At 40.2% G+C, this 72089-nt stretch overlaps 1 protein-coding gene and 1 long non-coding RNA gene across 2 annotated transcripts; both read left to right on the forward strand.

Moving 5' to 3' along the window:
- Positions 1-7732: 7732 nt before the first annotated feature.
- Positions 7733-20608, forward strand: LOC129251330 (uncharacterized). Its single transcript, XR_008582949.1, has 3 exons — positions 7733-7903; positions 7984-8042; positions 20101-20608. It is a non-coding gene; the product is annotated as an uncharacterized LOC129251330 (long non-coding RNA).
- Positions 20609-31211: 10603 nt separating this feature from the next.
- On the forward strand, positions 31212-35290 carry LOC129251343 (uncharacterized). Its single transcript, XM_054890740.1, has 2 exons — positions 31212-33586; positions 34723-35290. The coding sequence occupies exons 1-2, from the start codon at positions 31212-31214 to the stop codon at positions 35288-35290; spliced, it is 2943 nt and encodes a 980-aa protein (XP_054746715.1).
- The last annotated feature ends 36799 nt before the right edge of the window (positions 35291-72089 follow it).

The raw sequence follows: 72089 nt of genomic DNA on the forward strand, positions 1-72089 counted from the left end.
CGAATTACAATCAAACTTTACGAAACCATTTTCAATACTTACTTAACCTTCATGTGCCCGGGATATAAAACTTACGTACCCGGTCGGCTTACTACATTTGTAGTAACTACGTAATTGCATGAAAAACCAATGTAATGTTAAGAAAAAAAGACTTATATGGTATTTTTTTTTACTTGTACGTGTGTAATAACCTTTTTATTTAAAAATATTGAATTCAGGTGATAATTTTAATACAAAAAATGTTTTAATTTTCAGGAGTTGAACAGCATTTTCCCAAAATATATGTTTCGGCATGTGCATTACACACTGCTTTTTTGAACCAACTACAGATTTTTCGTGTGTTGTTACGACTTCCTATTTCACAGTATTCACAAGGTACAGGATATTTTGGTTGTTTATCGTTGGAAATATCAGGTAAAATAGATGAATCAACATTAGATGTAGCAGAAAGGGATCGATCCAGTGCCATTTCGATAGCTTTACGTGTTTGATGGAATCCCAGCACCCGGGGAACTTGAAAGCGCTGTTCAATTGCTGGCATAAAGAGCTGATTAGACAAACTCCGCAAGAACTTTCGTCGCGCGTTTGTGTGACGGTTATATGGATTGTTTTCCGAGTAAATGATGAATGATGCAAGTGCACTTATGTCCAGCATGTTATAAAACATGGCCAAGGGCCAACGCAATGTTTTGCGTTTCGTTGAATATGCAGAAAGCATTTTATCCATTGCGTCGACGCCTCCTTTGTTTGCATTGTAATCAAGGATGTATTGAATATTTTTCAAAGGTGTCCTGGCAAGTATTATAACTGATCTGCCTCTTTTTGGAACATAAGATACCAAAGAAAACTTTCCATCGAAAATGGAAGATTCTTCAGCACGATTGCGGTCAGCCTCCATTTCATATGGTACAAACGTTTTATTTTGACGAACAGTACCAAGAATAGCAAGACCTTTGGACATTAAATACTTGCCTAAGTTTAGCGATGTAAAAAAATTGTCACAAATAATAGTCCTTCCGGTGTTCTCCCAATGGCATACTAACCTTTACACAACACCTTCACCTACGTTATTTGCTCGACCAGCATTTGAGTTTTTTCCAGTATATATTTCACTTTTGAGTGGATAGAACGACTTAGCATCGCATGCAAACCAAACCTTTATAGCATACTTGGCAGGCTTAGAGGGTATGTACTGAGTAAACCTAGTTCGACCGCGATAAGCAAATAATTGTTCATCCACAGTAATTTCTCCAGATGGTTGGTAATATTTGTGCAGATTTGCGTTCATTTGTGTCCACAATTCAGATATTGGAGCAACCTTATCGGCTTCTAGCCTAACTGCTCGCTGTCAAATCTAATGAATCGAACAATTTCTTTTAAGCGTGACTTAGGCATTACTGCTCGATAGAAGCAAATGTATTATTGGCTCCATATCACATCCACATCCTCGTCATTTGATTTATTTACACCTGCTAGTAACACAAGACCTATAAATGCTCTTAGTTCAATTAAGGTTAATTTCTCCCAGATTCTTTTATCTCCAGTGCAGTTTTTCTCGTTCCAAGTCTCATAGGCTCTTCGTGCTTTTTTAGTCGTATCTACTAGAATTTGTTGAAGCATTGATGAAGTGAATATCAACTCAAAGACGTCAGACTCAATTAGACCCTGGGTAGCCCGAGTTGGACCCACAACAGTGCTCCGAAATACATTATGGTTACTTACGCGAACAGCTTGGCTAGGAAAGTTCTTAAGCCATGCAGTTTGATCTTTAGCGATCAACGCATCATGTCGTTGGGTAATGGGCGGTTCGCCTGAATCAAAATCATCCTCGAAATCTGCTTCGAATATTGCACCCTCTTCTTGCTCATCATTGCGAATGTCGTCCTCTTCAATAATTAATTCACTTTCAGCGTCGGATTCTTCTGTATTGATACCAATCAAACCACCAGCGCCAATATCGTTCGGGTTGGAAAACTCATCATTGCCGGCATTGCTATCATCCTCCAAGTCGAAATGCTCTTCCTCCCCATCAAGCTTTGCACATGATCCTGAAGTTCTTCGTACCTTAGACTGATAGTTAACTGTTCCTTTTAGCATTTTTGGCAAAGGAAATATATATGTATCTAAACTTACCGCTTAACAACTCGTCGATCCTGAATTTGAACACGCTTTGACATGTCTATACTTGTGTTTGCACAACTGATGTATGGCTGTTTGTAAATGTATTGCTTCCTTGCACTTGTTGCATCCAGCACAATGAATACACCACTGATTTTCTTGAATGCTAAAACACACCTAAGCAAACATGCCAAATATACTACGATTGTTCTAATTTATTGCGAAATTTAGTTCAAATTTTCCATGCGTGTACACATACACATACACACGCACAAACGTACTTCGGTAACTAAGCGAAGCGACAGTTATAAAAAATCGTGTTGCGACAAGCTGAAGTCAACTATAAAATACTATTTTGCATACATTTTATATATGTAGTTACTACAAATGTAGTAAGCCGGCCGCAAGATGATGTTTTTTTCAAGTAGGGTCTAGAGGTCAGGCAAATAATAGTTCGAGTGTTATTATACTCTTAATTGACTTTGATTTGATAATCAGGAAGCTACTAAAAAATTCGGGCATTGTTGTTTCGGACATTTTTTTTTTATCTCACTTTTTTTCACAATTTACTACAAATGTAGTAAGCCGGGCACATGAAGGTTAACAATGTGTATAAGTTTTGTTTAATTCGTTGCAAAGACACGGCTGGTCCACGTTTTGGCATATATTTCGAGACCCGAGTCATCAATAGGTACGAAAATTACCCCGTATTAAAACATTTATCAAAAGCTTTCATTTGATACCCATATTGTACAAAAGGTTACCCGGGTCCACGTTTTGACCTATATCTCGAGACCCCAGTCACGGAGCGGCATGAAAAATACTCTGTACTAAAGCATTCACCAACAGCTTCCATTTGATATCCATATTGTACAAACACATTCTAGGGTCCACGTTTTGGTCTCTATCTCGAGACCCTAGTCACGGAGCGGCATGAAAAATACTCTGAACTAAAGCATTCACCAACAGCTTCCATTTGATATCCATATTGTACATACACATCCGAAGGTTAAACGGGTCCACGTTGTGACCTTTATCTCGAACCCTATCCAACAATAGGTATCCAAACTATACGGAAACCATCTTCAATACCTTCTTAAAAATGTGTGTAAGGTTGGTTCAGTTCGGTGCAAAGACACGGCCGGTTAGCGAACACACACAAAAAGTTGACTTTATTTTATATATAAGATTAGTATACAACATATCTTATGAGGTATGTGGTAAATATTACTATAAATATTTTCCTTCATGTATAATAAAAAAATTAATAATAATTACATTAAAACAACAGGTATTATTAACAAACTTGGTTTTATTTGAAATTCTTCAAGTAAATCAAATTAATAATAATCAATAAGAAGGCATACGCAAATACAAATACGTGAATTTATATATGTACATATGCGCATACACATACATATATACGCTCACTTAAGTAGGAGAGAGCAAGATGTCGAACGTTGCCTTTCGTTTGCTTTGTTTGCTTTGTCGTAACGGCAATGAGCAAGGTGACGACAAATGAGCAAGGTAACGACAAATGAGCAAGGTAACACTAATGAGCAAGGTAACGACACATTTTTTCGTGCGTGCAGCCTGTTAAATCGAATTATAAGACGTTATCACGTCAAAAATTAATAATAATAACATTAAAACAACAGGTATTATTAACAAACTTAGTTTTATTTTAAATTATTCAAGTGAATCAAATTAATAATAATCAATAAGAAGGCATATGCAAATACAAATACGTGAATTTATATATGTACATATGCGCATATACATACACATATACGCTCACTTAAGTAGGAGAGAGCAAGATGTTGAACGTTGCCGTTCATTTGCTTTGTTTGCTTTGTCGTTCGTTCCGCGCTTTCGCTTGCAGTTCATTCAAGGTAACGACAATGAGCAAGGTAACGACAAATGAGCAAGGTAACGATGAATGAGCAAGGTAACGACACATTTTTTCGTGCGTGCAGCCGGCTAAATCGAATTATAAGACGTAATCACGTCAAAATTATTGTTTCAACAAATACACAGTCTTTGAGCGTTAATTCGGTAGAGTAAACATTTTTCGGTAACCGAAATAAATTTCATCAAATTATGAATTGTAGTTTTTGAGATATTGATTTTACAAGAATGTCATGCAAAAAAATTCAATTGTTAATAACATAAACAAAAAGCGAAATAAAAAAAAACTATTCGCAGCAATTATTATGTGACAAATTCTCTATCCAAAAATGTATTTGATTTTAAAATCGGGAATTTGATGGAAAATTCGGGGCCCACTTGACGTGGTTTGACTCAGATGGTACTATTAGTGGTGAAACGATTGTGTATATTGGAGTCCCTCAGGGGGCAGTATAAGGACCTTTATTATTTTTGATATACATAAATGAAATACATATATAGTGCTGTACCATTTAGCCAAAAAAACCCTCACAATATAATATCGTATGCTGACGATACAACTTTTCTTATAACTGGCGATACTTGGGAGGATGCTGAATTAAATGCAAATTTAATTGCAAATAAAATATTCACATGGATGTGTCAAAACAAGTTATCTGTGAATATTAATAAAACGGTATTTCTAACTTTTGGAGCTTATAAAGATTCTGTACTTCGAAATATTAATATATTTATGCATAATCATGATTCTAACAGTAAATGTATTGTAACTGTATTCCAATAACACGGGTTGAAAGCACTAAATATCTTGGCATTTTAATTGATTATAAGTTAAAATGGGATTTTCAAATTAATTATTTAATAAAGCGAAATAGATATTTAATCTATGTTTTTGCCAAATTAAAATATATATTAAACAAAGAACAATTATTAACTATTTATTATGCCTTATTTGAGTCAGTCACCTCTTATGGTATCGTAGCTTGGGGAGGTGCGTACAAATCTGAACTAAATAGGATTGAATTAGTACTAAATAATATATTAAAAATAATATTTAAGAGTAAACAAAATTCAATAACAGATAATTCCTTAAAGATTAACAACATTCTTTCGACAAAAAAGTTATTCTACTTTACAGCTTTAATACAAAATTACAATAACTTAAAGAATTCTTTTCTATCAAGGATAATAAATACTAGAAATAGACAAATTGAGCACATAAAATGTAAATTAAGTATTGGTTCAAAATGTTAATAGGACTATGAATAAGTTCGTGCGGTTTTACAACAGATGGCGTAACTTGATTATTATTCCATCGATCCACATTTCCAAACATTCATTGGAGAGCTACTGTCGTAAGGCACAAACGTCAGTATAAGTTTTTTATTTGAAGCGTAAACAACAATATTTTTACCACACTTGAAAATGTCGAATTTCGTGCCAAATAATGTGTTTTTGCGGGGAATTCTTCTTCATTATTTTAATATGAAGAAAAAAGCAGCCGAAAGTCATCGTATCTTGGTGGAAGTTTATCGTGAGCATGCTCTAGCTGAGCGAACGTGCCAGAAGTGGTTTGCACGCTTTAAAAGTGGTGATTTTGGCTTGGAAGACGAAGAACGCGAGGGTGCGCCGCCAAAGTTCATGGATACCGAATTGGAGGAATTGCTCGATCAAGATCCCGCTCAAACGCAAGAAGAGGTTGCAAAAACTTTGGGAGTTGATCAATCAACCATTTCCAAACGTTTAAAAGCCATGGAAATGATCCGAAAGGTAGGCCATTGGGTGCCGTATGAATTGAAGCCAAGAGACATTGAACGCCGTTTTATGGCATGCGAACAACTGCTTCAACGGCACAAAAGAAAGGGTTTTTTGCATCGAATTGTGACTGGCGATGAAAAGTGGGTCCATTACGACAATCCAAAACGTCGGGCAACGTATGGATACCCTGGCCATGCTTCAACATCGACGTCGGCGCAGAATATTCATGGCCTGAAGGTTATGCTGTGTATCTGGTGGGACCAGCTGGGTGTTGTGTATTATGAGCTACTGAAACCGAATGAAACGATTACGGGGGATGTCTACCGACGACAATTGATGCGTTTGAGCCGAGCACTGCGAGAAAAACGGCCGCAATACGCCGGTAGACACGACAAAGTTATTTTGCAACATGACAATGCTCGGCCACATGTTGCACAAGTGGTCAAAACATACTTAGAAACGCTCAAATGGGATGTCCTACCCCACCCGCCGTATAGTCCAGACCTTGCGCCATCCGATTACTATCTCTTCCGATCGATGCAACATGGCCTGGCTGACCAGCACTTCCGTAATTACGATGAAGTCAAAAAATGGATCGATTCGTGGATTGCGGCAAAACCGACCGAATTTTTCACAAAGGGAATCCGTGAATTGCCAGAAAGATGGGAAAAAGTAGTAGTAAGCGATGGACAATACTTTGAATATTAAATTTGTAACCATTTTACGTCAATAAAGTTTCAAATTTCGAAAAAAACGCACGAACTTATTCATAGTCCTATTACATAAACCATAGCATTAAAATATTTAATCAGCTTCCAAAAAGGTTAAAAGCCTATGATGTAATTAACGACAAAAATAAAAAGATATAAAAATCTGGTTAACAGAAACTAATTTAAACCTATGATAATTGTTAATATCGCGCTATTTCATCGTAAAATAAAAAACAAATTATTTTATGTTCTTCATAGAACCGCTAGATATAAGTAAGCTTGTTGTTAGTTAGTTAGTAAGTTAAATGTATGTTACATAAAAAACTTATTTTGTTAAATGTCATATTTAGTTTGTAAGATTGTCATTATAAATGCTACAAGCCTACGAACAGACTTTTAATAGTCTCTGTAGGACTTACAGTTTATTGTAAATTATAATGTATTATTATACTAGTATAAAATAAATTCAAATTCAAAGAAATGTAAGAAGATAAATAAAGTTAGTTTTAATTTGAAAATGGAAAAGTTAAAGTTTTTTTTTTAAAGAATACATTTTAAGATTCAAAAGTATTGTATTATACTAACTACATACATAACTCACATAGTTCAATAATTCCCTGCTGAAGTAATTCCCTGTTAAGTATTGGGTACGGAATGTTATCTATTCCGGGGGTATTTCCGTTTAGTGTTGATAGGCAAGAGATACGTTTAAGGGCAGTGGAAGTGATTTCGGATCAGTAAAGATGGATTTATTGTTTACGAATTCGTAAGTTAAATTACTGTCATTAGAATATTCTGCCGACGACTTGGCAAGAATATTAGCAATATCTTATGAAGATGAAATAGGAAAACCATCGGGGCTTTAGATAACGTAAATGATATTAGATTGTCGTCGGCGATAAAGATTATTTACTGTGTCCCACATAATTTTTACGGGGATTTTGTAGTTAATATCTTTAGTGAATTCAATGAATGAATTTCTTTTGGAAAGTTTAACTTCCCTTTAAAAAAGGCATTTGAACACTAGTATACCATTATGTATTCCTCTGTAGGCTTACGTGAAATATTTTTCCACATTTGGAATTTTTCACGCCTAAGGGAGATGATTTATCGTTCCACCAATAAGATTTACGGTAACGAAAGGTTGAATGTGATGTTGAAATGTATGAGTTTGCGCTTTAACGAAATTTCCTTTGTAAGATTGCTGCAGATTTGTTAACATTGCAGTTAAGGGTAAGGCTAGCGAAATGTTCAATTGCTTTCTGATAGGCATACCAGTTTGCCGAGTCTAATTTGGATATTACAACTGTTACCACGCTCGAAATATGGTCACTGTCAATCGGCTCGTCGGATGTCATCCATTAGGAGATATTAAGATTTATGTGGGTTAGGGTATGTCGGGTTGAGAGGTGAGTAGGGTATTTGTCATTTAAAAGCATTTGCGTTTTGAATAAATTTTGTTATAACTCTTCCTTGTCTTTTAAAACAGGTAGGCACCATGCGTTAAAGTCACCTTGAAGTAATAAAATCTGTTAAGTGAAGTTACTGGTGAGTTGGTGAAGATCATACTCCGATAAAATACTTGCAGAAGAGACATAAGTGTTAATTACAGTGAAAGTTGTATGGGATTTGATTTTAACACCTATGGCTAGTATACTACTATTAATTGTAGCCAGATTGTGTTCGAGTGAGCTATGTACTAATAACGCAACTCCCCTTTTGACGATTGAACTGGAATCGTATGTCGTTTTTAATATATGTAACCTTAAGTACAATATGTATATGAGAATGAGAGTAAGTGAAGGGAATTCTCAACTATTGAAAGATGAGTCTTTCAAAAGTAAAAAATTCTTAGGTTGAGTTAGAGTTTTTGGAGCTTATGTTTGGCATGTTGTGCAATCGAGTGAAGTTAGTTGAGAGGTTGCAGATATATTGTGAGATTGATTAATGGGAGATTGAATTATTTAGTATTTGTCTTAGTAAATTTTTTGTTAAATTTGAGACAGATAGAATATTGTCAGTTTTGTATAGTATAGTCAATAGTACGATGGAGAGAATAGTGAGATGGCGCCTATCGTGGTCCCGTTACTTTGCTCTCAGCGAATTTGAAAATATCAGTGACGTCACCCCCACTAATTTGTGATCGGTGTGAACCGATTATCATTTTCGTAACTAGATTTAGCATTTTTTTGTTCTCTAGCCTCGGAGTTTTTATTTATTTTATTTAGTCAAAAAACATAAAGGTTCTTACTGACTATTGACCTAGTGGTAATATAAAATATATATTTATAGAGTAACAACTAAAACGAGCTAAAACTAAAATACAAGTTGACAAAAAAGAATACAATTATATAATCGAATTAAATGATGAAAGAAGAAAACTGGTTAGGTTAGGTTAGCCTGGTTGGCAATAAGCCACGCATAGACCTTTTGGTTCCTAGCGATACCAGATGGAGACCGACCTCTATGAATAATGAAAGCAGACATCATGTAGGATGTCAGGGCTTTTGGCGAATCTAAGCAGAGCTGGGAGATCCGCTTTTGAGACGTCCTCCAGACCCTCAAACAATGGGGCTCCCAGGCGTTTCAAATGCGTTTTTAATAATGCCGGACAGAGGCACAGAAGGTACTCTAAAGTTTCCTCAACATTCTCTCTGCATTTCCTGCATTCCGTGTTATCAATCCCTATCTATTACGCATGTACAGCCAATAGATTATGACCTATAATAGTTCTGCAGTCCTTTCGCGAGAGCGTAATTACGAATTGAGTCAGTTTTTTGTCGTTAGTTCTACACATAACTTTTGGCATTTTCCATTCCACTAGTTTTTTCACGTAGTCAGCAATTTCGTTGTATATTGTATTTATCGGTTTTGGTATGTCGTTCTCTTGTTCAAATGGTAGTCTAATAGCACTTTTTGCTATCTCATCTACTATTTCGTTCCCCATAATGCCTTTGTGACCAGGCACCCAATAGATATGCAGCCTACTGTTTGCGGCTAGCCTTTCTATTTCCTCCCTGCTCCGTTGAACATTTTTGGACTTAATACAATATGAGCTTATGGCTTTTGTTGAGTTTTTCCTTGTTCTAGTGTGGGCTTGCTCCGCGGCTTTCCCCACAGCGAACACTTCCGCTTGGAAAATACTGCTGTTGTCTGGCAGCTTGATAGGCTGCCTAATCACTAGCTTTGAGCAGTAAATACCCGCTACCATTGATCTGAAGTTTTAGAGCCGTCTGTATAGATGTGAAAAGTTCTGTGGCCAGGCTTCATGCCTTTGTACCATCCCTCCTCTTCAACTGTAGTACCTTCTCTTCCAATTAAAGTACGGAGTCATGTAGTCTATCCGAAGGTTCTACAGGTGTATACTCCAGCAGCCACTAACCTTCTCGCGTGTTTCGCTGCTAGGTTCTCCACCATAAGGTCAATAGGTGGCATGCTGAGTATCATTTTTAGCGCCGCCGTTGGAGTGGTTTTCATCGCTCCTGTTATGTACAGAGCAGCGAGTCGCTGAATCCTTCCCAGTAGCATTAAGTATGTTAGTTTTCTTGTCGCTGCCCTCCATATGCTGTATGGGGCAGCAATATCGGTCAGACTACTGCCTTGTAGCACCAATGCATCAGAGAGGGTGATAGACCCCAAGTAACGCCAAGCATTATTTTACTTGCGTACAGCGCATTACTGGCCTTTTTCACCCTTTCCTCAACATTGCGCCTCCGCAGCAATTTACTGCCCAGTATTACTCTAAGGTACCCCGCATGATCTTTGAGAAGTAGTTCGTTGCTGCCAAGCTTCGGAAGGTTTCACGCCGGGAGCTTGTACTTCCTGGTGAAAAGTACCATGTCCGTTTTTTAGGCGTTTATCCCTAGCCCTGCGCGAGATGTCCATTGGTGTACCGTTTTAAGAGTATTATTCATCACATAACTGATGGTGTCCAGGTATTTTCCCGTAAATACTATAGCTATGTCATCTGCCATTAGCCTTGGTGCCCCTCTGTCAAATTTCTTGAGCAGTTCATTTGCTACAAATAACCATAATAGCGGCGATGGTACCCCACCTTGCGGAGTGCCTCTGCATGCATATTTGGTGACGCTCCTGTCGTTCCATTCCGCTCTTATCTTCTTGCTAGCTAGTAGCCTTATCCAAAAATAAACTGCTGGTTGCACATTAAGTGACTCTATGCTATTTAAAATCGCATTTTTCGTCACGTTGTTAAAATACCCTGATATATCTAGAAATACTCCTAGAGCATACTCATTTTTTTCTAACGCCTTTTCTATGTTTAGTACAAGTGAGTGAAGTGCAGTTTCAGTAGATCTGCCTTTAGTGTAAGCGTGCTGCGCTTTGGATAATAAGTCCGGCGCAATTGTGTCTCTAATATACATATATGTCTAGAGTCTTCTCTAACGTTTTCAGGGGAAATGAGGTCAGACTAATGGGTCTGTATTCCTTCGAGTAGAGAGGGTTGCTTTTTCCAGCTTTTGGAAAAAACACAGCTCTCGCTTCTCTCTACAATACAGGAACATAGCTGAACCTCAAGCATGCCTTGAATATCATTTTTAACCAATGGTACTACAAGATGGCTCACCTTTTGGAAAATGTCTGGGAAGATTCCATCCAATCCTGATGACTTATATGAGTAGAAACTTTGCATAGCCCATTTTATCGTGTTGGTCGTAATTACGTTCGTCGGGATGTCGTGCACAATATCTCTTCTCGGTTCGAGATCTGTAGTGTCCGCACAACCTGGAAAATTTGTGCTCACTAGGTCTCCTAGAGAGTCCTCACAGTTGTCAGCCCACTTCCCGTTAATATTTCGTGTTATTCTTGGTATAGCCGGATTTTTGGATAACAGTTTCCTAAGTCTAGCCACTTCATTAGTGTCCTCCATACTGCTACAGAAGTCTATCTAAGATTCTCTCTTGGCTTTACGTATCTCTTTCTTGTATACTTTTAGTAGATCCTTAAACACCTGCAACAGAACTCATTATCAGCAACTTTGGCTAACCTATAGAGTTCATGTGCCCTACGTTTTTGTGCTCCTAATTCCTTGTTCCACCAAGGAGGCTTCACCTTGCGTCTATTACGTGTTGGGGGCCAGGATCTTTTGAAGACACAACAATTCAAACCCCTTCTCAAGTGCGACGTGTGACCTGTATTTCCGGGGTATCATTGGTGTGTTTGATAGTATATCCCTATACAAGTCCCAGTCCGTATTCTTAGTATTTTTAAAGGATATAAGTTTGCTTTTCGAGCAGAATATAAGCTGAAAGCTTATGTATCTCTGATCAGAGAATGAGTGCCTACTCAACACTTGCCATTCCTGCACCATAAGATGCTTGCTTGTTTAGAGTGTTAAATCAAGTACATTCTTCGAGGCTGGTCCAACATATGTTGGTTCTTCCCCTCTATTAGCTATTTCTAGACTACTATGAAGAATAGAGTTATCTAGTGACTCACCTCGGTCATTTATATCCGAACTACTCCAGACCGTGTGACCGAAGTTCTCTCTGTGGTGCTTCTTCATCATGTGGCATATAGCAAGACCCAAAGAGTAACGTCTCATCTTTGCAGCCATCCAGTGTCTCCACTGTCAGATCGTCTGAGAGAATATGATCAATATAAGAACATATACATTTTTACCATTATTGCTGTGCTTACCTTATTTTTCGCAATCGGGATGTAGGTGTTGTAGTTATGTGACTTTAGACCGATGCTATCCATGGTTTCTGGACTAGAGCCAGATCGTAGCCGACTCCCTCCATGTTGAGCAGGAGCTCGGCTGAGGCGTTCTTCCTCTTGTGGAGTGATTTGCCTTTGTAGTATTCGCAGTGCATTTTCCGGTTTTACCACTCGTGGAATGAAAACCTTTGCCTTCGGTTTTGAGGAAATGCAGGTGCGATCAACAATTTCAAGTGATGCCCCCTCCCACAGGACTTGAAGCATTTTTACTGCTCCCTTTAGCCATGTTAGCGTGGGGTCATCCCTACATTTTATAATTTTGACGCCGCTAAACCACCCTGCTCCATCGAAAGCAGGCACGGGTGCATTCGGCTCTGCGTCCATTTTCGCAAACTGGGTTTCCAGTAGCTTCATTTATCCTACCTTCCACCGTTCCTGCGTCATTCGCCCAAGCTGGTCACTACGGTCAGTAAGTGCCACTATAAGATGCTTCTTGGCAATTTCACTGGCTGCTGCCGCTGCTTTCGAGGTCGTAGGTCTTTCGTCTCCGTTTTTCGGTTTAGCCATCAACTGCCTGTGCTTCTGCTTTTTCGAAGCTATCCGCAGAACGCAGCCTTTTGATGGCTATTGCCTTTTCTATTTTGTTCGCATACTTCGAACATTTTTAATTTCCTCTCTGGCGCAAGCCCTCCGTTCTTCTTTCTTCGTTAGGTTGGACTTGCTGCACAAAGTTTGACCGCGGCCTTTTACCGAGCTTTAGGCTTCAGCTTCTCCTTAGCGAGTGTGATCCTTGGCCTGTTCTTGCTATCTGAAGCAGCACCATTGGACCCAGCCGGAGAACGCAAAAGACCCTCTTCCTCAGCTGTGTTTGTGCTCCCGACGCTTTCGTGGTCTGATTCTTCGTGGACAACGGTACCTCCGCGATGAAGAGCGTTATGCGTGTGTTTGACAGTAGCATTGCGACCACTGTAACCTGCTACCGCTACAATGAAAGTTTTGTCGTTAAAGTCATTTTTTCTATTCATCTTTTTCGTAGGACCACCTGCTCGACGAGGCGAACGCGGTGGTCTATTTAAATAATGGGGAATTGAAACGGTCCACCACGGCAGCGCCCCATGCCGTGGCAAGACCACAGTTACTTCCTAAGGCGGCGCGGTGTTAGGAAGGCGCCATTGTAATACAGCCGGTCTGGTAAACCCCCTGGCTGCAAACCATCCAATGGGCACGATGTCGCATAACACCCTGGATTAGGGGGTGGGAAAGGAGAGGAAATAATGGGGTGACAGGGGTTTGGGAATAACAAAGGGATCTTCGTCGGTACGGTGATCTTCGCATGGTGATTGGATGGCCACCAAATACGCCGTGGAGCAGATGGATGACTAGCCAATCCCCATATAGGGCTTCCTTCTTAGTTCGCGTTGGGTTGGTCCCCATGATATAAGGGTCAGACCATCACTTAAGCCCCATCCCCGTGGCAAGGAGACCAACATGATGAGGAAAGAAAACTGATACGATTAACTCGCGTAGAGTCCGAACAATAAGTGCATTGGACTCGAAATTCGATTTGAATATCTTGAGATAAATAGGAAAGAGCTTCTTAAAGCTCTCGTCGGAATAATAAAGTTCTTGTCGGATAGCAAATTGGTGATAAAATCTCAAAATAAATACAGGATATTTTAGTTCTTTCTTCCTGACATTTTTCTACAATCTTCTAATGCCTCTTTCTAAAGCCTCTTCTAACCTCTTCTGTGATGTTTATAGTTATGTAAAATATTAGTTTTTTTAAACTTAGTTCAATACTTTTCACCAAAAGTTAGCAGAAATATACTCAACTGGTCAAATTAAGCAGCAGTTGAATAAAATTCTTTTGCAAGCAGGAAGAAAGAATGTGGAAGTTGTAGGCTAGCTAGCTACAGGCCCTTTATCATAAAAAACAAATATGCTAAGTTCAATAGTGGCTTAGAAAGAGCGTTGTATCTATCATAAGCATCTGTTAAACTTTGTTGAATTTCCTTCTACCAAACAAATCCTTCAAAGAGAATTGCTTCATTACCAGGCGGGAGATGGCATATGCAAATTCGAATATGTGACTTTATATATGTACATATCCGGCTGTGCGCACATTCATAGGCACAGCATTGTGCAAAAATTATAAATTGCTTTATAATTTACCCTAACATCTGTTTAGGTCTTTACTATGAAATAGAACATTATTATTCGATACGTGAATTTTAATGTTCAAGAGGAAAAGTATGTAATAAATTTAGAAATAAAAAATGCACATTTGCCAAAAAATATTAGTTAAAAAATTTGCGGCTTAATCCTTGTTGTTATGAACAATGCTGCACTCACAGAAGCTTCAATATTAAATATTTGGCACTTTCGGCTTCATCCAAAGGCTGAATGTATGCACAGTAACCTCCAAATAAGCCGCACTCTGGTTTCAGAGTACGTTTCTAACTTTGCAGTTATATACAATCCATAAGTTCTTGTGCACTTTTTATCAATCGGAGAAATACATACGTAAATTAACATACTAACTAATTAATTACCTACTATCAGAGAAGAGAAAATAGTATGGAAATGTCCGGAACTGAACTTTTTTGTAACCTCCTCGTCGCTGTCTTCTGCATTTTACTGTACGCTCATGAGCGCACTTGACGCACAACAGCTGCTGCTGTCGAGCATTTAGACGACATATTTACATATACCTATATATATGTGTGTAAATATATACACCATTCGACATCACAAAAATTCACGATTCAACAAATGTTGGCAAATATTTCTGTGCGAAATATTCCAGTATTGACTATTTTGATTTGATTTCTTCAATCTTAGATGTAAATTTTGGTCATCGCTGAGAATGAAATTTTCGTTTTATAAATGCAATATGAGCTCAGATTTATCAATGAATTTGTTTTTTTGGGCTATACAATATTTGAAACTGTTCAGCACCATGGCAACTAGAATCATGGCCGCTACGGCTGCGCTAATAAATGTGTTTTGTTCAAGGCGTATCTATAGAAGGTGGTACCATTAGAACTGATTCATTCGCCTTGGGCGAATTGGCACTTCTGTCAAAAACTTCTGCCAAGGCGTACTCGCTTTGTTTACATATTTCTTTGTTTTTAATGGGTTTTTCAGTAAGAGCGCTTCAACTTTTGAACTTTTTTGAATAAAACACAAACGGTTTGACTTTTTTAACTAAGTTTTTTTTTATTATCGAGTTTGAACATATACATTTAAGTATGAAATTCGATTTCTTTTGCATGACCACCGCGTGCACGTTTTACGAAGTCCAATCGTTCAACCCAATTTTCGACCACTCTTTTGCATAAATCGGCCGAAATTCCAGCAATTTCGCGTTCAATATTGGCTCTGAGCTCACAAATCGTCGCCGGCTTGTTACTGTAGACCAGTGGTCGCCAACCCGTCGATCGCGAGCTACCGGTAGCTCGCAAAGGCAATTCTGGTAGCTCGCGCTGCTCACGTTGCAAAAAATCCAAAAGTCTGAAAATCATACCAGTATTAGCAAATTTCAGAAATTTTCATAATAAATAGATAAACAGCAGCAACACTGCGGTAAGCGATTTCGCGCCAACAAATACGACGCGAAGTCGCGTCTCCGTTCTAGGATCGGCTGGAACCGATTAGCGTGTTCGAGAATTTTTTGGCTATATATATACGCAATGCACGTCGACATTGCGCTCAGTTTAATACTGAACGGCATTATCAACGTTCTGCGTGCAGCGGTTGGGTTAGAGTTCGAAACATCATGGCAAGCAGTAGTAAGAAGGCGAAGGCATACCATTTCCATTCGGAATGGGAAGAACAATACTTCTTCACAGAAGTTAAAGGCAAAAGTGTTTGTTTGTTATGTAATACATCTGTGTCAGTTCCTAAAAAAGGAAATATTGAGAGGCATCATAAAACTGTACATTCGAATTTTGAGAAGGCATTCCCGTTAAATTCTGCCACCAGAAAAGAAAAACTGAAACATTTAAAAATCCATTTAATTGGACAACAGTCAATATTTTTGAAAACAATCGACAAAAATAAGGCTGCAACTGAAGCATCTTATCGTGTTTCCCAGATAATTGCACAAAAGAAAAAACCTTATGAAGACGGGGAAATCATAAAACAAGCATTTTTGGAAGCTGCAGATTCTTTATTCGTAAACTTTAGAAATAAAGACGAAATAGTGTCTGGTCTATGCAACTTTCTGCTAATACAGTGATGAGGCGAGTAGAAGTAATGAGCAATGATATTTTTTTACAGTTAAGAAGTGACTTAGATAACTGATGCTTTCCATTTCAATTCAACCGGGCTATTCGGGCGATGTTCTTCGATTTCGATGTAACTCAAATATGTTGCTCTCTGGTCAAAATAATGAGACACGTATTTTTTTGTTCGTCCGAAAAAATTTTTTTTCAAGAGTTATCGGCAATTTTGTTTTTCGGCTCAAACTTGATTTTTTTTTAATTATATAAGAAAACATTTTTGTTAAATGCCCATAACTTAGTCAAAAATGAACCGATTTTAATAGTTCTGGGTTCAAAATGATCGTAATTACCTATACGAGCGACTTCATGTAGAAACAATTGCAAAAAAGTAGTTAAAAATTTTTTATTTAGCAAAGAAGAAAAAAAATTTAAATTTTTTCGAAATTCAATATTTCAAAAAGTATATTTTTTTTTTGTTTATAACTTTTTCCAAATCAAAAGGACATCTCAAACTTTAATTGAGCTGAATGCCTAGTAGCTAAAATGCGTTGTTTTTGAGTAATGAATTTTTGAGTAAAAACCCTGTTTCGCACTTTTTGTTTTTTGCAAAATAAAACATTTTCAACTTCTTTTTTGCAATTGTTTCTGCATGAAGTCGCTTGTGTAAGTAATTACGATTATTTTGAACCCAGAATCATTCAAATGGGCTTACTTTTTGACTAAGTTATGAGTAATTAAAAAAAAATTTCTTATATAGATTCTTTGCATTTCAATTCAAAAGGGCTATTCGGGACAGTTCTTCGATTTCGATGTAACTCAAATGTGTTGCTCTCTGGTCAAAATAATGAGACACGTATTTTTTTGTTCGCCCGAAAAAATTTTTTTTCAAGCTTTATCGGCAGTTTTGTTTTTCGGCTTAAAATCGATTTTTTTTAATAATATAAGAAAATTTCTTTTTAAATGCTCATAACTTAGTCAAAACTGAACCGATTTTAAGAATTTTGGGTTCAAAATGATCGTCATTACTTACACAAGCGATTTCATGTAGAAACAGTTGCAAAAAAGTAGTTGAAAATTTTTTATTTTGCAAAAAACAAAAAGTGCGAAACAGGTTTTTTACTCAAAAATTCATTACTCAAAAACAACGCATTTTAGCTACTAGGCATTCAGCTCAATTATAGCTTGAGATGTCCTTTTGATTTGGAAAAAGTTATAAACAAAAAAAAATACACTTTTTGAAATATTGAATTTCGAAAAAATTTAAATTTTTTTTCTTCTTTGCTAAATAAAAAATTTTTAACTACTTTTTTGCAATTGTTTCTACATGAGGTCGCTCGTGTAAGTAATTACGATCATTTTGAACCCAGAATTATTAAAATCGGTTCATTTTTGACTAAGTTATGGGCATTTAAAAAAAAATTTTCTTATATAATTAAAAAAAATCGATTTTGAGCCGAAAAACAAAATTGCCGAAAACTCTTGAAAAAAATTTTTTTCGGGCGAACAAAAAAATACGTGTCTCAATATTTTGACCAGAGAGCAACATATTTGAGTTACATCGAAATCGAAGAACATGACCCGAATAGCCCGGTTGAATTGAAATGGAAAGCATCAACTGTATTTATTTTTCACTGCAACTGGATGAATCAACAGATGTAGTTGACACCTCACAGATGGCCATATTTGTCAGGATGGCTTTTAGTGACTTTACTATTAAAGAAGATCTTTTGAAGTTTATTCCTCTCAAAGGACATACTACTGGGCTAGAGCTGTTTTCTCATTTAAAAAATCTCATCTCTTCTGAAAAAATTCCAATATCAAAAATGGTAGGCCTGACTATGGTGGGTTGTGATAAGGGGCTCGTGGCGCTATGTCATAAGGATGAACGTTTTCCACAATTTCTTAGTTAACACTGTATTATACATCAGCAAGCATTATGTGGAAATTTTCTAAACTTGAACAACGTTATGAAACTGGTGGTGAAAATTGTGAACAAGATTAGAGCTCAAGCGTTACAAAGAAGATTATTTAAAACCTTGGCTGATGAAATTGACTGTCAATACGGAGAGCTACTTCTTCACTCTGAAGTGCGATGGTTAAGCAGGGGACGAGTGCTCAAACGTTTCAATGATGTCCTGCCTGCTATACTCCAATTTTTCAAAGAACGCGATGAACCGATTCCTGAACTGGAAAATTCGACTTGGCTCAGAGATTTTGGTTTTCTTGTGGACATTACAGAGAAACTAAATGAGCTTAACTTGCAGCTTCAAGGCAGGGATAAAGAATTAGCGGAAATGATCTCTGATATAAATGCATTTTTTACAAAACTTGAATTTTGGGAACAAAACCTAAAAAACCGCGATACTAAGCATTTTCCTATTCTTTACGAAAAGATATCCAAAAATCTATTGTATTAGAGCCCTATGACAGTAAATATCATATGGAAATAGTTTTTAACTTGAAGGAAAACTTCAAAAATCGTTTCAAGGATTTCAGCAAAATTGCTTTAGTGACGCAATTTGTTGTTTCACCCCTCATGGACATTGATATACAACAGTTTGCAATTTGTGTTATGAACAACTTTGGCGAAGACATTGCTGTGACAGAAATGGAACTGATTGCTTTTCAAAGTGACTTGACTTTAAAATCTTTAGGTTCAAATACAAAATGTATATGGACTTTAGTAAGTAAAGATAAGTATTCAGTTTTATGTCGTGTTGCGTTGAAAGTGAAAGCGTTATTCAGTTCAACTTATTTGTGTGAAACTTCTTTTTCCAATATGAAATTTATTAAAAATAAATACCGCAATCGGCTTACAGATATACATTTGGATAACTGTATTCGAATGACTGTATCAAATTATACTGCAAATATTAAAAAAATTATCGATGAGTCAGAATGTCAACCTTCTCATTAAATATGCTCTTTTTATCTGCCCATATTTTATTTATATAATAATGTACTATTACTGTTTTGTTGTTTTTTTAAGTCGCTTGTGATTTGCCATTATGACTGCAAAAAATTTATTCACGATTGATAGGTGTGAACATGGATGTAGTTATGCATAAGTATAAGCACTATAAGTAAAAGTTTATTATTTATAGAACGTATATTAGTAAAATAAATACATGTATTGTATGTCGAATATAACTGAGTATTATTTAATTTATGTTGGCTTGTGCAAGTAGCTCGCTGTTTATTTAAAAATCTTGAAAGTAGCTCAACACATTGAAAAGGCTGGCGACCACTGCTGTAGACCAATGACTTCACATAACCCCCAAACGGGACGGCTTGTTAAATGAACCGTAAAATGGCCGTAATGCTCTTAAAGTAGCAGCAACAGAACGATTATTCTTATAAAAAATTTGCATGATTTGCAATCGTTGCTCAAGTGTGTAGCATTCTATGATGAAATGTATACTAATGAAGTTTACAAATGACAAGCGAAAAATAAAAAATATTGCGTCGTTCGCCCTCCCTATCGGAAAAAAGTTGAAGCGGACCTATTGAACAAGCCTGTATATTGTTATTCAAAATATTTGTAACAGTTATATTGAAACGCAAAAAATAAAGATTATCCATAATAATATCGTATTATTGCATTGTTATTTTGAATGAAAATATTATGAAACGTGTATTGTGCGCAAAAGCGATGGTAAGCAAAATGGGTTCTTTTTTCAATGTGTCAATTTATGTTTCAGGTTTTGGTATGGAAGTTGCATATGCTGCGGAAGGTGATATGCTTGTTTTCCTATACTGATATATTGAAGTCAACCAGTAGTGGGCTGAACTTCTTGTCCATGCCGTGAAGCCAGAAAACTCCTACATTACAAATGGATCACTTCGCCAAGAGGCACTTTGAAGGAAGAGGAACATTTTAAATGTCAATTTCAAACACCTACAATGGCTGGTGGCTTATTTGCTGTAAATCGACAGTGTTTCAAATATATTGGTGCTAACGATGACGGAATCGATATTTGCAGTGGTAAAAATATTGAAATATCCTTTCGTGTGTGCCAATGTTATGGCACTATTCGTGTTTGCGTGTAGGACACATTTTCTGCAAAAGGTGACCCCATTCAGCGCCCGATGGTAAGGATACCACGAAGCGCAAATCATTACATCCAATACCCAAATAGGTAAGAGTTTGAAATAAACTAATTTAAATTTAAACAAATCCACTTTTAATTTGTAAATAAGCAAACAATTTTCTCCTCATAGCCACGTATCTACTTGGTACATACAGGGTGGCTGATGAAAGCCGCTACCAAAAAAAAATTGAATAACTTTTTTTCTTTTTAAGTTATCTGTTCCATTTTTGTTTTAATTTGCAGATTGATCTTTAAAATTTATTAAAATGGATAACTGGGACACGCAAACAAGAATTTGGATAGTCCGCCGCTATCACGCACTGGAGTCCGTAGTTTTGGTACAGAGAGAGTACAGGCGGATGTTTGGCGGCGATCTCCCGAGCAGATGGACCATAATGAGACTGGTGAATAATTTTGCTGAGAAAGGAACAGTCGCAAGAAGGCCTTATCATCGAAACCCACCAGTTCGGACGGAGGAAACGATCGCTGCTGTAGCTGCAGCTATACAAAGCAATCCAAGGGTTTCAACAAGAAGCTTATCTGCTCAACTTGGTGTCAACCGACAGTCTTTGCAAACAATAATGCACAAAGATTTAGACTTATTTCCCTACAAAATTCAAATGGTTAACAAACTGAATGCAGCAGACTTGCCGATTCGATTGGAATTTTGCCAGAAGATCCTGCAAATGGTGGAAGAAGACCAAAACATGTTAAACTGCCTTTTCATGTCTGATGAGGCCCATTTCGATTTAAACGGCAATGTGAACAAACAAAATTGTCGAATATGGAGTACTTCTAACCCACAGATACTCCACGAGACGGAATTGCATCCTCTTCGCGTGACAGTGTGGTGTGCGGTTTCTTCACGCTGTATTGTCGGGCCTTATATTTTTGAAGAAAATGGTCACACCGTTATGGTTACTGGAGACCGTTATTTGAAAATGCTGAAAGAATTTTTCTATCCAGAACTACGCCGAAAGAGAATTCCTTTCAACTCTGTGTGGTTTCAACAAGATGGGGCAACGTCTCACATAGCCCAGACTGTTATGACAGAGTTACGACGAAAATTTCCCAATAAACTGATTTCAAGAAACTCCGAATTTCGTTGGCCCCCCAGGTCGCCTGACCTTACTGCACCTGACTTTTTCTTGTGGTGTTTATGTCAACAAGAAGTTTATAAAACAAAGCCAACAAATTTGGATGAACTAAAACAATCCATTCGGGCAACAATTGCGGCTATTCCTGTCGCAACTCTCAAAGCAGCAATGAACAACTTTTTACTAAGATGCCGCACTAGTGTCAACGAGCATGGGGGGCATTTAAATTCAATTATTTTTAAAACTAGTTAAGCTACATTTAATAAAATTTAATGACCTTCAACTTGAAAAAAAAATAAATGAATTCCATACACTAAAAAAAAAGTTATTTGAGTTTCTTAATGTAGCAAAATTCATCAGCCACCCTGTATATGTATCTATAAGTACTTTATCATTATAACGCGAGCTTTGTACAGTACAGAACCAATGTAATTCATATATGTTATCCGACAACTTATTGGTCATAAAGTATGCTCACATATGCATTAATTATCAATAAGTCCACAAAATTAATCTACCCGTTCACATATGGCAGATTACCTGCATAATTGACAACCAGCTTTCAATACTGTTGTTTTTTCTTCATAGAAATTATTTGGCGGATGTTTCGGTGTTTTTGGTTTGTTTAATTATTATTAACGACATGAAGAAACGACAAAGAGAAGAAATAGCTTATTTAATTGCGTAATTGACTGCTAATAATAAACAGTTGGAGGAAATCCGTAAACGACGTTTACTGAATTTTCAAAAACTTATGGCAGCAATACGCCTGCGAAAGTCGATATGACATTTTATAATAAGTAATAAGAGGACAAAACGTTTATGGGCAAACTTTTTTTTGTAATATGAATGCATAATTTATAACATCTAACAAACATTTTATTAGAATTATGTCTACAAACCTGTTTCCTTTGCCGACATCCATTTTATTTATTTTTTACTTTAACACGCGTAAAAATAATGATCTATTTCATAGAAAACGCAGGATTGTATGCCAAGGATTATTTTGAAATCTCAGATTTTGGAAGAGGAATTTTGTATGTAAAATCTCCTTTTTTAATTATGGATTGGGAGTTAAGCCCGAAATATCATCTGCATATATGTGAACGTATTAATAATAGTCTACATCAAGTCTACAAGCTAAGTAAAATGTGAAATTGAAATAAAAAAGACAAAAGTAGTTTGTAAACCTTTAAGCTTGTTGTTGTTGAAGTGGTTGAGTATTTCCACTAAAATAATACTAATTAGTGACCAGCACCGTTTTACTACCACTTGATGAAGTTTTTTTTTTCTTGCTCTAAGTCAGATGCATTTAGTGAGGTCCATGTATAGCAACAAATTCTTTATCTAAGAAAGGCTTACCGAAGGAGCGAATTCGTGCCAGGGCTGGCTACTGGACATTCACAAAAGTAGTGTAAAAACTTTCCTTCACTCCTTCCGCTTGACAGCTTCTGCAGATGGAATTGATGGGGAGGTTGAGTCTATCTGCATGATCCCCTACTTTCTAATGACATGTAAGGATTGCAGTGATGCGTGAAATGTTTGGTCAAGAACATCCTTAATAGGTGATTCGTCCTTTGGATTTTGTACGACGGCTATGTATTTTTTGTTGTAGTACATGTATGTAGTTGGTTGCATCCATCTTCTTTCGGCTAAGGCATGATAGTGTGAAGCAATGGATGCTTTAATTCCCTTTCGGTTGAATTTGGTAAGGATATTGTTGACAACTAATAACCACATCAGAGGGGTTTCCCTGTTGACAGAGTGTTTACCGTGCTGCTGCCTCTCTCACCGATGATAACTATAGTTTTAAGCATGTTTTCCCTTCATCATGTTGGTCTCCTTGCCACGGGGATGAGCCTTAAGTAGTGGTCTGACCCCTATATCATGGGGACCAACCCAACGCGAACTAAGAGGGGAGATCCATATGGGGATTGGCTAGTCTTCCATCTGCTTTACGGCACATTTGGTGGCCATCCAATCACCATGCGAAGGCCACCGTACCGACGAAGATCCCTTTGTTATTCCCAAACCCCTTTCAGACTATTATTTCCTCTCCTTTCCCACCCCCTAATCCAGGAGGTTATGCGATACCGTGTCCATTGGATGGTTTGCAGCCAGGGGGTTTACCAGACCGGCTGTATTTCAATGGCGCCTTCCTAACACCGGGCCGCCTTAGGAAGTAGTTGTGGCCTTGCCACGGCATGGGGCGCTGCCGTGGTGGACCGTTTGAATTCCCCGTTATTTAAATAGACCACTGCGCACGCCTCGTCGAGCAGGTGGTCGTACGAAAAAGATGAATGAAAGAAAATGACTTTAACGACAAAACTTCCATTGTAGCGGTAGCAGGTTACAGTGGTCGCAATGCTACTGTCAAACACACGCATAACGCTCTTCATCGTGGAGGTACCGTTGTCCACGAAGACTCGGACTACGAAAGCATCGGGAGCACAAATACAGCTGAGGAAGAGGCTCTTCTGAGTACTCCGGCTGGGTCCAATGGTGCTGCTTCGGACAGGAAGAACAGGCCAAGGATCACACCCGATAAGGTGAGGCTGAAGGCCAAAGCACGGTAGAAGGCCGCGGTCAACCTTTGTGAATGATTTGGCAGCAAATCCAACCTGACGAGGCAAGAGGAGGAAAGGTTGGCTTGGGCCAGAGAAGAGATAAAAAACGACCGAGCCTTCTACGCAGCAAGACCAAAGCTCACAGCCTCTAATCCGAAATATGCGAACAAAATCCAGAAGAACTAGCCATCAAGAGGCAGCGTTCTGCGGATAGCATTGAAAAAGCAGAAGCACAGACACGAGATGACTAAACCGAAAAACGGAGACAAAAAAATACCTACGACCTCGAAAGCAGCGGCAGCAGCCAGTGAAATTGCCAGAAACATCTTATAGTGGCACTCACTGACCGTAGTGACCAGCTTGGGCGAATGACGCAGGAACGGTGGAAGGTAGAAGAAATGAAGCTACTGGAAATCCTGTTTACGAAAATGGACGCAGATCCGAACGCACCCACGCCAGCATTCGGTGGAGCAGGGTAGTTCAATGGCGTTAAAATTATAAAATGTAAGTATGACCACACGCTCACATGGCTAAAGATAGCAGTAAAAACGCTTCAAGGGTTGCGGGCGGGGGCATTTCTTGAAACTGTTGATTGCGGATGCATTCCCTCAATACCAAAGGCGAAGGTTTTCATTCCGCGAGTGGTAAAACCGGAAAATGCACTGCGACTACTGCAGAGGCAAAACACGGACGTGCCGACAGACGACTGGAAGGTGTTGAGCGTGGCAAAACCAAAAACTGCTAATGGAGGTAGGACTACATTATCCAGATCAACAAGCCGGCAGAGAACCTGCTTTATGCGCGGTTCGGGTGGATGGCTTGGGGAGTTGGTAGTGTGCACCTTCGGCTCAAAAAGCGCAGCCCGGCAGATGACAACCACAACACGTTCACTGCGGGGAAATTGGAAAAAAATCTCGGTGTAGAAGAGATCCTGGAAGCCTCCCTCAATATAAGGAAGTGGAGAAGGGTGAGGTGGAGGAAGTATATAACCCCGAGAAAGTACTGAGGCCAGATGCTGAAGGTCCTTCAGATAAACCTCCACAAGAGGAAGAACGCCTCAACCGAGCTCCGGCTCAACATAGGGGACTCGGCTACGATCTGGCTCTAGTCCAGGAACCATGGATAGCATCGGGCAACGTAGTCTCCGGTCTAAAGTCACATAACTACAACACGTACATCCCGATTGCAAAAAATAAGGTAAGAACAGGGATAATGGTTAAAAAATGTATATGTTCTTATATTGATCACAATCTCTCTTCAGCCGATCTGACAGTGGTGGAGCTGAAGGGCTGCAAAGATGAGACGTTACTCTTTGGGTCTTGCTATATGCCACATGATGAAGAAGCACCACAGATAGAACTTCGGAAGCTGGTAGAAACAGCTGCCAGAAAGAAGCACGCTCTGGTGGTAGGAACTGACGCAAACCCACATCACATGGTCTGGGGTAGTGCGGATATAATCGACCGAGGTGAGTCACTAGATAACTCTATTCTTCATAGTAGCCTAGAAATAGCTAAGAGAGGTGAAGAACCAACATATATTGGACCAGCCTTGAAGAATGTACTTGATTTAACATTCTACACGAGCATTCATATTATGGTGCAGGAATGGCAAGTGTTGAGTAGGCCCTCATTCTCTGATCAGAGATACATAAGCTTTCAGCTTATATTCTGCTCAAAAACCAAATTTATATCCTTTAAAAACCCTAAGAATACGAACTGGGACCTGTATAGGGATATACTATCGAAAACACTAATGATACCCCGTAAATACAGGTCACTCGTTGCACTTGAAAAAGGGGCTGAATTGTTTGCAACTACTCTCGTTAAAGCCTACAAAAAATGCTGCTTTCGAGCACGTAGTAAACGCAAGGTGAAGCCTCCTTGGTGGAACAAGGAATTAGGACCACAAAGGCTAAGGGTACGTGAATTCTATAGGTTAGCCAAAGTTGCTGACAATGAGTTCTGTTGGAAGGAGTATAAGGATCTACTAAAAGTATAGAAGTAAGAAATATGTAGATCCGAGAGAGAATCTTGGATAGACTTCTGTAGAAGTATGGAGGACACTAATGAAGTGGCTAGACTTAGGAAACTGCTATCCAAGAATCCGTCTATGCTAAGAACAATACGAAAAATGAACCGGGAGTGGGCTGCAAGTTGTGAGGACTCTCTAGAAGACCTAGTCAACATACATTTTCGAGGTTTACAGGCACACTGTCCTTTCCAACCAGGGGGCATAGCTGAACTCCAAGCTGCCGAGCGGATCGGCAGGTTGAGGGTAGCCGAAAGGCTTGTAGTAGCAGGTTAGTTGGGAATAAGTCTTGACAAATAAGCAACCCCGACAAGGAGCGACAGAGGAGGAGGAAGCGGTATCTCCGGTGATACCGCTGCGACAAGGCGACTTAACCCCGTCTTTAAATAGATGCCCTTCGCAAGGGTGCTTTGATCAAAAAAATCCGGAAGCGTGGAACTCAAGTTGAGGGGTTATCCAGGTCAGCGTTTGTTCTCCATAGTAGGAGCGGCTGATTACAACATGTTAGCGTGGTATACGGGTCATCAGGATCGATACTAGTAAGATCCTGATTATGGTATACTGGTTTGGAAGCAGAAAGCGATCGGGTTGGAGCAGTGAATCTCTGTAATCTGAGTGAGCGGATGGAGATCTAATTGAAATGAATTGCAGAAGGGTTTGCTGCTCCTCCCCCCTATTAAAACTCGGCAGGTCTCACAGAGCTCTCCAACTGCGTAGTCTTCGGCGACTATGTTGGTTGGGTTGAGATGACTCCCCATTAGTTCCGGCTTGAAGTCTGGCTCAGAATACTGGTGCCCATAAGGACCAGTGTCAACCCTAGTATAGCCTCCCGGTTTCATAGATAGCCATAGGACTTACGGAAACTATACACACGCGTGGAGATAGCGATTGTGAGTTTGGGCCCATATAGAATGGACAACAATGAACAAATTAAACAAAAACACGAAATAAAAAACAACGGAAACGTGAATTCCGAAGCTGAGGAAGCTTTTAAGCGGAGCACCGTTATAAGAAAGTCCCCTCCACAGGCAACAGGAACAACCGAACAAAAAACGGAGGACAACGCGTCGAGCCAACGCCGTACAAGCAGATTGACAGCGCAAGCAAGCAATGTGCCAAGCGGAATTATCGGAACGCCAACATCCCACCTGGACAGCGCTGTGGGCCGACAGTTACAGCAGAAGGCAACACCAAAAGGCACTCCTGCACCGACTCCGACGACCGGTGCATTATGTGAACTGGTAGAGCGTCTAGGAAAGGAAATCGGCGGATTACTGTCATATGTCGAACCGCAGAAAAATGTCCACGATGACATCAAAAAATGTGTAGCATAAGAAAACGCACACAGGCTGACGTAATCACACAGCTCGAAGCCGAAGAGCGAAGAGCGAAGGGCCAGGCTAATATCGACACCGTTGCGGAAGTAACAAGCGGCACTATAAAAAAGTTTGAAACTATCCGCTAAAAGAGCCAGAGACAGAGGTAGCCCTAAAACAGTCGCAGTGCAGACAGCAGCAAAACCTCATCTGCTAAAAAAAGAAAAGATGACAGCTACCCGCATGCATTGATGCCTCCCGGGACCAAGAAAAAATGGACGAAAGTCTAAAGAAAAAAGAAACCTAGGAGAAATAAAAGAAGTGGCAGATATATTAGAATCAAGCCTGATGCTATCATCATCGAAAAAAAGGCTGACAGTATGACATACGCGGACATGCTGCGATTGGTGAAAAATAGCGTAGAGCTCAAAGACCTCAGCGAAAAGGTAAAAACCATGCGGCCCCTACAAAAAGGTGGATTTGCGATCGAATTAAAGAGGAGCAAGTATTTAGAAGCACCAAGCTGTCGTGTGGCCATAGAGAAAGCGCCAGAAAATGTGGCAACGGTAAACCTCAAGACGCACAATATAACAATTCATGCAGAGGACTTATTCCGGATCTGAGCACAGATGATGAAATTCTCAGCGCAATAGTAGAGCAAGCGAAAGTGATAAGCGTTGATTAAAGCTCAATAAAAAGCAGGCGTAACACATACGGAGGCACAGAATCAGTGTACATTTTGCTCCCCGCGGATGACGCCAAAAAGGGCCTGGAGCTTGGACACATTAAGGTTGGATGGATTCGATGTCGGAAGTAATCTCCCCTTAAAGGCGCTACAAATGCTGGGCGTTCGACCACGTTTCGAATGCGTTCAAAGGTACCGTACGAAGCTTTGCAGACGGTGTGAAATGGAAGGACACCTTGCAGGAAAGTGTAAACGGAGCCCACCCAGCTGGAAGCGGCAAATGCCCCCGATATCAAGAGGCGGTGCAACATGAATATATTGCAGCTCAACGCCAACCACTGTCGAGAAGCCCAAGACCTACTATGGCAAACGCTCGCTGAAAATAATCTGGATGTTGCTCTTCTTTCCGAGCCCTACGAAAACATCAAGTCCCATAGTTGGATGTCGGACTCTGAAAGGCTAGCTGCTATAAGGCTATGCGACTGACAATGCAGGAAGCCGGTCGGACGCAAGTAAAATGTATAGATGGTGTTAAGCCAGATTCTGGCAAACTAATAATATAATGTAAATTAGAATAAAATAAATTAAATAATATTGAATTTAAAAAAATGGAAATTGTATTAACGCTTAATATTAAGTTATTTTATATTGTTTAAAAATTGCTTAAAAATTGAAATTGTATTAAAGCTTAATATTAAGTTATTTTATATTGTTTATTTATAAGTAGGTATGTAGTATACTTTACTGTTTCTCGCTGTCGCTATTTCTATTTACTTCCGAACATTGACTTTATTCTACAACTATACCTACTTTCCGTTCTTCCTATTTCTATTTACTTAACTGCAAACTCTCTCTAACTCTCCACTTACTGTTCTTCCATTTCCGCTATTTCTCGTATCTTAGTTTTAGGCTTAATATAAGGACAGTACATGTGTAATAAACTCCACTTTGAAATTGTAATCGGACGTGCACGGTGTTTAATTTTTTAATTACGCGGCGTTACAGGCATTCTTCATTTTAGTTCGCGCTTCTACCCTTATAAAGTTTTTCTTAAACAAGTTAAATATCTTCACAAAATAGTGAAGATTTTTCATGGCGCCCGAGCAGGGACAGTAGTGCGAAAGTGGTAAAAAAGAAAAAAAAAAAAAACAGAGTGATAGTGACAAAAGACCACAAGTTGGCAATTTGTGCGCGCAAAATATTTAATAACTAAGAATTAAATTAAATAACCAACTAAATTAGTAAAAGAATATTGCCTGCGCGTTCCGTTGCAAAACAAAAGTCGTCTCGCAAACAAAAAACCAAAGAAAAATAACAAAACAGACAAACAGACAGCTAAACTAATATATGTACATACATATGTATATGCATATACAAAAACAAGTGCAGTGACGTGGAAAAAGTGCACAGTGACAGTGAGGCCCCAAAAAACAAAACAAAAAAAAAAAAGAGAAAAATTAATATTTGATAGATAAGATAAAAGGCTAAAATTATTTAAAAAAAAAAAAAAAAAATTGTTTAACATATAAACAAAATAAAATATTTATAGCCAAAAAAGTTAAAAAAAAAAAACATATACAACATATAGAACATCGCCAACGAAGGGGAGTGAAACTACAGCTGTAATATTCATCAGCCACCAACTGTTCACCACCAATACCAACCGTTACACCGTTACATAGGACATCGAGGGAGGAATGACCTGCAACTGCGTGGCCTGCCAAAGGGAAGTTCAAGCTGGAAACAAACCAGTCCACGATAAACAGGTATTGAGTGCGAAGAATTGAAGCTAGAAATTGGCTTTGTGATTGACCGAAATTATTACAGTTGCTAATAATCGTCTCACAGTATAAGAGCTTCAATTGTTGGCATCTCTTGTGTCCACTTTTTATATGCAAATAAACTTATATACTTATATATATACATATCTATATACATATCTATATACATATACATATACTGCCTATGAAGTGAAGGATACAGTGGGACCCGAGGTAGAGGAACTTGTTTGTCGCCAAATAATTTGCGAGTACTATTTTTCGGGATTTTTTCAAAAAACCAAACGAAATTGCGGTTTGTTAATCAACCACAATATTTTCAAAAAAAAAAAAAAAATTTTTTTTTTTTCTCGACAATACAAATCTTGTTTGAGCAAAGACTCAATTGTTCGCTGCTTATTTTCGTCTCGTTTTCGTTGGTTCTGGTCAAGTTTGAGCTATTATATAATATATTTCAGTATTATCGCTTTCGTTTTCGTTTTCGTGCTGACAAACTTCCAGAACCGTTTTCATTTTACAAAAGCCACAGGCTAAAGCAGCGAACTTTAATCTCAAAACATGAGTAAACCAAAGACTGCTATTTCAAGTCTCTCTCCAAGTAAGGAGATGATTGACTTAAAGTCTTTAAAGCGCCAGAGAACTGTTGCAAAAACCAGCATAGTGCGCATAAAAACGGGTCTCCTTGAAAAGACCATGTCGCTAGATCCAATCGAATTGGAGTGCCGACTCGACATATTGAACTCCCACAGTGAAAAGCTCATGAAATGTCAGTCGAAAATTGAGGAAATCGACGAAGAAGACATTGCCCGTGGAGAGTTAGAGGACTTAATTGTAGAAACAAAGTCCATTACAAAGTCCATTCTGGCGAGAAATAAATCGTCAATTACCGAAACATCTTTTACTGCACCTCACAGCTCGCGACTACCAAAAATGTCGTTACCTACGTTCAAAGGAGAATATTCCGAATTTAAAAACTTTATGAGTCTGTTTGAGAGTTTCGTGCACAATGATCCCACAATCCCGGATATTGAAAAATTTAATCATTTAGTATCATGTCTATCCGGTAATCAGTATCACGCCTATTAGGCACAGTGAAGTCCTTCCAAATGTCGGAAGAAAATTATCCAAAGGCGTTGGCAAGTTTGAGAAAGGTTTATGACAATAAATGCCTGATATTCTTTAATACAGTGTCTAAACTTTTTGAATTGTCAAAAATCCAAAGGCCTTCTGCGTCGTCTTTGCGATCAATGATCGATACAGTGTCTGCAGTATATGACTCCCTCTTATCGCTGGGTGACGATAAACTTATTTCAAATGCGATGTTGATTCACATAGTCATGTCGAAGGTTGATCCCACTACTCGGTCAAAGTGGGAGGAGCAACTTGACTATGATAAGCTGCCGCTTTGGGCTGAGTGTGAAGCTATGCTAAACAAGAGGTACCAGCATTTATCAGCTGAAGAAGCTTCCTCATCCCAACAAAGGCCAAATAATGAAGATACGCGGCAGAAAACAAAAAATCAACAACTGCGACACTCAAAGACAACATTTATCGCGACAAATTCCAAACTGCCGACTTGCCTTCACTGTGGTTCCAAGGACCATTATTTGACAGCTTGTCCAAAATTCCAAGCGCTTACTGCACTTAAAAGATTTGAATTAGCAAAATCTATTTCCCTGTGCATAAATTGCTTGCGCAAGGGACACACGGTCTCAAAGTGCAAAGCAGATCGCTGTGGTGTATGCAACCGTTCGCATCACACCATGTTGCATCAATATCCGATCTCCTTTGAGACCGAGCCGCAACCTTCGACGTCACAGGCCATGCATATTAGCAGCCTGCCTGACCGAGTCATGTTAGCTACAGCCGTAGTTAATGTAAAGGCCAGCTCCGGTGTTTACGTGCAAGCGCGAGCGCTACTTGACTCCGGTTCTCTAGTCAACTTTATGACCGAAGAGCTTATGCAGAAATTGCGAATCCGAAAAGAAAAATTCGCTCTAAATATAGTTGGAATTGGCAATTCAAATAAAAAGGTCCAAGGCAAGCTTAAAACTTATATAAAATCGAGGATCAACAATTTTGAATTTTCGGCGGACTTTTGGGTAATGCGTTCGATATCAGTCAATCATCCAGATCGGACTGTAAACACAAATGGCTGGAAAATCCCACAAAATATTGAACTAGCTGACCCTAGTTTCTACAAGTGTCAGAAAATAGACATACTTTTAGGAGCTGAAATATTCTTTGATCTGTTATCGGTGGGTCAGATCAGAACCAGCCCAAGGCAGCCAACGCTGCAAAAAACTGTGTTAGGCTGGATAATTTCAGGCAAGTATGCCACAAATAATAGCTCCAGTGCCCAAGTAAGTAGCACATTATGTCAATTTGAAGAAAGCGTTGCTAGTATTGATACCACAATCCGAAAATTCTGGGAATTGGAAGAAATACCTGCACAAATAAATTCCACACGACTGACTCCAGAGCAGGCAAAATGTGAGGAATTTTTTTCGAAAACCACACAGGTTTTACCATGTGGAAGGCTTCAAGTCAGACTGCCTTTCAAAACCGACCGTAAATTACTCGGTCATTCGTATGAAACCGCAGCTCGGCGGTTTCAGGCGCTGGAGAGAAGGACGCTGAAAGATCCAGTACTTCGTAAAATGTACCTGGACTTCATGCAAGAGTATCTCGAATTGGGGCATATGAGTGCCCGACTCCCGAGTGAGCCGCACTATTTCATTCCGCACCAGTGTGTGTTAAGACCGCAGAGCACAACTACCAAGTTGCGCGTAGTTTTTGATGCTTCGAGTCGCACATCAACACAAGTTGCGTTGAATGAAACCTTGATGGTCGGACCGATCGTTCAAGAGGAGCTTTTTTCGACCCTCCTTCGCTTCCGATTGCACAAATATGCCATGACTGCTGACATCACGAAGATGTATCGTCAAATATTGGTGCACGAAGACGACAGGAACTTCCAGCTCATAGTGTGGAGACAGGATCCATCGGAGCATTTGCAAATTTTTCGATTAAACACCGTAACATACGGCACAGCGCCTGCACCATTTCTCGCCACACGGTGTCTGCAAATGCTAAGCGACAAAAATAAAGCCAAATATCCACTCGGTTCCAAAGTCATTCGGAATGACTTTTACGTCGACGACCTATTAACAGGATCCGACAGTATAGAAAGCCTCACCCAGATACAACAGGAAGTAAATATAATTTTAGAATCGGCAGGCCTGAAATTAGCAAAGTGGTTTTCCAATCATACAAGCTCATCGAATAGTGAGAGTCTCCAAAAATTATTGCAGCTCAGCGATACCGACTCCACCAAAACGCTGGGAATCCACTGGCAGCCGAAAGATGACATTTTTCGCTTCATTCTGGAAGATAATTTTAGCGAGCTGCGAGCAACTAAACGTAATATTTTATCCGTTTCCGCTCGCCTCTTTGACCCTCTTGGTTTATTAGCCCCGCTAGTTACCAAAGCTAAAATCTTATTACAAGAGCTTTGGATTCAAAAGCTAGACTGGGATGAGTCGATTCCATTGCGGCTTGACACTAGCTGGCAAAACTTTAAAACCAATTTGTTGCAGCTTTCATCAATTAGCATTCCTCGGTATGTAAATACAGAGTCGAGTGCCAGCTGCCAAATTCATGGCTTTTCCGACGCTTCAATAAGAGCGTATGGCTGCTGCGTATATATACGTAGCCAGTCCGCTAGTGGTACGAAATGCACGCTGCTTACTTCAAAGTCTAGAGTAGCTCCGCTGAAGACTAAATCTCTTCCGCGTTTAGAGCTCTCGGCAGCCCATCTTCTTGCCAAATTATGGTCAAGAATTTCACCAATGTTTAGTCGACCAATAGAACAAACAATTTTCTGGACAGACTCCGAAATAGTTCTGCATTGGATTAAAACGCATCCATCGTCGTTGCAAACTTTCGTCGCAAATAGAGTGTCCGAGATCCAAGAGTGGACCCAGAATGTGTCGTGGCGTCATGTGCCCACAAAACAAAATCCAGCGGATCAAGTGTCTCGGGGTTGTAACGTGGACGAATTGGGTAATTCAATATGGTTTAGTGGTCCACAGTTCCTCCTAGAAGACCCTGCTACATGGCCAAAAAATGTCAACTTCAGTCTCTTTCCCAAACAAGAAGCACTCGAGAAGAAGAAGAACGCAATTACGTTAACCGCAATCAATGCCACAACAAATCCACTTCTCGAAATAATTGACAGGTTCTCATCTCACAGAAAAGTGCTTCGGATTTTCGCTTATATACTCAGATGGCTTCGAAAAATACGACAGCGAAAAGCAGAATCTGAAATAATACCCACGGCAAAGGAATTACAATTGAGTTTCCTTAAAATTGTCGAAATAATTCAACATTTTGAATTTAGCGATGAAATAAATAAATTATCGAAAAATAACGTACTTCCCTCAAGTTTGCAGAAATTAACTCCATTTCTGCATGAACACTCGGAATCATCATTATCGTTTAAATTGATTCGAGTAGGTGGCCGTTTATTAAACGCGCCAATCCCCTATGATGCTAAGTTCCCTTTGCTATTACGCAAAGACTCGCACTTTGTGAAAGCATACATCCGGTTCCTACATTTTCGTAATCACCATGCCGGTCCAAAGGCATTGGTAGCGCTTCTGCGAGAAAAAATATGGCTGATAAATGCTCGAGAAGCCTGTAGTCGAACTGTAAGAGAATGTATTCACTGTTTTCGTTATAAGCCAAAATTACAAGGTCAGATCATGGGCAATCTACCCGCCGATCGACCACGCGCGCCAAACATCTGCTGGTGCGCGCCGTAGGCAACGCGCTGTTAACCGCCGAAGAAAGCGCAACGCTTCTCGTCGAAGTAGAAGCGGTACTGAATTCCCGACCGCTCGCACCACTCAGCAACGACCCCAACGACGGCGAGGCGCTAACGCCGGCGCATCTACTAATCGGTTGCCCCTTGCGAGCTTTGCCACCGGAGAAGGTACCCGTCAACCTCAGCCGCTGCTTAGAGAGATGGCAGCTTGTTTGCTCTCTCAAGCAACAATTTTGGCGCGCGTGGTCGAAGAGCTACCTTCTGGAGCTTCAGCAGCGCAACAAATGGGTGCACCCGCAGCGCAACGTCCAACCAGGCCAACTCGTCGTCGTCCACGAAGACAACGTACCACCGCAGCATTGGGTGCTCGGTCGAGTAACCGCAACCATTCCCGGAGCGGACGGCAAAATTCGAGTCGCAGACATCACCACTAGGTCGGGTGAAGTACGACGCCCTATTCACAAACTCGCCGTGCTGCCGGTGGAAAACAAGAATTGAAGGCTGTTGGATTCCTTCAAGGTGGCCGGTGTTAAGCCAGATTCTGGCAAACTAATAATATAATGTAAATTAGAATAAAATAAATTAAATAATATTGAATTTAAAAAAATGGAAATTGTATTAACGCTTAATATTAAGTTATTTTATATTGTTTAAAAATTGCTTAAAAATTGAAATTGTATTAAAGCTTAATATTAAGTTATTTTATATTGTTTATTTATAAGTAGGTATGCAGTATACTTTACTGTTTCTCGCTGTCGCTATTTCTATTTACTTCCGAACATTGACTTTATTCTACAACTATACCTACTTTCCGTTCTTCCTATTTCTATTTACTTAACTGCAAACTCTCTCTAACAGTAAGTGGAGAGTTACTGTTCTTCCATTTCCGCTATTTCTCGTATCTTAGTTTTAGGCTTAATATAAGGACAGTACATGTGTAATAAACTCCACTTTGAAATTGTAATCGGACGTGCACGGTGTTTAATTTTTTAATTACGCGGCGTTACAGGCATTCTTCATTTTAGTTCGCGCTTCTACCCTTATAAAGTTTTTCTTAAACAAGTTAAATATCTTCACAAAATAGTGAAGATTTTTCAGATGGAATGAGCTTTAGAACAAGACTGATTTATTCAAAATATAAAAAATCTTATCTCACTTAAGTTAAGTGAGGAGAAAGTTTGGAATTGTTGGAAGTAGAGTGGGGAAGTGTGGAAGTATGAGAGAATGTGATGTATGAGTGTGGGAGGTTGGGAATGTGGAAGTTGGGGAGAGTGAGAATATGTTGTAACAGTAATATATATAAAAAGAGAAAGTGTATATAACTTTTCCACCGCTAGAATTTGAGATGGATCTTAATATATTGCTAAGGTCTTAAAATATATATTCGAAATTTCATTTATGATTAACGAACATGTTTAAAGTATACAATTCAAATCAACATATCTTATTTTGTTATTATTACCTACTTTTAACAAGAATTCTCAAATTCAAACTTCTTATTTCTATAATGCTATGACATTTTCAAATTTCAATTTTCTCTTAATATTCGAGGTATGGGTATTTTCTAACTTACTAGGCCCGGGACTTTTCAGCCCGTATGTTATACTATACTCCTTTTATATTTTGGTTGCTCTTTATGTTTCAAGGCTTTATAATTTTTAATATATCCTTCATTTCTTTCATTAACATAATTTTCTCTTCTTTTATTCCGTTTATTGACATAAGTTTGTTTTAAAACGAACATATTTTTATAAATTCTTTCCCTATTGCAATTTCCAATTTCAACATTTAAAAGTTTTTCTTTCGTAGTTGAATGATAAGTATTATTATAATATTCTATGGCTTTATTTACTTTATCTTTAATATTCAAACTTTTATTTTCTATTGTAAGTACTCTTATCTTTTCACATAAAGTATTACGGAACCGTTCTATATCGGAGTTTCCGGTGTGATTGTTAGGTTTAACTAAATATAAGTCTATATTTTCGTTTTTTAGATAATCTTTTATATTAATGCTTTTAAATTCGTTGTCGCAAATTAATTTTTTGAAATTTCCTTTCTGAGATTTATATTGTATAATTTTTTCAATAATCGTTTGATTGTTCCTGTCTTCCAAGTAATAGGCTGAAGCGAATTTCGAAAACCTATCGATAAACGTTAGGAAATTACACTTTGAGTTTGTATATATGTCCATATGTACTATTTGATTTATATCTGTGGGAGTTTCAGTTAATTTGAATTTCGCTTTAGCAGTTTTCCGATCAAATTTACTCTTATTGCATATAGAACAATTGTTAACAAATTTATGAATTAAGTATTTTAAGTTGGGAATATAAATCAACCATTTCAAACCCATATAGTTCTCGTTTATACCAGTATGCCCAGTTTCGTTTTTATGATGATTCTGAATGGATTTTAAGAACTCCTTGTTGTTGTTGGTTTAGTTAATTTTGTTGCAGTAATGGTAGCCCTGTCAGTGTAGGACATATCACCGGTCGTCTTCGTCTAGCTCATCTAGGGGTAGGATCAGGAAACATGCTGTTTCGACAGGTTGGGTCCAGAGGGAGAGGGGTGTTAGATGAGTCGGTTTTAGGGGGCATGTGAAGAGGTGGCTAGTGTTGTGCGGGGTACCTTCACATGCCGGACATGTGTTTGGAATGTCGGGGTCAATTCTGGATATGTAGGAGTTTAACCTGCTACAGTATCCAGAACGTAGTTGTGCCAGTGTTACACGAGTCTCACGGGGAAGCTGGAGCTCTTCGTCTGCAATAGGTGGTGGTTGGACTCCGATTACGGCATTCACAGGACGGGAGTTCATGAAGGTGGTGACGGTCTCCCGGTGGATGTCGTTTATTGACTGTCTAAATACTGTCCGGTCCAGTATGTTGCGGTCAGTTATGTCCTGGATTTCGTCAGCGTAGTCTAAAAGGTGTCTCCTGACGTGCCTGGGAGGCGGCTCAGGCTCAAGCAGGTGTCTTCAGGGGTGAAACATGCGGTAACATCCAAGCAGGAACTGCTTGCTGAGCAGTTTGTTATGCTCCACTACTGGGAGCATTTGTGCCTCGTTATGCAGGTGTTGAATGGGGGACATCAGGAGGCAACCGGTCGCTGTCCGAAGGCCAGACAGGCGCAGCATAGTTCAGAACCGGCCGACCAATTGCCCTAAATGTCGAAAGCAACAATTCTTTGTCTTCGTCCAAGTGCTGCCGGCAAGCGATTTGAGGACCTTGTTGCGATTTTGGACTTAAGTGGCAATTGCGGTTGTGTGCGCAGAGAAGGAGAGGATGCTGTCAAAGGTTATACCCAAAATTTTGGGGTTGTTTACCGTCGGAATTGGTGTGCCGTCGACTTTTACCTTAAGGGACAGCTTGACCTTCTTTGTCCAGGTAGTAAAGAGGGTCGCAGTGGACTTGGTGGGGGAAAGTTGGAGATTCATCGCAGTGAAAAAGCGAGAAAGGTCGGTGAGGTAGTTGTTCACTTTGGAACACAGGCCATTGATGTCATTGCCCGAAGCCATTATCGTGCAGTCGTCAGCGTATGAGATCAGGGAAACTAACGCTGGTGGTTGGGGGAGCTTCGAGATGTAGAAGTTGAACAGCAAGGGAGAAAGGACACCACCCTGCGGTACGCCTTGCTTAATCTTCCTCTGCTTTGATGTTTGATCTCGAAAAATCACTGACGAGTGCCGACCGCTCAGGTAGTTTGCGGACCACCTCTTCAGCCCTGGCGGGAGTGTCGACTGATAAATATCATCTAGTAGCGTGGAATGGCTGACTGTGTCGAAAGCCTTCTTCAGGTCCAACGCTACTAAGACAGTCCTCTCGCAGGTTCGGTTTTGGTTAAGCCCGCGGTTTATCTGGGCGTTTATGGCGGTGAGTGCAGTGGTGGTGCTATGCACTCGTCGGAAGCCGAGTTGATGTTCGGCTGGGGCCAGGTGTTTCGTGAAGAGTGGGAGTAGGAGGGCTTCAAGTGTCTTCACTACTGGGGAAAGGAGAGTTATCGGCCGATAAGATTCCCCTTGGTTGGCGGGTTTCCCAGGTTTCAGTAGTGGGACCACTCTCCCTGCTTTCCACTTGTCAGGGATGATGAGAGTGGCCAGGGACAGATTGAAGACCCTTGTGAGAAATCCTACTCCCAGAGGTCCCAGATGCTTCAGCATCAGCGCGTTTAGTCCGTCAGGGCCAATGGCTTTTGATGTTTTTGATTTGTTGATGGCCCCTGAGAAAGTAAGTGGCGCACTGTCGTTCGTCAGTTTGTGCAGCCTTCTGGTAGCACGACGTTTGGTTCTGTCGACCGGAGGATGTAGTATAAAAAGCAGGCTAAAATAGCTCGCGCATCTCTTCGGGTTCGACGAAGTGCAATCGTTGAAGGTGATAGCCACCTTGTCGTTGTGCTTCGTCGGGTTCGACAGAGACCTAAGCGTGGACCAGAGCTTAGTCACCCCAGAGGTGAAGTTACAGGTCTTCAGGTGCTCAACCCATTTAGTCTGATTGTGTTGATTTATCAGTTGCCGGATCTCCAAATTGAGATCCCTTATGCGGGGATCGCCGGGATCGGCCTGGCGTAGGTGGTCACGCTCGTTTGCTAAGCTGGCTGCTTCGGCTGGGAAATGGGGACGAATGTCCTTAAAACTTCCAGCTGGAATGCAGCGAGCCGCAGCAGCTGTGAGCACCTTGCGGAATGCGCGTTCGCCTACGCGCACATCAGTGGGGATGGGAAGAGCGGCGAAGGTGTCCTCGGTCAATTCTATGAAGCCGGCCCAATTAGCTTTTTTTAATTTAAAATAGGACCGGAGATTCGCGGAAACAAAGTCGGCAGGTCTCTCAATCGAGACCATCATGGGCAAGTGGTCTGATGCAAGCGATAGCATAGGTCGCCACGTTATGCTATTTATCAGACCCGCGCTAGCTATTCTTAGGTCAGGCGAGCTGCTGTAATTGCCCATTACCCTGTTGGAGGCGTCGTCGTTCACAGTGCTGAATGTCAAATCGTCTATCTGCTCTGCCAGTTGCTGTCCCCTACGATCATTTGGCAGGCTTGAATGTCAAAGTTCGTGATGCGCATTGAAGTCACCCACAACCTATCGGTTTTCACCTCTGATGAGCGCACCTATATCAGGGTGATATCCTGCCGAGCAGCAGGGAGTATATAGACGTTAAATATTTCGAGCTCGGAATCGCCTGTTCGGACAGCTATGCCTTGACATTCCAAGGTGTTGTCCCTACGGTCGATGCCTTCATCGATGAGACGATACTGCACTGTGTGGTGGACTATAAACGCTAGGCCACCACCATTGTGGTGCACATTAGCCATCCCTGGTGATCAGAGAGGACCTAGCGTGCAGCTTGGTTTCCTGGACCGCAGCTATTTTAATACTGTGCCGGCTCATAAAGTCAACTATTTCGTCGACCTTACTCGTGAGTCCGTTGCAGTTAAATTGTAGAAGCTTGAAGCTTCTCAGTAAAGTCTGTGTAACTCGGGGGGAGAGGGACGCGTGGGGTTGTCTACGTTGGACCTGCTGCGCAATCCGGGGGCGGTAGCGGGTGCAGAGCAATGCAGCAGGGGGCAACGTAGGCAGTTGTCCACTCACGGGTGGTGCACACGCCGGAACATCTCCGAAAGTGGCACCAACCATTGCAAGAATTGCATTGGGCTGATACCAGATTCCGAGGTATTACGGTCTGACACACGGAACAGACTGTGCGGGGGACCAGGAGCTGCTGGTTTGTTCCCGCACTGGGGTTGGAACAGCAAGGAAGGGGATGGGTTGAGTCGGGGGAGTTGTGTTGCTCCGATAGGCTTCTTACCGTGGAGGTGTGGGTTGTGGTGGCGGTTGGTAGTGCCGGCCTATCAGGGGGAGTAGTAGCCGTGGAGCATCAGACGCCTGCTGGCGGGAGCAACACGTGGTCACATACCGTGTGGACCACTCCCTGTGTGTCTTAAGGCCTGAACAGGTCTTAAGGTGGCTCCACCCGTTGCACTTGTTACACCTAACCGAGGTGGAGTTAAAAATATTTTCTTATTTTTATGCTTTATATCAAGGTTTTTGGTTTTGTCATCTGTTAAAATTATTTGCATTTTGAATCTGTTCAACACGGTATCCAAAATAGGAATATGATTGTGAATATCTTCGTTTTGTGAGTGAATAGTATCTAAATCATTGCTGACATTATTATATAAGGACCCTTCTTCAATAGCAACCATATTAATTTCGTTTGTATTCACATTGATTCTATTGAGAAAGTCTGCAACTTGGTTATCTTTTCCTTTTATGTAATTCAATGTGATATTAAATTCGCCGAGCTTAATAAGCCAGCGGTGCAATCTAGGGCTCATCTTACCCTGGGATTTGACAAAAAGCCATCTTAACGGTTGGTGATCAGAGAGAATTTCAAATTTTGTACCACATAAATATGGTCGAAAATAACTAGTAGCCCATACAATGGCAAGCAATTATCTTTCTGTGGCCGAATAATTCTTCTCGTGGTAGTTCAGACTTCTGCTTGCAAAACAAATTGGATGACAATCTTGCTGTAAAACAGCTCCAAGAGCTTCAGCACTTGCATCTGTGACCAACTGGAATTGCCTATTGAAATTAGGATACTTAACAACCGGGGACTCAGTAATAATTTTCCTTAGCTTTTCAAATGAATTAATATAATTTGAGCTATTAATATCTAACTTTACGCCTGTTTTTAGATACCTGATCATGGGATATGCTACTTACGAGTAATCCTTCATAAATTTACGATAATACCCGGTTACACTCAGAAAAGATTTAATTTGCTTGACTGTCTTTGGCAATTTTAATTTCAAAATTTGTGCAACTTCTTCTGTATTAGATTTAACACCATCTGGAGTCAAAATATGACCTAAATACAGAGTCTCTTTAGAGAAAAATTTGCACTTATTTATTTGAAGCTTTAAATTTGATTTTCTAAGCTTCGTCAAAACTTGATTTACGTCATTAACGTGTTCTTGCAGACTTGTTGAGAAAATTAATGTGTCGTCCAGATACAAAACACATATTCAATTAATTAATTAGGTCACATAATATTCTATTAATAAGCCTTTGAAACGTGGCAGGTGCATTTTTGAGGCCAAATGGCATGCGAACGAATTCGTAGTGTCCTTAAGGTATGGAAAAAGCAGTTTTCAGCCGGTTTTCTTGTCTTACAAGAATTTGGTCAAACCCTTTCGCTAAATCGATAGTACTAAAATATAGAGCCCGGCCTAATTTGTCTAATATACCCTCTATATTTGGGATGGGGAACTTATCGTCTACTGTGATGCTATTTAAGGCTCTGTAATCAACTACAACTCTCCAAGATTTTTCTCCAGAGCTATCGACTTTCTTCGGGACTATCCAAAGCGGAATATTGTATGGCGAATTACTTTCCTCTATGATTCCTTGCTTAAGCATATCATCAATTGGTTTACAAATTTCTTTTTCGTGTAATTGGGGGTAGCGATACATCCTGGAATACACCGGCCTGTTAATTATAGTTTATATTTTATGTTGTATGATGTCAGTATTAGTAAGTGTTTGTCCTTCAATAGAAATTAAATCTCTGAAAGAATGAAGAATTTTTTGTACTGATTTCTGTTCTTGTATGTTTAATCCAATATATATACGATTTAAAATACGCTTGTCAAATTTTGTTTTTTCTAAAGTGTGTATTTGATTATATGAATATGGACTTGATTTTAAGAACTTTATTGGAACGTTGTTGAATGTAATGGTTTGCTTATGCATGCATGGTTTGCTTATGCATTGGTGTGAGAATATTTTGACCTATGATTGCGTCGAAATATTTTCCTTTGAAATCTGCAACTTTCCAAAACATTGTCGCTTTCTCCTTACACTCTAAAGGGACATCTGTAATTATCTCATATATTACTTTAGTAGTGTTATTTAAGGATTTAAAATAAATATTTTCCTTAAGTGGTAATCTTTTGTATTGCGATAATTTGTTAACATGGAGTAGCGAAGTAGCGGAGCCTGTATCTATGAGAGCTGCGAGCTTCTCATTTTGAATTGTTAACTCAATCAATGGTAATGATTTCCCGAGGCTATTGAAAGAATTTCGGTCAAACTCCTCACTATAGTCTTTATTACTATCTTGATAATCAACCTGATCTACTTCCATAGGAGAAGAATCATTATTATTATTATGATTTTGAGCAAATTGACTTCGTTTTGAAGGAGCATTTGTTTGATTTGGAAATCTGTAGGAATTCGAATATCTATTTTGATTATTAGAAAAGTGGGGGTTTTGTTGATTGAATCTTTGTGATTTGAATTTATTAGATGGAAAAGCAAAGTTTGAACTATTTGGTTGAAATGTTGAACTTGGATATTGCTCATTATCAAAACGTTGGGTACTTTTAACTTTACAACTATTATGTTGAACCTTTTTTGTTTCAAGGTTTTTGTTTTCACGGATTAATCCATATTCTTCTAATACATTATATGCTTCTCTGATATTTGTTGATTTAGTATTTATAATAACAGAAGCCCGATTTTCATCAATATTATTTAAAAATGTTCGCAAAATAAATTTATCTACTCGTTTTCGTTCATATTCGGTGGGTTTTTCAATGATAAATTCAAATTTTTCATTAATTTTAGAACATTAATTGCTTAAGTATTTAAAATGAGCGTTAGAACAAGACTTATTTTTTTCAAAATATAAAAAATCTTATCTCACTTAAGTTAAGAGAGGAGAAAGTTTGGTATTGTTGGAAGTGGAGTGGGGAAGTGTGGAAGTATGAGAGAATGTGGTGTATGAGTGTGGGAGGTTGGGAATGTGGAAGTTGGGGAGAGTGAGAATATGTTGTAACAGTATTATATGTAAAAAGAAAAGAGAAAATATATATAACTCGCATGATGACGGCCCTCGAGCTAGAGCTAAGAGGGAAGCATCCAATCCTTGTTACTGGGGACTTTAACGCTTGGTCGAGAACCTGGGGTAGCATGCGCATAAGCCCAAGGGGACGATTGATGGAAGAAACCTTCGCTGCAATGGACCTTATATTACTGAATACTACCGGAACTTTCACTTTCGATTGCAGTAGAGGGCGATTCTTAATTGACATGGCATTTGCAGACCGCGTAACGGCAGATTGAGCGAAGTGGAGGATCGAAAAGTCCATCCACACGCATAGTGGCCATCTAGCCATAATAATAGAAATACAGGAGGATGGGTGAAACTATGAAAAATGGAAGACGCGGCAAAAGTGGCAAAAAACGGTTTTCAATTCCGAGACATTTAGATTAGCATGGGATGATGCTTACCTTTCCGCCACGAGTGCGGATGGTATGGCGGAACATATGGCCGCCCAGATAGAAGCCGCTTGTGATGCATCGATGCCCAGATGTAGATACGATGGCAAACGGACTGCTGAAATAGGTGATATGAGAAAAATCTGCATCAAGGCCCGAAGAAGAGTAACAAAAAGTACGAAGTTACTGGTGGGATCCAACAATTTAGGGCCAAATATTTGAAACGTTATGTATGACGGGGTCTTAAAACTGAAACTTTCCGATAAGGTGGAGATCGTAGGATATGCTGATGATATTGCGCTGGTAGCTGTAGACAAGCGGTTAGATCAGCTGGAAGCAAAATGTAACGATGCAGCGGCGAGAGTACAGCGATGCACTATGGGGTTTTTTTTAAATTTTTTTGGCATAAATCACAAATTTAAAGATAATGATTTAAATTTTTGCAGGTGAATCACGTAGATTAAAGTAGAATTTCTGTTTTTGTTTAATTTTTCATTCGATAACGCCTACACCTCCGCCCTGAACATGATCTTTAAAATAATGTGACAATTTATAGTAAATTTATTTTTCTATATATTATATTTCATTTATTTCGCGAATTTGTGCATTCTTAAACAATAAGTATTTATTTAAAATTAATTAAATTATTTCTTTGTTTTTATATTAAATTTGTCTGGGTGGATACCTCCCTTCCAAAATAGCTTAGGTATATTTTTAAACTGCATATATGTGTTCTAAGAAGGAAGAAAAATATTACGTAACTTACAAACAGCTTATTGAGACTACTTACTACCAATATGAACTTAGTTTTCATCTATCTTAATATATTCTTCGTCAGACGTAATCACATCAAGTTCAATATCTTCGTCATATTCTTCTTCTTCGAACTGATCTACATGATCTTCTTCATCTTCTTCCTGATAATCTTTGTCATTATTTGTTAAAATATTTAAAGATGGCGATTGACGCAGCGCGAAAACTTCTTTTGGTATGTCTTTCTTGTTATTTTTGTGTTGTCGTTCTTTTAAAAAGATAGCGGACAAAAATGGGTCCGAAGTATCTAAGGCTCTGTTAAAAACATCTGTCATATTATCCAGCCGACTGCATTTTCTTGCATGCCCCCTTCTATCGCTCTTATAAAACTTATTTCGGGATTCGGATGCATGTTCCCCAAGACAGCCAACAGGAACCAAGGAGTTTTTTATTATTTGATGACCTTGTACTAGTACCTTGTGAACAGTAGGAGACATAGGATACCAAGGATAATTGTAATGGTACAGTTCAAAAACCTTTCCACAAAAGGTTTCAAACTTGCTTGAGCTAATTTCATGCTCACAGGAAATGCTCACTAAAATTATATAGAAGTTTTTCATTAATTGTTCTTCAACATTTAAAATTGAGGCCAATAAGGCTGCGTCAGAAAATGCCCTCCTTGCTGTGTTGCCATCATTGGAGTTTCCGCTGACGTTAGGAATAGGCTTGTCTACATTGAGGCCCATTTCCTTTAAAAGTGTCATTTGTATTAATTGTTTTCGAGCTATTAATTGAGGTTTATCGCAATCTTTAACGTGCCACTTTTTCATCTCGACTCTATATGAAAGTTTCAACACAAATTCGAGCATACAAAGGGCTGATTCCATATTGAAGGGCATGTGTTTTGGCCTTGAAAACTTCTGAATTAATATCTTTAATATTAAGTAATTGTGTTGGCTTTGCTCCGCAGATGGGGCAAGACTGGCATGAGTTGCATCCCGACAATATATTTAAAACTTTCCCATCAATTAGGGTCATTTGTCCTAAATATTCCACAAATATCTTTTTACCATTATACCCGTACATATACAAGTATGATTTCAGATTTCGAATCTGAGTATCCAAGTACTCTTTTTCTGTTAGAATGAGAGCATGACTTTCCTTGATGAATTCAATCTTCAATGGCCGACAAAACCTAACTGAATGGGGTGCTTTATTGACCCAAATAATTTGATCGGTCTCATTAATCAGTTTTAAAGGAATAATTGTCGTTACAAACAATGAATAATCAGACACATTTCCATGGTATTGAAAACGCTGCTTGTACATACTGTGCCCAGTTCGACCATATTCATAACTGAAAATGAACTTGCAATGTGTCACGTTTGGAAGTATACCTAGGACCTCATGTTGCATTTCAAGGATGCGGGTAGTTGTATGGTCCAAAAGTTGTTGTAAAGGAACTTATGCCTATCTTAATATTGAATGCCGTCTGGTCTTAGCTTTAATTTGGAACTAGACAAATCCTTATAGGGCGGATATATATCATAACCATGTATTTTTGCATTTTGTTTTATATTATTATATTGCTCTTTTGTAAATCCGTTTTCTAACAAAAATGCTAAAGCACTGTCAGCTAACATTTGTTGGGGCCCAGACGAAAAAGTTTGCTTTACATTTTACAAATATCTTTGCTTTTTGCAGCAGCTTTTAAAACAGCAACCATATCTTTCTCTTCTGATTTTTTAGCTGATGTAGGGGTGTAGGGCAGATCGCCTCCGCGTGGTGCACCCTGGGTAGCGCTAAATGATCTGCGGCCTTAACGGCCTTTCTGAACGATGACGACCCCCCCCGCTTTCTGATTTGGACCTTTTCTTTTTCAATACTTTTCTAGACTTTTTCTGACCTGTGCTGGTAGTCGCGGCATTCTGCCACCTGAGTATGCTGAGGTGAAACTCAGCAGAAATGGCTGGTGGGCTAATGACGTGACTGCCCCCGTCCCGCTAAAACCTTGGCAGGCCTCGGAGTACGTTCCAAACCCGTAGCCATTGGGTTGGCGGTGTAGGTGCGGTTGAGACGACTCCCGTCTTTGTGTCCGGTCTGGCTCTGAACGCATGCCCCATAAGGACATGCGTCAACCCTCGCATGGCCTCCCTGCTACGGCACAGACAACCATGGGACCCTTTAAGGACGACTACACACTACGGGTTTGGATAGCGGCTCCGAGTGGGGACCCACTCAATAAAATAATGAACAACAACAACAACAACAACAACAAACAACAACAACAACACAACTAACAAAACAATAAACGGTGGCGGGAACTCGGAACCGAGTCCCAAAACCAACTCCCTCAAGACAGGAGGAGCGAAATCGCCTCCTAGGAAATTTTTGCCCCGGGGGGCAGTCTCTAGTGGGGGTAACGCATCGGAATCGATGCGTAAGGTAGCAACCAAGGGAGACACCGAGGGAAAGTCGGAACCGACTTTCAATACTAATCGGGGGGTAAAAGGTGGGAACCCGCCTTTGATAGGTAGTGGAAGACAGGCGGAACCGTCTGTAATTCTTAAAGTAGGGGCGATGGATGGGAAAGCCAGCACCAGCAAGGGGCTTTCCCCCAGTTTTCCGGGGACTTCGGGAGCATCTCTCCGGGGATCCTCCATTAAGCCTAAACGGCAGCTAGGGCAGAGTAAACGGTCCTTCTCTGATCTTCGCATGGCTACCAAGATCCTGGAGCGCTACGGTGGTCAGAATGACTCTCAGGTATCTGAGAAGCATTCCCAGACGCTCGAGTGGGCCAGGAAGGTCATTAGGGGAGCAGAGGAGGGCAGTGAAAAGGGAGTGGAAGCGAATGCGCCACAACCGGACTCGGGAGTTAAGAGACAACGCTCCCTGGAAGAGGATATCCCGCAAGAGAAGAGGCCCAGGATTGGTGGTGGCCCGCCAAAATCATTTAGCGAAGTCGCTAAACAGGCGGGCTCGATCATTCTGGGAGTAATGGACAGCGGTAAAGATGACGGCGCCATCTCCAGGGAGGAATGGAAGAAGGTAGCGTCCGCCATCTCCGCAGTATTTATGAGGGTAGCGAGGGAAAACCCTGGCCCCCCGCCCCCAAGCTGTGAAAGTGCAGGATGGCACTACGGTTCATATAAAAGAATCATCTGCGCTGACGAACGGTCAGCCTCAATGTACAGGGCGGCAGTAGCCTTGGTGGGAGAGGTATGGGAGGGAGCTAAGCTGAGGGTAGTGGACCGAAAGGATCTACCTGTACGTCCGCGAGCACGTGTCTGGCTCCCCTCCGAACCCTCTGCCTCGAAGGAGATGGAGGAAATCCTCCGCTACTGCAACCCCACACTTCCCACACACAACTGGAGGGTGGCGAAGGTGGAGAAGACTGAGGGATCCTATCGGCAAGCGCTGATTCTGCTGAATGCAGAGTCCCTCAGTCCTCTCGCCGAAGCAAAAGGGGTCATTAACTATGGCTTCGAGAAGGTAGTCCTTAAAGTCTACCAAACCGATGCCAGAGGAGATGCCCCTGCACATCCGGACGTGCTGGGAGACGTAATGCCCACAGTGGAGGAAGCTCCTGTGGACATGGAAGTGGAATCCGTCATGTCGGAGGGTGGCAATGCTGATGACGTTCGCTCTTTACCGGGGTCCGTCATAAGCATCGGGTCGTTCTTCGACAGGGCGGCGGAGGAGAGGCTTCTGGCCTCGGAAAGCGAGGACGCCGTCCTTGGGGTGATGGAGAGGATACTGGAGGATGAATATTCTTCAGATAAATCTTCAACACTCTAAGGCGGCGTCCGCCAACCTACTAATCCACCTTGAGCAAGGTGGAGCTGATATAGTCCTGATCCAGGAACCGTGGCTGAGCAGCAACGGCATTTCTGGGCTCAGGACGAAAAGCTACAATCTGGTGGCGTATAGCGGGACAGGTAAACCAAGATCCTGTATACTCATCAGAAAGGAACTTAACGCATTTATTTTGCCTAATTTCAGTAATGAAGACATTGTAACGGTGAGCCTGGAGGGCCCTCCTGGGAAACTATGGCTGATGCCAGTCTACATGGCACATGACGACGAGGTGGAACCACCTCCGGTGCTGCTAAGGAAAACCCTAGCTGAAGCAAAACGCAGGAAAATCGGCGTTATTATAGGCACTGACGCGAACTCCCATCACACCTGCTGGGGAAGTTCAGACATCAATGCAAGAGGTGAGTCACTTTTTGATTATATTCTAAACGAGGACTTGTTTATTTGTAACAGGGGTAAAGACCCCACTTTCATTACCGCAGCCAGAGAGGAGGTGCTTGACCTCACTCTGGCTTCTTCTTTACTGATAAACCGAATCTCCGATTGGAAGGTGCTAAATGCTCACTCCTTCTCGGACCATAGGTACATTCAGTTCTCTCTCGCTCAAACCCGTCCAATAAGATCCCCCTACAGGAACCTGAGGAGGACGGACTGGGATGCATACAACGGAAATCTACTGAACCTACTCCCCAAAGCACCGGGAGGAAATCAAGATCTATCGGAAGAAGCGATCGACGAACTGGTGGAGACTTTCACCTCAGCTTGCAACAACGCCCTTGAAACCTCTTGTCCAACAAAAGCTTTTCCCAGGAGGGAAAAACCGCCTTGGTGGACAGCGGAGCTCTCTGAGCTTAGGGCCTCATGCAGATGCCTTTTTAACAGGGCTAAAAGAATAAGATCTCCCTCGGGATGGGAGCTTTATAAGGCAGGGCTAGGAATATATAAGTCCGAAATTAGGAAAGCTAAGAGGGACTCTTGGAGAAGCTTCTGCGAAAGCGTAGAGGGCTGCCATGAGTCCTCCAGGTTTAGACGAGTACTCACGAAGAGTTCCGCTCCCTTGGGGTACTTAAGAGACGAATTGGGACGTTGGGCGATGAGCAGCGAGGAGTCACTAAAGCTACTTCTCGACGCCCATTTTCCGACGAGCCCAGCACCTAGCAGCACCGGCCTGGAGAGTAGATCAACCTGCACTCGAGACCGGGGCTGGTTGATGGATAAGCGCCGCCTGTCTTGGGCCATTGAATCCTTTAGACCCTTCAAGTCGCCTGGTCCTGACGGCATCATTCCTGCTCAACTGCAAAAGTCAGTGGAGGTATCATGCCGTTGGTTGAGCCCTATCTATGCGAGCTGCGTAGCCAGGGGCTATATACCGAGGTCATGGAGGGCCGTGAGGGTTGTCTTTATACCCAAGGCAGGCAAGTGCTCGCATGTCTCCCCTAAGGACTTCAGGCCAATCAGTCTCTCATCTTTTTTGCTAAAAACCCTTGAGAGACTGATTGACTTGCACATAAGAAGCGAAATTCCTCGGGGTCGGCTGTCGCATACCCAACATGCTTACTGCAAGGGAAGATCGGTCGAATCTGCCCTGCACACAATTGTGAAAGAGATTGAGGAGTCTCTTTCTCAGAAGGAGCTTGCGGTGGGCGCCTTCCTCGACATCGAGGGGGCTTTTAACAACGTCCTCCCGGAGGCAATCACCCGGTCTCTGGGTAAACTGGGGGTCGAAACCGACCTGATCAGATTTATCTATAAAATGCTCAGCGACAGAACTGTCGCGGCAGAATGGGGTGGCATCTCCATTCACCGGCAGGTGAGTAGGGGCACTCCGCAAGGTGGTGTTCTCTCGCCCTTCCTCTTGGTCGCTGTTGTAAATGACTTGCTGGAGGAGCTGGTGAAAGGGGGCTGCAGGGTGGTTGCCTACGCGGATGACGTCGCATTAATCGTCAGAGGAAAATTTGTGGATACTCTGTACAACCTGATGCAGGGATATCTTAACGTAGTTGTTAGATGGGCAACGGACTGCGGCCTGTCGGTGAATCCTCTTAAGACGGAGCTCGTCTTATTTACGAGGAAACATAAAATACCTAGAGCTCAACTTCCCTCACTAGGGGGCGCTCCGCTGATGCTTTCTGACAAGGTTAAGTACCTAGGTATTATCCTTGACAGCAAGCTCACATGGAAGCCCAATATTGAGGAAAGAGTGAGGAAAGCAACAATCGCCTTGTATGGATGCAAGGGCGCTATTGGTAAAAGATGGGGCCTCTCGCCTAGAGTTGTTTTCTGGCTATACAATACTATTGTAAAGCCTATCTTGTTATATGGAGTCATAGTCTGGTGGAACTCACTAGAGAAGACGACATTGGTGAAGAAGCTGGAGAGAGTCCAGAGGTCGGCACTCATTGGAATCAGTGGGGCGCTTCGAACGACTCCTACTCTGGCGCTCAACGCAATGTTAAATGTGGTACCCGTAGACATTGCAGGCAGAATTGCCGCCTCGCGTACCGCAATCAGACTGAGGGGCTGGAGCTATAAGCTTAACCTCACTTATGGGCACTCAAGCATTCTCAGAAACTTCGAGTTCATCCCTCTGTCAACGGATCAGTGTATACCCTCGTATAGTCCTACCGAAAGCTTCTCCACTCATATTCCGTCAAGGGAAGAGTGGAGAGAGGGCTACACTTGGGGACAGGGCATGGTGAACTTGTTCACGGATGGATCGAAGTTGGAAGGAAAGGTTGGCGGAGGAGTCTTTTGCGAGGAGCTCCCCACCAGACTCAAATTCAGGCTACCGGACCACTGCAGTGTGTTCCAGGCAGAGGTAGCCGCAATCAAGGAGGCAGCCGATTGGCTGCTCAAATGCGTATTAACGGTCAAGAAAGTAAATATTTACTCCGACAGCCAAGCGGCAATAAGGGCCCTCGGGTCTACGACGGTGCATTCGGAATTGGTCAAGGAATGCTTGACCTCGCTTTCGACTGCGTCCGAATTCTTTAACATCAGCCTCATCTGGGTTCCTGGTCACAGCGACATTGCTGGAAACTGTGAGGCGGATGAGCTGGCCAGACAAGGGACATGCGAGGTGATTTCCCCGCGAAGGGAGGGAATTGGGATCCCCCTGACTACCTGCGGTCTGCTCCTGGAAAGATGGGCATCGCACCAACTCAGCGAGCGCTGGGCAAGTACACGAACGTGTAAGGTCGCGAAATCCTTCTGGCCACGTGTGGACCGCAGGCGCTCGGGCGAGCTTCTGAGGCTGACAAAATTTCAGCTCTCCAATCTCGTGGGTTTTCTCACAGGACACAATGCGCGAGGAATGCATGCTGTGAGACTTGGAATCATCTCGAGTCCCTTTTGCGCTGGATGTATGGAGGATGAGGTGGAATCATCTCAGCACCTTCTCCTTAGCTGCCCTGCTCTGGCGGGGCTAAGATCTAGGCATCTTGGCTCCTACTTCTTTGCCACGCCTGCTGATATAGCTGGCGTTGACATTAAAAATCTGATGAATTTCATCAGCAGCATAAAGCGGTTGACGCAAACATAGTCATCGTTCGTAATCGTAATCCGCACGCTCCCAACTATCCCAGCACCTCTCCCCGCCCTCTCCCTGTATCCCGCCTCACCCCTCCATAATGGCATCACAAAGGACGAATCCTTCTTCGTCCAAGTGTGCCCATTCCCTGGGCAACCATATCAACCTAACCTAACCTAGCTGAAACTGTAACAGCATGTAAAAGCAAGGGCAACGAGTTTTCGTGTTCTTGCGAAAGTTCTTTTGCAAACATCCGTTTTAGTCGGGAGCTAGCGTTCTCGTAGTCCACTTTTGGAAGCCTAACTTTATTTTCGAATACACGATTAATTTCGGTGTTGATTACTAGGCTTTTATCAAGCCGTTCTGAATGTTTTTTTCTAAATCTTGACATAACTCGATGACAATGGGGCCAGCGTTTTTCAAAATATTTGACAAAAGCTCGTACTTTTTTATTAATTTGGGCTACCTTAGATTCATTCAGACTTTCACCAATTTTTTTTAATATATGCTGCTTAACTGCGACCTCTGCCCGATTATTTTTGATATAAATATCTAGCAGCTCTACATTTCCGAACGTATATCCCTCTGTAAAAGGGGATTTTATCAAAAAGGGGAAAATTTGTGCAAACAAAGTTAGTTACATATTATTGTGGACGTTTTAGTAAGTAACTCTACATTTAAAACTCTGTGCACTTCTGTGCGCCTTGGAAGTTCTATTATACGAAACGCACCTATACTTGTTAAGACTAATTTAAATAATACATATGAATAAAACAAGATATACAAAACCTAAACCAAACATAATTGAAAAAATGTTACTAAACTATAATCTTATATACCTGGACTATCACCTTCCATCATTTAAATTTGGATTCTTTGTTTTATTTGGATAACTGAAGCAATCAAACTTTTTTCAATGTATTCCACCAAACTGCGCACAAAGCGAACACGATAATCAGCTGACTTTGAAGGCGTACCGTTCAATCAGAGTGACCGTAAAAAATTTTAACGACTAATTTCTCAAATAATTAGGGTATGGTAAAAACAAAAATAAAGCTTATTTTAAAATACAGGATACGTTTTTTTTAATATAATATATGCCAAAAAAAACGCCAAAAACCCCATAGTGCGATGGCTCGGTAATGCGGGCTTGGAGTTAGCAGCCCAGAAAACAGAGGCCGTGCTTATAACGCGGAACCAAATAGGATTATGAGGATAAGGGTTGGCGGATATGAAATATTCTCACAGGAGGCGATTAAGTATCTCGGAGTCATGCTCGACACGAGGCTTACCTTCAAGCATCATCTGGCAGCAGTTAATTGTAAAGTAGCGGCTGTCAATGGCGCACTCGCGAGGATTCTGCCTGACATAGGTGGCCCGCAAGGAGAGAGGAGACGACTCCTATCGACTGTGATGGACTCTATCGTATTATATGCGGCGTCGATATGGGCTGAGGGCAAAAATAGCCATATGCGTGAAGTAGGTCGCACCCACAGACGCAGCGCACTACGTACTGCATGCGCTTATAGAATGGTATAAGACGACGCAATATGCGTTATTGCTAGAAACATGTCAGTGGATATTCATGCGGTGGAGTTGTATCGCCTCTATGGGGTAAAAGGAGGGAAACCGACGATAGCAGAAAAGGCGGTAGAAAGAACGCGATCGATGGTCGAATGACAAAGAAGATAGGATGAGTCAACCAAAGTCCGGTGGTCTTACAAGCTCATACCAAGCCTTGAAGGGTGGATGAATAGGAAGCATGGCGATATTGACTACTACCTTGCTCAGATACTCACCGGACATGGCTGCTTCCTTGAATATTTACACCGTTTCCAGCTGGCCGACAGCCCTTTTTGCCCGAGTTGCTCGAATACAGTCGATAGTGCAGAACATGTGGCCTTTCACTGCAGACGTTTCAGTAAAGAATGACCAATGCTGGCGAAGGCATTCGAACACCCGTCATCCCAAACAAGACTTGTCCAGAATATGTGCTTGACCATCACTGAATTGGACGCCGCAAAAACGTTCGCGGCTACAGTCGTGACGAGGCTCAACCGCATGGACTGCGAAAGGAAAGCCCAGAAACTACAGCGGGAGCAGCAGTAGAAGCAGAAAGATGAAGTAAGTATTCAATACTTTTAAGTTATAAACTAATTATGTAGCAAGACCAGCTAGATTATTTCTTATTTTACTTACTTAACCTAGTTAAGTCATAATTCGATAGTTCTTAGGAGAAAAGGAAGAAAAAAAGTGCAAAACAACCTCACAAATATAAGACCTATTCGTTTATTACAATACAAAGTTTTCGGTACCTTTGCTAGCAGGTGGACAGTAGAGATAAACTGTTTTAGACAAATCAACGACCGACACAGATGTTCGAGCCAAACACTCACAGCAGTACCACACTGAAGACAAGACATTAGTGTGTGAGTATCGGACTATTGCATATTCTCCGATGTTTCATTCCCCCCACAACCGTTTTCGAAGACAGTGGGGGGAGCGAATACTATCGATGGCGTAAAATCTCCATACGCCCACAGGAGCGGAACCTGGACGTCAATAGACATAAACGCGGCTCCACCTTGAAGAAATGCTAACGTGGTTCCAGGGTAGAAATCAGCCGAGGAGGAGGAATGTTATAGTGCTAGTGGAAACATACCACACATACCATTGGTGTGACGGCACCTTTGATGATGTTTCAGACATTTTGAATTACACCTCCTGCAAAAAAAAAAAACAAAAAGGGTGTGCGGACACTATAAATCTCGAACCCAGAAGAGATATTGTGCACGACATGCCGACGAACGTAATTACGAAAACAAGATAGAATGGGCTAAACAAAGTTTCAACCCATATAAATCGCCAGGACTAGATGGAATCTTCCCAGACATGTTCCAAAGAGGGCCATCTTGTGGTACCATGGTTAAGGAGGATATTCAAGGCATGCTTAAGGCTCAGCTATGTTCCTGTATTGTGGAGAGAAGCGAGAGTTGTTCTTATTCCAAAAGCTGTAAAAACCAACCCTCTCTAGTCGAAAAAATACAGGCCCATTAGGCGTTAGAATAAAAGGAGTATGCTCTAGGAGTATTTCTAGATATATCAGGAACTTTTAACAACGTGACGAAAAATGCGATTTTAAATTGCATAGAGTCACTTAATGTGCAACCCGCGGCTTATTTTTGGATAAGGCTACTAGCTAGCAGGAAGATAAGAGCGGAATGGAACGACACGAGCGTCACCAAACATGCATGCAGAGGCACTCCGCAAGGTGGGGTATTATCGCTGCTATTGTGGTTACTTGTAGCAAATGAACTGCTCAAGAAATTTGACGGAGGGGCACCAAAACTAGTGGCATATGCAGATGACATAGCTGTAGTAGTTACGGGAAAGTACCTGGACACCATGAGTTATGTGATGAATAATACTCTTAAAACGGTACACCAATGGACATCTCGCGCAGGGCTAGGGATAAACGCCTAAAAAACGGACATGGTACTTTTCACTAGGAAGTACAAGGTCCCGGCGTGAAACCTTCCGAAGCTTGGTAGCAACGAACTACTTCTCAAAGATCATGCGAGGTACCTTAGAGTAATACCGGACAGTAAATTGCTGTGGAGGCGCAATGTTGAGGAAAGGGTGAACAAGGCCAGTAATGCGCTGTATGCATGTAAAATAATGCTGGGCGTTACTTGGGGTCTATCACCCTCTCTGATGCATTGGTGCTACAAGGCAGTAGTCTGACCGATATTGCTGTATGGGGCCTAAGTATGGTGGACTCCAACGGCGGCGCTAAAAATGATACTCAGCTTGCCACCTGTTGACCTTGTGGCGGAAAACCTAGCAGCGAAACACGCGAGAAGGTTAGTGGCTGCTGGAGTATACACCTATAGAACCTTCGGACTTAGCTCAATAGGAAAGTGGAGTTCAGATTGCACAGACTACATGACTCCGTACTTTAATTGGAAGAGAAGGTACTACAGTTGAAGAGGAGGGATGGCACAAAGGCATGAAGCCTGGCCACAGAACTTTTCACATCTATACAGACGGCTCTTAAGCTTCAGATCGAGTGAGAGCGGGCGTTTACTGCTCAAAGCTAGTGATTAGGCAGCCTATCAGGCTGCCAGACCACAGCAGTATTTTCCAAGCGGAATAAGAACAAGAACAAGGAAAAACTGAACAATTAATATATACGTGGACAGTCAAGCAGCAATAAGAGCGATAAGCTCATATTGTATTAAGTCCAAAAATGTTCAACGGAGCAGAGGGGCCACAGAAAGGCTAGCCGCAAGGCATTATGGGGAACGAAATAGTAGATGAGCTAGCAAAAAGTGCTGTTAGACTACCATTTGAACAAGAGAGCGACATACCAAACCGATAAATACAATATACAACAAAATTGATGACTACGTGAAAAAACTAGTGGAAGCTAGGTGGACTAATTTGACCACATCCAAAAAAGTAAAAGTTATGTGTAGAACTAACGACAAAAAACTGACTCCATTCGTAATTACGCTTTCGCGAAAGGACTGCAGAACTATTATAGGTATTCTAACAGGTCATAATCTATTGGCTGTACATGCGTACAAGATAGGGATTGCTAACACGGAATGCAGGAAATGCAGAGAGGATGTTGAGAAAACTATAGAGTACCTTCTGTGAGTCTGTCCGGCATTATTAAAAACGCGTTTAAAATGCCTGGGAGCCCAATTGCTTGAGGGTCTGGAAAAAAAAACCGATTTCCCAGTTCTGCTTAGATTCGCAAAAAGCCCTGACATCCTACATGATGTCTACTTTCAGTATTCATAGAGGTCGGTCTCCATCTGGTATCGCTAGGGACCAAAAGGTCTATGCGTGGCTTATTGCCAACCAGGCTAACCTAACCTTTGCATGTTCTTTATCGATTCCTTGAGACCTAGGTCTGTGTCTAACATATCAAAAGCCTCAATGGTGGATCTTGTGCTAACATTGTTAAACGCCCCTTCTATGTCGAGAAAAGCGTTGTTTGTATTCTATGCTCCTCTCAATCGTACTTAGAACCTCATGAAGAGCTGTCTCTGTGCATTTGCCTTTGAAGGAGGCATGTTGGGATGATGAAATCGTTGTGTTTGTAATCTTCTCTATGAGATATTCATCCAACAATCGCTCATGAGTTTTGAGAATAAATGAGGAAAAGCTGATGAATCTAAAGTCTTTCGCTGTATCATGCGTATCATCACTGCGTCTACCAGCTTTGGGGATAAAAATCCCCTTGACCCTCCTCCAGCTTTTTGGAATATGCCCTAGCATGAGACTGTTCCCCGTCATGCTGTGGGATATCCCACCTGGGGCGGCTGCTTTGTATGGTTCAAAGTTTTGCATCGCCCATAGTATTCTATCTTGGGATACAATATGATTGATTGTATTGGATGATGGGTTGGTCGTTTGGACACTGTTAATATTATTCTCAATATATTCTGTGTTACCTGGGAAATGTGTATTTATAAGATACTTTAGTGCATCGGCCGATGATTGTGTCCATTCTCCGTTTTCTTTCCTCAAGAAGAAGGACAGGAGTGTTCTTTGGATAAGAGCTTAGCTAGTCTGGCCGTATCTTTGGTTGATTAGATAGAATTACAAAAATCACTCCAAGCCTCTGTCCGAATCTCTTTGATTACTTTCTTGTATTCCCTAAGGCAATCTTTGTAGGGTTTGAAGTAGATGTGTTTGTAGCAGATGTTGGAGATTTCTCTTCTTATTTTCTTGAGTTGACTTATATCTTCATTTCACCAGGTGGGATACGTTGTTTTGTCATATGTGGCAGGACATGAAACTTCAAGCACTTTCGTCAACGAAGCTTCGAAAGCTCTTACTTTCTCATCGAAGTCTTTACTTGACGTTATGGTTTTATTTATATGTTGAAGTTTAGACTGGGTTACTCTGCGGAATGTGTGTCAGTCTGTTCTTAAATTTGTGACTATTTAGGAGTTATTGTTTGTGCATAAAGTAACGTCTAAAACCTCTTCCGAGCCTGGAAAATTTATCGAGCTCGGAAAAGTAGAGGCTGAGGGGGTCCCCAAGATACATATGTCGAGGTTGGTATTTAATAAGAATTCAAAAAGTGATTAACCTTTTTCATTCGCTCCCGAACTGCCCCAGAGCTCGTTTCTGGCGTTTGCGTCGCAGCCCGTCCACAGTTTGTCCGTGTTGTTTGGTGTTGATAGGAACCGCACCACTTCCTCCGGTGGTGCCGGTTCATCATGTGGTATGTATACTGATCCCAGGAACATTGACGATTTCTGCAACCGTTTATTCACCACAGTAAAGTTGGAAGTACTAAAATTAGAGCACAGAAAAGCTGTTTTTTTGTGACTATGCATGATTTGGGCTTACCGTCTGATCTTTAATCTCATTGTCTCTGACCCAGGGTTCCTGTATGAATCCGATGTCGATGTCCCTCTCCCTGAGGAAAACAGCCAAGTTCTCTGCTGCACGTTTCGACTGCTGCAGATTCACCTGTATGGCTTTAGGCATCGAGTTGGTTGTCGTCTTCAGCTAGGTACAGATTTTCCAGCTTTTCTAGCTGTATGTTGCTGTCGACTTCATCTAGGTCGAGCGTGAGGAGGGCAAGGTATGTCAATGGCCGGACTGAGCTTCAGCCTTAAGCCTTCCAGTGTGCTGCTGATCTCAGCAACGCACTTCTCTAGGACAACCCTTGACTTGACGTTCATTCTTGGCAATCTTGCTTAGAATGAACCGAGCCTTCGTATAGCGAGACTTCATGAGAACACCCTCTGATTTGGGTTTCTTTTCGGCCTGACTCTCTCTCTGAGTGCCGCCTACGGCCTTTTGCGATGTTGTTGGTAGAACTGTTTGCTGTTGTTGCTTGCTTGGTAGGGGAGTGCTGTGGCTGGCACTTCCCTTACTCTTTGCTGACTCAGCCGTATCTTGGCTGGAATCCAGCAGGTTCTCCTCGGAGGAGGAGGGTATTGTGTCGCAGCGTGGCACGAATTTTTTGCTTATATCTTTTATAGTGGTCATCATATGGTTCTTACGGTCGCTTCGCCTCCACAACAATTCCTTACGAGTGTCAAGGGGAAGTAATGGGCTCTCTCGCGGCAGCGCCTCTTAACGCGGTAAGGCTAGAGTTACTCTCGATGGCGGCCAGGTATTCGAAAGGGAAACTCCGTTCGCTATGCACATGTTTTAATTCCCTGCACCATTCAGCCCTCGGAACGATTCCAAGCACACCTCGACTTGGGAATGTGTAGGTACGGTACTCTACGTATAGATGATTGCACGAACAGCACACGCGGCATTTCGCGAATGGGTAGTTCGCCAATCCCTATTCGGAGCCTCCTTCTTAGTTCATGGTGGGTTAAATGAAAACATTGAATAACTTTGAAAAAAAAAAACAACTTATTTGTATAAGTGAGGTATTTTTATTTGGTTTGGATATTTACAATTTATTAAAACTATTTTTTGAATACAATATCAATCAAGTGGCCACCTATATTATCAACCACATAGACGCGATCTTTATTCTGCGTTTGTCATCACCTTGTCATCACCTTTTCAAGCATTTCAGGTTTTATAGCGTCGATTTCGACACGTATGTTTGCCTTAAGCTGGTCAATTGTCTGAGTCTTTGTTGGCGTAAACCTTACTTTTCAGATAATCACACAAAAATATGTCCGGGGGGTTAAGACAGGTGATCTGGGGGGCCAGTCGATGTCGCCTCTTTGTGACACTAGACGTCCTGGGAATTTTCGTTGCAGAAATTCGATAGTTGCATTCGCAGTGTGGCATAGCGCATCGTCTTGTTGAAACCAGTCACCGTCTTAACCTTTCTCACGCATTTGCGGGCAGACATAAAGAGCCTATATCCATCGACCTTTTCGTTTTCTCGGTAAAAATATAGCCCAATGATGGCCGCCGTAGCCGAATGGGTTGGTGCGTGATTACCATTCGGAATTCACAGAGAGGTCGTTGGTTCGAATCTCGGTGAAAGCAAAATTAATAAAAACCTTTTTCTAATAGCGGTCGCCCCTCGGCAGGCAATGGCAAACCTCCGAGTGTATTTCTGCCATGAAAAAGCTCCTCATAAAAATATCTGCCGTTCGGAGTCGGCTTGAAACTGTAGGTCCCTCCATTTGTGGAACAACATCAAGACGCACACCACAAATAGGAGGAGGAGCTCGGCCAAACACCTAACAGAAGTGTACGCGCCAATTATTTATTTATTGTTTTAATGATGGTTTTGGCGCAAATGCCGGCCCAAACAATTACTTTTCGGTCATTCAATGGCGTTTCAAGGATATCGTGTGGATTTTCAGTTCCCCAAATGCGGAAATTTTATTTATTCACGCTGCCAGATAGGTTAAAATGTGCCCCGTCAGTCATTAAAATTTGATTTCAAAAATTGGGTTCAGTGTCAACCATTCGAGCGACTGTTTGGCCATATTCCAAGCGATTGGTCTGTCGGCAATATTGCCTCCACCCCGAAACGCACCTGATGCATTGCCGCCGGTGGTGGATCAGATATTGTCATGTGCTTGAAAAACAACAAGGACCATCTGTTTCGCCAGTTACTCAAAAGCCAAACAATGGCCAACAGAATGGCAATGGGGTGGAATCTTCGCTCAGTGCTGTTTTGAAAGAATTAGCGGGGCTTAGAGCAGAGAATGGTCATATACTTTCCCTGCTGCGATCTCTTTATGATGAAAAACAAGCGCTATTGGGAAAGGTTGATAACCTTCAAACGGATTTTCTCTCTATGAAGAGATTATTTCAGAACTGTTTTACTGCAGTAAATCCTGTGCCAATTTGTGCTGATGCTAATACTGGCCGGATCTCGCGCCTTGCCAACATAACCAATTCAATTACAACAACTGTGCCAACTTGTTCTGCTTCCAGCAGTTTTACCGCTGCCCCTCGTCTTCAGATAACATCGAATGCTGCTGCTGACGCCCCTGCTGCTGTCACATACGCTGCTGCTGCCTCTGCCTCTGAGAATTTGACGTCGCCTGTTATGCCTGTCGTTTGCAATAGCTCTCCGTTACTACTTCGCTCAATTGTTGGTAGTGGAGTTGATGCTCCCTCCGTTAGTGCTAAGAGTGTATGTATATAATAATTTACCTTTGCGGATAATTGATGCAAAACACAAAAACTCTACGCTGGCTCCCACTGATTCTGCTTGGGTCTCTGTTGGTGGTAAAAAGAGTAAGCGTAAGAAAAATCAATTACGTGTTTTGGGTCTGGTGAGAACAACGAGCTGGAGGTTGCTGTTCCGTTTAAGTGGCTACATTTGTCCTCTTTTTCCCCTACGGTGTCAACGGATGACATCATTCAATATGTTAAAAAATATGCCGGCTTAGAGACGAAGTATATCTTATGCTATAAGGTCATTAAAAAAGAGATAAACGCGGACTCTTTTAGGCACATAAACTTTTAGTTAGGTGTTAGTGAGCATAATTACGATAAACTGCTTGAGCCTGAGATTTGGCCTGTTAATGTATCTATTCGTCCGTTTATTTTTTTAAGCAAACAAGTAAATCAACCGCCGCAGAATTAGTTGCCTGTGCCGGACCTAATAATCGAATTAAAATTTATTATGAAAATGCGTCCGGACTAAGAAGTAAGTCAGATGAAGTGCGATTGCTTAGTTTTTGTTGTGAGTATGATGTTGAGACTTGTCTCAACTCAAACTTTTTTGATGCTGAATTTTTCGATCCATAACTTTACATTCTTTTTCGTAAAGACAGAGATGCTCTTAAAACTGGATGAGCGGAGGTGGCGGAGTCATGATTGCAGTTCGCTGTAATCGTCACGCATCACTCATTCAATTACTTGAGACTGATGCTGTATTAGACCAGCTATGCGTGCGAATACGTGGTGCACATAGTTCTCTTCATATTTTTGTGTCTTATATTCCACCCTTAAGTAATGAGTGCTTGTATAAGTCGCATGTGAACAACGTGTTAGCCCTTCAGGAAGTTATTGGGAATAACCAATTATGTGTCTTAGAGGATTTTAACTTAAGCAATATAAATTGGTTATATTTAGATAATAACGTATATCTAACGCCTTCAAACGTCAATAGTCCTAAGGAATCTTACTTTATTGATAATTTACTGTGCATGGGTCTAACTCAGATTAATAGTATGAGTCGTTTATTAGATTTGATTTTTATAAGCGACAACATTAATTCTGTCGTATCGCAGCCTCTTTCTTCAATATCGCCGATTAACGTTCACCATATTCCTGTAAAGATTGACCTGGAATTTTTAGAATTTTTTTAATTCAGTCCTGATAGTGCTCATTCTTCCTTTAATTTTGCTGGGTGTGATTTCCAAACTCTTGATAATGCCTTACGTGAAATTGATTGGGAAGTACCTCTCGGCAATATTGAAGTTGCTGAATGCTTTGAGATATTTAAAACTTTAGTCCTAGACATATGCTCTCAACATGTTTCAATTATTAAGCGTGTAAATTATAAGTTTCCTTGATGCACGAAAGAACTTAAACATCATAAAAATTTGAGAAATAAGTTTTTTAAGAAGTTTACGTTAACTAACGAAACCCGCTATTACGATTTTTTTATCCTCCACAGGAATAAATTTCGTACTTTAAATAAGTCTTGGTATAAGGAATACATTCACAAATTTGAGCTTAATATAAAAAGTAATCCGAAGAATTTTTAGCGATATATTAAATCGATTAAAAAGACCCCTTCTATTCCTAATTCTGTTTTTTATAGGGGCGTAACTGCCTGCTCTGTCAGTGATGCAGCGAATTTATTTGCCGATTTCTTTTCATCAATCTTTGTGTCTGATGAAGATATTAAGGAAGTACATTTGGCAGCTATTCGCCATAATTTCTTGGGGAAAGTGTCTTCTTCAGTTGACTTCGGTTCGCTTGTTCGATCAGATGATGATGTCATTGAGGGAATGTTAAAGATTAAAAACTCTGCTCATTCGGATGTAGAAGGGCTTTCGGTAACTTTGTTTGGTGCAACCTCTTAAGCTAATTTTTAACAAATCTTTCAGTCACTCCCATTTTCAAAAGCGGTAATAAAAGCGATATTGCAAATTATAGACCAATTTCCAAATTATCTTCTGTATCTAAACTTTTTGAATGCATTGTTAAAGACAAGTTATATTTTAGCGTTAAACACCTAATTAGTCCTCGACAGCAGTTTTGTTGCTGCAAGATCTATGTTAACTAACTTATCCGTTTTTACTGATGATTGCCACGCAGGCTTCCAGAATGGTTTCCAAACTGACGCGATATACACGGATTTCTCTAAAGCCTTTGATAAAATCTCCCATACGATTTAAGTAACTAAATTGGCTTGTCTCGGTTTTTATTCTACGTTCCTTGATTGGATTCGATCCTATTTGATAAAGAGATGCTGTAGTTATCGATGGAGTTTCTTCGAAACAGTACACTGCCACCTCTGGTGTACCTCAGGGTAGTATTTTATAACCTTTGTTATTTGTTTTGTTTATTAATGATATTTGTTCGTGCTTTTCCTTCGCTAATTTTCTTCTCTATGCTGATAACCTAAAAGTGTACGCTGAAAGAAGAAATTCTAGTGATTCAGCCGCCCTACAGTCCGAGTTGAATAATTTATTTTCCTGGTGCCTTATGAATCGTCTATTTCTTAATATTGAAAAATGGCATAAAATCTCACTTCCTAAGCTTCAAAACCCCCTTTATACCTCTTATCATATCAATTATGCATATCTTGCTTCGTCTGATGTGATAAAAGATTTAGGGGTCTTCTTCGATTCAAAGCTTAATTTTATCTCGCACCTAAATTATGCCATTTCCAATTCTCTTGCTATGCTCGCTTTTGCTGGACGTCACTCAGCCCACTTCACTGATCCATATACTCTTCACTTTTATACTCTGCGTTTGTGCGGTCCAAATTAGATTATTCCTCTTTTATTTGGAGACCTTATCATGCAGTTCATATAAATCGAGTGGAGAGGGTTCAAAAAATTTTTGTGCGTTTCGCCTACATTCACTCGATTTCTCAGATCCGAAACCATCATACGTCTCACGCTGTTGTTTGATTATTCTCTTTTCATTAAGTGACAGAGGTACTTTTCAGGCAGTATCATTTATCTTTGATCTCATTAATGGACAAATTGACTGCCCGGTTCTTCTAGAAAGAATACAGTTTAATGTTCCTTGCAGAAATTTTCGCCGTTGCAAAATTTTTCGTGTTGGCTTTAGTAGGACAATTTATAGTGCCAATGCGCCTCTCGTTAGAACGCTGTCTGATCTTAATTATCTCGCCTCCCTTTTGGATTTAGACTTCTCTAGGGCTAAACATGTATTTCAAACACAATTAAAAAATTACTTTCTATGTGAGAAATCTAAATAATACCTAGTATATATAATATTTGTCATTTTAGTTTCCTAAGTATTAATTTTGTTAATTACTTCTATATATTTTTAGCAGTTTAATGGTTTTTTATGTTGGCAATCTAAGTTTACACTGTTTAATATTAAATATTGTAAATGTGTATTTTAGTTCTGAAATTTATATCTTGAATGTCTGTTCCGAATTTTTGTTAGACATTAAATAAATAAATAAATAAATAATTCCGCAATTAGTTAATAAACAGTTGGAGGAAATCCGTATGCGACGTTTACTGAGGTTGCAAAAAATTATGGCAGCGATTCGCATAGGATATTCTATATTACATTTTATAATAAGTAATAAGAGGACACAACTTTTATGGACACACGCTTTTTTCTGTCAAATGAATCCCTAATTAATAATATTTAACAAAAATTTTATTAGAATTATGTTTACAGACCTGTTTTCTTTGCCGGCATCCATTTCATTTAGTTTTTATTTTTACGTTTCTCCTTACATTCGTAATAATAATTATCGATAACACACAAAACCCAGGGTTGTATGTCGAAAAGTATCATTATTATCTAGGATTATTGATTTTGGGAGAGAAATTTTGTACGGGAAATCCCGCTTTTTAATTACGGATTTTGAGTTAAGCGCGAAAAAGTATATCATCTACTTATATGTGAACGTATTATTAATTACAAAGTTGTTCAGCGTTTACATACCGACATAAAAGATGGGGCACCCTGTAGTATGTAATAAATTATGGGTTTAACTATATTTTATAACATAATAAAGAATTTCACAGCTGATATAGATAACAAAATCTATTTAATTTTTAATCTTTAATTTATAAAAATAACATTTGTCGGGAATTTCTATAGCATCCTTTTATTCACTAGCTTTTCGGCAGCTTTTCAATTTGGAGTTGTGAAATCCTTATAGCAGGCGCTGCATATGGTGGAAATACTATCTGAAGCAGAGGTAAGTATTTCCTTGTTTACTTGCATGTCAATGCATCACCACAACGCAGACCCACAAATGTTGATGATGATGGTCCCCATGTATAATTTGTGCCTGCAAGATATTAATAAAATTCAAATTGTACTTTTATACCTACATACATATGTCTCCGCAAATTTCGTTTTACCTGCTCTCCATTTTTATTTAATAAAAAATTGAACACTTTGTTATTATGAATGCTGTAACTTCTTGCTAGTTGTTAATTATTTTTGCTATTAATAACACAAATGTACTTCGAACAATTTAATGCGACACTCGGAAAACTTTGTTTCCGTTTATTTACTATTCGCAATCCAATTCGCCTTGGAAATAATTTTGACACTTGTGCCAAAAGAGCTTGAACAAAATACATGTAACTTTTTGTCTTTGTACAACAACACAAGTTTCACGGGCTACAAATAGTTTGAATTGTCAAAAATGAAGTCTAACCGCCGCGGTGGTGTGGTAAAACTTTTAACAGAGCTGATTACAGTGAATTCTCTCTGTAGTATGATATATTGGCTCTGCACAGTTTTTGGCTTCTGTAGGAAATCAAATTGACGAATGAACAACGGCATTTTGCAAGGTCTTTGAATGTGCATTTCTATGTTCCCTTGATAAACGTAACTTTATACAATTTATATTTTCAAACAAAATTAAATGAACAATCAAAGATACATATATAATATTTGATTATAAGCTCCAACATTTAAAATCAAAGTGACTTTAATGTTCGTTGCTTTCATTTAAAAAGGATAATTTAAACAAAATATGATACATTTTAGAACGACCTCACATTTTGTTGCCTGCGTTATGGTAAATTTAAAACTTTATACAAACTTAATGAAAATTGTTGCAAATTTTTTGTGTTAAATCTAATTTTAGAAGAGAATGTATAGAGCGTATAAGTGCTTTGGTATATTCATATATGTACATATATCTATACATACATATATAATATATAAAAATTCAGCCGTTTTTCGCGTTGTGATGAGCTTTACGGAGAATGGCTCAACCGATTTCAACCAAACTTTGCCACATTGAAGAGACACATGTGGAGAAGGTTTGTGTTTTGTGAAATTTTAAGAATCGGATACCAGAGTCTCGAGGAATAGGCCAAAACGTGGACCCGGGTAACGCTAGGATGTGTTTGTACAATATGGGTAGCAAATGGAAGCTGTTGATGAGTTCTATAGTATTGAGTATTTTTCATACCGTTCCGTGTCTAGGGTCTCGAGATATAGGCCAAAACGTGGACCCGGGTAACCCTAGGATGTGTTTGTACTATATGGGTAGCAAATGGAAGCTGTTGATGATTTCTATAGCATAGAGTATTTTTCATACCGTTCCGTGACTAGGGTCTCGAGATATAGGCCAAAACGTGGACCCGGGTAACCCTAGGATGTGTTTGTACAATATGGGTAGCAAATGGAAGCTGCTGATGATTGCTATAGTATAGAGTATATTTCATACCGTTCCGTGACTAGGGGCTCGAGATATCGGCCAAAATGTGGACCCCGATAACTTAAGGATGTGTTTGTACAATATGGGTAGCAAATGGAAGCTGTTGATGATTGCTATAGTTTAGAGTATTTTTAATGCCCCTCCGTAACTAGGGTCCCGAGATATAGATCAAAACGTCGACCTGGATAGCCCTAGGATGTGTTTGAACCACATGAGTATCCATTGTAAGTTGTTGATAAATGCTAATGAAAAGAGAACTCTTCTTTTCGCTGGGTAACTAAGGACTCCAGATATAGACCAATTGGGAACTCGCCTTCAGGTTAAGAGATTGCATTCTTATGTACTACAACCAGTTAAAATGGTCCACGAACAGGTAAATAATATTTTCAGCGTGTTGACATTTCATCATTTGTAGAAATTTCCTAAGTCACATTTTCCACTTATTTTCAGGTCTACATGTACAGAAAAAAGTTAGTGCCATGAATTTTTATTCTTATCGATTGATGGTTCGTCCACAAGAACAAAATTATATCTTGAGATGTCGTAAACCAAGCAAAATTAAGATCTGAACATTATATTCATTTGCAAGATGCGATAGCGAATGATGCTAATATTAATCACATCGGGCGTTTAACTATATTGCCATCTCGTATATTGGTAGCCCACGGAATATGAACGAATATGCACAAGACGCAATGTGTTATGTACGAAAATACGGTCGACCGGATCTGTTCGTTACATTTACATGTAATCCGCAGTGGGATGACATCAAAAACAATTTATTTGCAGGACAGTCGACAACCGATCGTCATGACATTACTGCGCCTGTTTTTCGGCAAAAATGTAAAGCACTTATGGATTTAATTGTGAAATTATATGTATTTGGGGAGGTGCGTTGCCATATGTACTCCATCGAATGGCAGAAAAGGTGATTTCCGCACGCACATATACTAATTTGGCTGGTACGTAAAATAACTCCGGATCAAATCGATAACCTTATATCAGCTGAAATTCCTAATCCCACTGCTGATCCTGAGTTATTTCAAGTTGTCAATAAAACTATGATACATGGACCGTGCGGTGAACTAAATGTGAACTCACCATGTATGATTGATGAAAAGTGTTCGAAACGATACTCAAGGCAATTTACTTCGGACACAATAACGGGCAATGACGGATATCCGTTGTATCGACGTAGATCACCTAATGATAATGGCAAAACGGCAACCATTAGAATGCATAACCAGGAAGTTGAAGTTGATAATCGTTGGGTGGTTCCGTATTGTCCATTATTATCGAAAATATTCAACGCTCATATAAATGTGGAATATTGTAACTCCGTAAAATACATCAAATACATATGCAAATATATCAATAAAGGAAGTGACATGGCAATATTTGGAGTTGTAAATCGAAATGATGAAATTACTAATTACCATATGGGAAGATACATTAGTAACAACGAAACAGTTTGGAGAATATTATCATTTCCGATTCATGATCACCATCCAGCTGTTATTCAATTGTCAGTCGATTTAGGAAATGAACAAAATGTTTATTTCACTGAAAATACTGCTCAACAAATGGCCGAACGACCACCAGCAACACTAACTGCATTTTTCAACTTATGTGAAACAGATTCATTTGCAAGAACATTGTTTTATTCAAATGCTCCTAAATATTATACTTGGAATGCATCATCAAGGTCCTGGGTACGAAGGCAACGAGGAATACCTGTAGATGGATATCCAGGTGTTCATTTGGGTGATGCAATCGGACGACTTTACACTGTGCATCCAAGTAAAGTGGAATGTTTCTATTTACGTTTACTCTTAGTTGATATTCCCGGCCCAAGATCATTCGAAAGTTTGAAATGAATTAATGGTCATCTTTGTTGTACCTAACAGCAAGCATGCAAAGAATTGAATTTGCTTGAAAATGATAATCAGTGGGATGCAACTCTTATGGATGCATGTGCAACAAGTTCTCCACACCAAATAAGAACACTATTTGCCATCATTATTGCTACATGTTTCTCAGCAAACTCAAAAGAATTGTGGAGTACTTACCAAGAATACATGACAGAAGATATCCTACATCAAGTACGTCGCATTACTGCAAATCCAACTTTGAATTATACAGATGAATTACATATATAATGAGGCATTAATTAAAATCGAAGACTTTTGCCTGATGATTGCAAATAAAAGTCTGAGTGAGTTAGGTATGATCGCACCAAATCGTCCGATGCATGATGCATACAATGCAGAATTAAGACATGAAAAAGAATATGATCGAAATGATCTGAACACATTTGTAACAACAAACCTACCAATATTAAACACAGAACAATGGCAGGCATATGACACAATTATAGACAATGTTGCAAATGAAAGAGGAGGGATATCCTTCTTAGATGCAACAGGTGGGACTGAAAAAACGTTTTTGTTGTCGTTAATTTTGGCCACCCTTCGATCACAGAATAATATTGCATTGGCTTTGGCATCATCTGGAATAGCGGCAACTTTATTGGACGGCGGTCGTACTGCACATTCTGCATTAAAGTTACCATTAAATATGCAAGTAAATGAAGAACCAACTTGCAACATTTCTAAAAGTTCTGGAATGGGAATGGTTTTACAAACATGTAAAATTATTGTATGGGATGAATGTACGATGGCTCATAAAAAATCACTGGAAGCCTTAAATAGAACACTGAAAGATTTTCGAAATAACACAAACATATTTGGTGGTGCACTAATTCTATTGGCCGGTGATTTTCGACAAACTTTGCCTGTTATTCCCAAATCAACAGCAGCTGATGAATTGAGAGCGTGCCTTAAATCTTCTAATCTGTGGAGATATGCTCAAAAACTCACATTAACTACTAATGTTCGTGTGCAGTTACAGAATGATCCAACAGCTGCTGAATTTTCCGAACATTTGTTGCAAATTAGAAATGGACGAAAGCCAATTGATAAGAATACAGGCATGATCACACTTCCTACTAATTTTAGTACCGTAACAGAATCAAGAGTACAATTAGTGCAAAATGTATTCCCAAATATTGCAAAAAACTATCGAAATCAAGATTGGCTAAGCGAGATAACTATATTAGCTGCCAAAAATGTCGATGTCAATGAAATCAATGCCAGTATTTTGATTCAAATTCCAGGTGAAGTTGTCAATCCCGACGATGTAGTGAATTATCCAATTGAATTTTTGAATTAACTTAATTTGCCCGGCTTGCCACCACATCGTTTGCAATTGAAAGTCGGCGCAGTGATTATTATGTTGCGAAATATCAATCAGCCGAAACTATGCAATGGGACAAGATTAGCAGTGAAACAGACAATGAACAATGTAATTGAAGCAACTATTTTGAAAGGCAAATTTAAAGGTGAAGATGTTTTGATTCCGCTCATTCCAATGATTTCAACAGATTTGCCTTTTGATTTTAAGCGACTTCAATTTCCCATTCGCCTTGCTTTTGCTATTACAATCAATAAGTCTCAAGGTCAAACACTTCAATTATGTGGAATTGACCTAACTTATCCATGCTTTGGACATGGGCAACTGTATGTAGGATGTTCTCGAGTAGGGAAACCATCGTTACTTTATATTTATACACCGCATGAAAATAAAACCAAAAATTTTGTGTATCAGAAGGCTTTAGAATAAGTTGGTAGTTTACAATCATTAGAGTAAGTCACTAAAATAAATAAAACATTGTTATTAGAATAAGTCACACAATAATGGCCGAGCATGAATTAAGTGCTGAAACAAGAAAAAAACAAAGAACACTTTTCCTTTATATTTTTCTTTCACCCAGCGAAGCGGGTGAGGGTCCGCTAGTATATAATAATAAATCTATATACCTATATAAAAGAAAGTCATGTTAGTTACACTATTTATAACTCGGGAGCGGCTGAACCGATTTGGCTGAAAATCGCTGGAGAGGTAGTTTAGGACCAGGAGACGGACATAGGATACTTTTTATCCCATTTGAACGCGTTTCCGTGAAGTCGCTATAAAATGTAGTATAGCAAAACGCAAATGACAGCTAAACGTAATTTTGTCTATGGTTAAGTAGAAAATTTGATAATATAAATTTTGTCAGATATATATAATACAGTAATTTGATTTCTCTTTGAATAATCATTATCAATATCGCGACCAACACGATCGAATCTTTCCCGACAGAGCCGTAATGCAAGCAGGATACGGAACATTGGGAATGAAACGCCTGAAGAAGCACAAGGAATTGCACAGATCAACAAGTAGATTTAGTGGTCAAACGAATGTACCACTGTTGAATCGCCAAAAACAAAAAGAAGTTTATGATACATTAATGAAGGCAATTGCTGATGAAAATGGTGGTTTATATTTGCTTGATGCCCCTGGTGGAACTGGTAAGACATTCCTCATGTCAGTAATTTTAGCCACTGTTCGTGCGAAATCCAACATTGCGCTTGCAGTTGCTTCTTTTGGAATAGCAGCCACATTGTTCGAAAGATGCCGTACGGCTCAGTCAGCATTAAAATTGCCGTTAAATCTTCAAAAAATTGAAGAACCAACATGTAATATTTCAAAAAACTTAGCAATGGCCAAAGATTTATCAGCATCGAAAATCATCATCTGGGACGAATGCACAATGGCACATAAACGTGCATTAGAAGCACTTAACCGAACATTGAAAGATATACGCAATGACTCGACATGTTTTGGAGGCGCAATGATTTTACTGTCTGGCGACTTCCGCCAAGCACTGCCAGTAATTCCAAGATCAAACGCTTGCCTCAAATCATCGAATCGATGGCGCTATGTGAAGAAACTTCAGCAGACAACAAGCATGAGAGTTTCATTACTTAATGATACATCTACTGAAGATTTCTCTGAGCAATTACTATCGAGTATCTATCGACGAATCGAGCGGATTGATTTCATTTCCTCAGAATTTCTGTAACTTTGTCTCATCGAAAGACGAACTTATCAATAAAGTATTCCCAAACATCATTAATAACTACAAAAATAATGAATGATTGAGTGAGCGAGCAATTTCAGCGGCTCAGAATACAGATGTAGATGACTA

This window comes from Anastrepha obliqua, unplaced genomic scaffold (genome assembly GCF_027943255.1).
Source record: "Anastrepha obliqua isolate idAnaObli1 unplaced genomic scaffold, idAnaObli1_1.0 ptg000012l, whole genome shotgun sequence".
Classification (NCBI taxonomy): Eukaryota; Metazoa; Arthropoda; class Insecta; order Diptera; family Tephritidae; genus Anastrepha; species Anastrepha obliqua.

Excerpts from the sequence above, each read along its gene's own strand:
- LOC129251343 (XM_054890740.1), top strand. The coding sequence starts at position 31,212 with ATGATCGATACAGTGTCTGCAGTATATGACTCCCTCTTATCGCTGGGT. Across the intron at positions 33,587-34,722 it reads TCATCAATTAGCATTCCTCG|GTCAGATCATGGGCAATCTA; the intron begins GTATGTAAATAC and ends CAAAATTACAAG.